The 64,240-nt window shown below is 45.0% G+C and overlaps 1 long non-coding RNA gene across 4 annotated transcripts; it reads left to right on the forward strand.

Annotated features, from left to right (window-relative positions):
* The first annotated feature begins 25,873 nt into the window (after window positions 1-25,873).
* On the forward strand, window positions 25,874-50,758 carry LOC128340384 (uncharacterized). Of its 4 annotated transcripts, none has more exons than XR_008313665.1 (5): window positions 25,874-26,198; window positions 27,577-27,757; window positions 33,975-34,134; window positions 47,192-47,321; window positions 50,432-50,758. It is a non-coding gene; the product is annotated as an uncharacterized LOC128340384 (long non-coding RNA). The 4 variants fall into 4 exon arrangements; XR_008313668.1 differs by having other exon boundaries at window positions 33,975-34,125; XR_008313667.1 differs by lacking the exon at window positions 27,577-27,757.
* The last annotated feature ends 13,482 nt before the right edge of the window (window positions 50,759-64,240 follow it).

Genomic DNA, 64,240 nt, shown 5'->3' on the forward strand with positions numbered 1-64,240 from the left:
ATCCCCGCTGATATGTTTCCCAGGGAAACACCTATATCGGGCAGCAGCGATATAGGAAGATACTGAAAGGCATCATCTCATACTGCACGGGAGGAGGCAATGGTAATCCTCTCCTGCATTCTACCAAAAACAACCACAGCACTCTGTGGTCGTCAGGAGTCGACACCGACACAACGGCACACTTTACCTTTAGAAAAACCAAGCAGTGATTTCTCTTTCACCTGCACAAACACCAGGAGTCCCCAGCTCCCCTCCCCAGCCAGCATTACGTTGGAGACCAATCCTGCCCAATCATTCCTCTTTTTCAAACAGACCATCTCTTTTCATTTTCTCCTACATTTGATCTCTGGATATTTTTTTCTGCTAATGGGACTGCTAAACTGCAGTCACAGATGGTCAGTATCAAGAGAGAAAAAGAAAGAGGCTAGATTTACTTAGACTGCAAGCCCCCTGGGCAGGGTCAGTGTGATAGCTGTGTTCCACACACAAGATGGTGCTACATAAATTATTCTAATAAGGATTAATAACCATAATTTCATATTCTAATAGTGTGCCAGGCACATTAATAATAGAAAACATGTTTTTCATACCCTCCTTTCAGCTGTGAAGTGTTTCAGCTTCACATATAAATGTATATCACTCGCTATGTCTGTGATATGGTCAGGGATGACTCCAAGGGGCAGCAGGTTCTCCCCTCCAAGTGTTTCCCGCTCCTCAGACTGGAATTTTAGAGCAAAGCGTTACACAACACAGTCACAGTATGTTATGGTCTTATAACTTGAGTTCATTATTTTAAAAGTAAATTATTTTAATTATTTCCATTGCTTAAGAAGCCTAATTCGCTCATTCCTCTACCCCAGAAGAAGCAGAAGAAGCCAGTGCAGCCAGGTAAGTCGAAGACTCATCCAGCCTCCAGAGGTGCACCTCGGTAATTTTGGAGCCTGGACCTAAAAGGTCTTTGGAGGCCCCCCTCCTCTGCAAATTAAGTATCATCGTGCTCCGCCGGGCGGCCACACCACCCAGGACAGACTAAAGAGATTTGGGGGCCCCCAGGGGCTGTGGAGGCCCTGGACTTTGGCCCCCAAATCTAGGGGTAAGAGCACCTCTGCCATGCTCCCAGGAGCCAGGCCAACCCCATAGCTTCCTTTCTGGCCAGCAGCAACTGTATGCTAGGGGGATGCAGGATAATCTCCCCTGCATATTTAGGAAGCATAGGAACATAGGAAGCTGCCATATACTGAGTCAGACCATATGTCCATCTAGCTCAGTATTGTCTACACAGACTGGCAGTGGCTTCTCCAAGGTTGCAGGCAGGAATCTCCCTCAGCCCTATCTTGGAGATGCCAGGGAGGGAACTTGGAATGTATGCTCTTCCCAGAGCGGCTCCATCCCCTAAGGGGAATATCTTACAGTGCAAACGCTTCTAGTCTCCCTTTCATATGCAACCAAGGTGGACCCTGCTTAGCTTAAGGGGACATGTCATGCTTGCTACCACAAGACCAGCTCTCCTCTCCTCTCCTTCACTAGGCCTAGTACAGACCTCTCAAGAAAAATCTCACTAGGGAGAGAGCTAGAGGAAAGCTTGACTAGAATTGCAAAACCATAAAATTGATTCGTCGAAAGCAGCCAGCTTTACCAGTTGTCTCGACAGATCACCCTTGAATCATCCAAATTGATTCAGGTGATTTGAGCACCATTTTGAGGCCCATTTTGCTAGAAAAACAGGCTGACTTAGTGTGCCAGCCCACCTCATAAGACTGGTCTATCCAAGTAGACCAGTCCTCTGAGGTGGACAGACACATTAAGTCCAGAGTGGAGGGCTGGTCTACCTTCCGACCTCAGTTAGTAGAGTAGCTCTTCCTGGAAAAATGGCACCATTTTGAGGCCTGTTTTTCCACGGAGAGCTGGTCTACCAGTTGGGGTCAGCAGATAGACCAGCCCTTTACTCTGTACTTAGCATGTCTGCCCACCTCAGAGGACTGGTCTACATGGTCTACCAGTCTTCTGAGGTGGACTGATGTGCCACGTCCGGAGTAGAGGGCTGGTCTACCCACTGACCCCAATTAGTAGACCAACTCTCCCCAGGGAAAAGCACAATTTTGTTCCATTTCCCCAGCAAAACGGGCCTCAACATGGCACTCAAATCACCCGAATTGATTTGTGTCAAATCGGGCTGATTCTCTTCAACCCCAAATCAGCCGCTCTATTTTGAGGGTGATTCAATTTGAGGTCAACTCACTGAATTGCTCCCAATTTGGCCCGAATCAATTTGAACCAAATTTCACATTGCTACTCAGACATTCCTGCCTCATGGTCTTGGGCAGGAAGAGAAAATTAGTCTGGAAATCAGACAGGAAGGTTTGTCCTAATCCCAAAAGATAGTAAGGTCGTTCTTGGAACTAGCCAAAGTAGGAGCAGTAAAACCCGGGTAGAGAGACCCGTCTGGAGCCATGGGTCTCACTCCTACACTGCTGCTCCAGGACTACCCTATTTTTACCTTGGGTTTAACCAAGGTAAATGGGGAGATGACCCATCTCACCTCACAGCCTCGCTTGTATGTGCTATTGGGGCTGTTTGCAGCAGCTCCCAGCAGCTTGGCTCATTTTCAATAATAGAGTGGCAGCTATAGAGCAGCCTGAAATCTGGGAGCTGCTGCATTGACATGGGCAGCCTCTCCGCTGTCCTCTCAGTGCATCATGGGATACTGGAGGACTTCCTCCGCTAGATCCCTATGAAGAGATCTCCACTGCATCAATCGTCTGGGCACATGGTGTGATGAAGCACAGGTGAGCCCTTGCTCATGTGTGGAAGGTTAGGTATAATCCTGCCTCTCACCCCCAGCTCTCCCTAGTCCCAGGGATTTTGGTCATATAAACAACCTTAGAATTTTCTAAGAGGAATCTGGTCTCTTTTCTGGATAAATTTGAAAATATCAAGGAAGCGTCATTAATAAGGCAAATAAACTAAAACATTAATTACCTTATATCTAAAAAAAAAGTATGGAAAAATCCTCACCTCCTAATAACATTCTTTGCCACTCCTTTGCTCCCCCAAACTAGTTGTTCTAATGTCACCCCTGTATGGTGTCATGTGTATAACATCACTGGGGGAGAGGACTGTGCCAGCCAACAACATGTACTTTATCCCAGCTGGGCCTTTAACCCAACCAAGGGAACCATATAGTCCGAGGCAGTTGCTAGGCCAAGCATAGGAACATAGGAAGCTGCCATATACTGAGTCAGACCATTGGTCTATCTAGCTCAGTATTGTCTACATAGACTGGCAGCGACTTCTCCAAGATTGCAGGCAGGAATCTCTCTCAGCCCTGTCTTAGAGATGCCAGGGAGGGAACTTGGACCCTTCTGCTCTTCCTGGAGCATCTCCATCCCCTGAAGGAAATATCTTACAATGCTCACATATGGTCTCCCATTCAGATGCAACCAGGGTGGACCCTGCTTAGCTAATGGGACAAGACCAACTCTCCTCTGTGCACTGTTCCGATGAGTAAAAAAATGAAGAAGATGAAGGAATTTTGTCTCCCCGATACGTCTTTTATTGCTAATAACAAAGAATAATAGAAACAGAACACAGTCATTGACATAAAGTCAAGCCACTCACTCGAGTTGAGTTCTTCAGCTGCAAGATACAGTATTAAGTACAAAGTAAAGCAAACATACAAAAGGCAGGCCTCTGAATAAAACGCTCTCTCTCCCTGAAGGCCTCCTAAACAGCTTTCCAAATTGACTTCGCCTTCCGAGGTTTTTCCAGTCCACATTAGTAACCACTAAGATCTTTTCCCTTCTGCCTTGGGAACACCATTTCAGGCCCCAGATAAACAATTTTTCTCACTCCTTTGCCCCCTCCCAATTCAAAACAAACCCAGAGGCCGATGATTTCATTCTCATTCTCCAAGATCAGCCTTATTTTAACTAGGAGGTGAAGGTGACGTGCAGAGTGCACAACAACAGGTGCTTCTGCTGTCTTGCTGTTCTCGGCAAAAATAGGGCTGGGAATAAACTGCACAACATGTTTTTTCCTGAGTCAAAATGGCTTTGCTGAGGCACTTTTGCCAACTTAAGAACAGATACCCACCAAAACTGAGTGCTGTCCATAGCAATCTGCTGCAGAAGTTTTCACTCAGGCTGCACTGCTTGTGACTTATCAGGAAAAAACACAACATACCAGCCATGTATGAGTTGTGGTGCTTGTGAAATTCTCTGTTTTTATGATCTCAGGCATGCAGCAATGAGAGGAGGTTTGTCGAGACCCTATCTTGACAGGTTGAGAGGCAGTATTTGCCTTGGTACATCATGAGTTGTGTAAGACAATCTGTTTTTAGTATGCATTCACACATGCAAATCATCCCTTCATGCGGAAGTTGTTTAGTAATGAACATGCATATGTGACCCATGCCTAAGTGAAATGAGTACAGAGAGGTATTTTTTACCTTGCTTCTCCACTAGCTGTTTGAATTCCTCACCATAAATACTCTTCTGTAACCATTTCATCTGGAGCTCAACAATCTTAGGCCTGGTGGAACCACATAGTTCCACTTCTTAGAGTTTGGGGGCAGTGTTCCCTCTAACAGGGATTCCCAGATGCTGTTGATGACCACTCCCAGAATTCCCAGCTGCAATGACTTTGGCTTGGGGATTATTGGAGTTGTAGTCAGTAACTTCTGGGAATCCTGGTTAGAGGGAACAGTGTTTGGGAGGAGAAAGTAATTCTGCTCTGCTAAAACTGAAGTGCAGCACTCTCTTGCTGGATCACAGATGCATCAGGATGCAATAGGGGATCAGGTACAGCTCCTCTGGACCAGGCTAGGCATCCCAAATATTTGTCACATCCCAAATGCACCTCTGAGACTGTCAGGGGTTGATAAAAACAACAACTCTTCAATGGAACACAGACCTTCAGGATGCAAGGGGGTGGAGTTCCAGTACTGTATAACCTGGGGTGCCGCTGCCAGATTTTCATCTTGTTTGTATGAAACAGTTTTGCCCTGCTAACTGGGCAAAGAGGCACTTTTTAAAGTGGCAAGTCTCTGGCCCTATCTACCCCCAGCAACAGTACACATCCTGTGACTGTTGCCGGTGTCTATTGTACATTTCTTTTTAGATTGTGAGCCCTTTGGGGGACAGGGAGCCATCTTTATTTATTATTTCTCTATGTAAACCACTTTGGGGACTTTTGTAGAAAAGCGGTATATAAATATTTGTTGTCATCATCATCCTATTGTGACTGTTCCTGTTATTAAAATATATAGGCATTTTATGCATTTTAATTTTCAACAAAAATGTTCTCAAAGTGGTTCGCATAGCAAAAGGTATCACAAACACCCACACCGGTTACTGGGAGGAATGTCATACTAGGTTGAATAGGAGCAATTGCTATCTCCTAGTGCAAACTATAAGAACCATCACTTTAAAAGGAGCCTCTTTGCCCAGTCCGCAGGGGTTATGTAAACATTAAGCATCTGCAGAGGTAAACATTCAATAACACAAACATTGAATTTACTTTGTAAAGTTCTGAGGACAGTCATGGTGCTATATAGACAATACATAATTTAAAAAATAATAAGGACCTCTATTCCTCAGAAGTTGGTCCCTAGAGGGTCCTGGTAGAAATGGAGATGGAGGGGGAAGGATGAGCTAGGGAGGCAAAAGCTGGAACGTAGAGAAGCACCTTGTTGGTGTTCAAGTTTTGCCTGCTGCATCCTTCCTGTCAGGAAGTGGAACAAGATACTGAATCATTGGGTGGAATATTGCCTGTGCATTTTTACTTATATCTTGGAATACACTTGCTTCCCCTCACTACAGTCTTCCCTCCCTCCTTACATCCATTCCCTGACTTGAAGCCGTAGAGTACACACCACAAACACACACATTTGAAAGGCTTTTTAGCAGTTTGGCATAGGCTCAGCACATAGCCAGCTTCAAAGGGAAGAGGAGAGTCTTCAAATAATAATTTAAAAGCTGTTCGAAATGTCTCCCAAATGATAACCTCCACTAGAACACATTGCTGAAGTGGTACATCTGGTCCCAGTCATTTGCCAAAAGGTTTTATGGCTGTGGACAGCACGCTGGGCTTCTTGCACAGCTGAGGCAGGTAAATATAAAAGTCCCTGGAAAAGCAATTTCTGTGTGGGTGACACAGAATATTTCCCCACTGAGCACACCAGATACAACAGACTGGATGAACAGAGTAGAGAAAGAGAGAGACTGCCTCTCACTGTAGAGGCTTTTTGTGGAAGGCTTTGTTATTATTATTGTTGTTGTTGTTTTGTTCTTTGTTGTTGCTGACATTGGTCCCATTACAAAGGTAGCTGAATCAAATGGATGCTTTGATCATATCTGCTATCTGTCTACATTTTGAATTGCATTCTGGAGAAAACAGAACATTGAAACCCTCCTGTTTGGACAGCTAAATTTGCAAGTATTCACTCATACTAGTCTAGGAAAACAAGGATGAAAGAAAAAGAAGTACAAGCTGGAAACTTATACAATTCCTTATAGTGGGGGATGTAATGGCAGAGGAAACCCTATGATTATTTCTTAATTAGGCAGCTCCTGGGATGGCTGTGGTCCACCATAGGGCAGGACACCTTATGTACCTTTAATAATCTTTCTTTCTTTCTTTCTTTCTTTCTTTCTTTCTTTCTTTCTTTCTTTCTTTCTTTCTTTCTTTCTTTGATTTCTATACCGCCCTTCCAAAAATGGCTCAGGGCGGTTCACACAGAGAAATAACAAATAAATAAGATAAACAAAATGGATCCCTGTCCCCAAAGGGTGTCACAATCTAAAAATAAACTTAAGACACCAGCAACAGTCAATGGAAGTACTGTGCTGGGGGTAGATAGGGCCAGTTACTCTCCCCCTGCTAAATAAAGAGAATCACCACATTAAAAGGTGCCTCTTTGCCCAGGTAGCAGGGGTGATATAAATTCGATACAAGATATAATATTAGCAGGCTCACCTCACATGAGGGGGTGGAAAAAAAAGGGATGCATCTATTGAAATTCCTAATCTACACACATATCTATTTATATCCCACCTTTTTTCAACAGAGCTAAGATTTACTCTCCCTCCAGTGCTTATTCATGGATCATTGTTCTGGATGTGCTTCCTGACTAAAAAATGACTTAGTCTTGACTCTTGTGTATCAAGGACAACCACCGTCTTCCCCATGCAACACCTTCAAGCACATCAGAGGCCTTACCCCTTGGATAATTGGTTTGGATAACTTCATGGAGGAGAGGTCTTTCAACGGCTACTAGTCTGAGGGCTATAGGCCATCTCCAGCCTCAAAGGCAAGATGCCTCTGAGTACCAGTTGCAGGGGAGTAACAGCAGGAGAGAGGGCACGCCCTTCAACTCCTGCCTGTGGACTTCCCAGAAGCATCTGGTGGGCTACTGTGTGAAACAGGATGCTGGACTAGATGGGCCTCGGGCCTGATCCAGCAGGGCTGTTCTTATGTTCTCCTGATGCCACTGCTAAATAAGATTTGGGGAATGTCCACTAGAGGAGCAGGACTTTTCCTGTAGTGGCAGCTGTTTGTGAATTTCCTCTTGGGAGAGGCCCACTAGGCTCCTTTCATGATTCTGGATCTGGACACACACATCAAGTCTATGGATGAGGCAAACAGTTCAGAAAAATGAAGAGAGGCCCACCCAGACCATGGGTGACTCTGCACAACCAGGATTCTCCACACCAGGAGAACCTGGGCAACCCAAGCCAGCACCTTCCCCATCACCCAAGGACACAGCCCTGCTCTTGACATCGAGGCGTACCCTTCTACTAGAGTCCCCACTCCCAACTTTCTGAGTGCTTTTTGTTGGAGCCAGCACTCAAAAATGTGGATGAGGCCCCTTTAAAAAACAGAGCTTTCCCTAGGAAAGGGCCATCCAGGCCAATTCACTGGGTAGCAGCCATTAAAACTGGCAGTCTGCTCCAAGAAGCTGCTAGAGCAATATCTCTCCTGCGCTGCTGAACTGAGCTCTAGTAGATTCCTGCTTGGAGCTAGCACTGCAAGATATTCCCCTCAGGGGATGAAGCCGCTCTGGGAAGAGCAGAAGGTTTCAAGTTCCCACCCTGGCTTCTCCAAGATAGGGCTGAGAGAGATTCCTGCCTGCAGCCTTGGAGAAGCCACTGCCAGTGTGTGAAGACAATACTGAGCTAGATAGACCAATGGGCTGACTCAGTATATGGCAGTTTCCTATGTTCCTAAGTTCCTAAGCACCTTTCTCTCAGAGCTGTTCAAGGTCCATGTACCTCCTGGATCCCTTGGTGGAAATCCTGGCTTGGCCTAGAACAGGATAGGCCCTACACTAAAATCTGGCTGGTTCAGAGAGGCTTTGTTTATATTTGGACTGGCCACTGCTTCTGTTGGATGTCTGTGTGTTTAGTTACTGTTTTTAAAATTCCTTCTGATTTTTATATATGACTTGGTTTTACTGTTTTATTGCTGTTTAGGGTTTGCTTTTCTAAAAAAATTAAAACAATATTTAGTGTTTGTTATTTGTTAGTCATGTTGAATTGTCTTTTGACAAGATAAAGTTGTGTGTGTATGTGTATGTAATATGAAAATAAATAAGGCCCTCTTCATATGCACTCATATGCATCCATAGCAGAATGGGAGATTGTTCCATGTGGTGTGATCCCACTCTCCTAGGAAGAGTACATGAACAAGCATCCATGTGAGCTGTGCCAATCATATGGGTCTTATTTACAGCTCAATAGGTACCACTTTCATGGAATGCAAGTAGTGGTCTATGGAAGTCATTGGTTTTTGGTTGATTTAGGCAATAGGCTACTTCCCATGACTGGCTAGTCAATCAATAATTTATGAAGAGAAACATTATGAAACAGTAACCATTAGAGTGGAACAACATCTTACATTTCATTCCATCATTCACCCCACACCAGAAGACATGAGATAATTAAAATGCTACGTTACTGATCTGGGTGAAAGGGCCACAACTTTTATTGGTGTGACCACATCAATTTCTGTGTGACTGGTGCAGGTGTAAATTCCCCCACCGCCACAGCAATGTGGACCTGCCCAAGGGTGCTCACCAATCATCAGTCAGCTTAACTCCTACTTACTGCCTGTACTGAACCTACCAGTTGTGACCTGAATATCTAACTAGAAAATGGGAACAGAAAAAACTTCTGTCAGGAATCAGAGGAGGAGGAGGAGGAGGAAGTCCTACACCAGTGAAGCCTCTCGGAACGAGAGCAAGAGAAACCACTAAAGTGAAGACTGAGGCACTAGAGAGTATTGAGATACTAGAGAGGAGTGAGAAACTAGAGAGAAGCAACACTTGAATGGCATGCCAGACTCCACCCCCTCCATGTGTCCCAGCCAATTGGATTAGTCTCATTCCTTTCTTGAATATCAGGTGAGACAACAGCACCACCCCCAGCATGAGGCAATATTTCACCACCCGCAGCATGGCAATATTTCACAAAGAGTACAGATGTTGGCTCTCATACTGCACAGCAAGCTGCTTAAGTGGCAGGCATGCTTGCTGCTTCTGCAGCACTTTAAACCCTGCCAATGCAGCTCATGAAGTCAGGGAAGCTCCATGCCTACTAAGGAGTGTGTCCTCACATTCCTGCTGCTGCACACATTTCTCCCAAATGAGAGGAGTAGAATGAGTGCTAAGTCTTAGAAGGCACAGATCCTCCACATCTTCACAGACTGTGTTAGCGGGGATTGATGTGCTGTGAAATCATCAAGTATGACGGTTGGTTAGACAGTTTGCTCTCTACTCGGTATATGAGCCAGTTGATATGGTGGAAGAGGGGCTTCTTTGCCTGATTATGCCATTTTCCTCATGAAAATTATTGTCTCTGGGGAAAAGATACAGGTGCCTCTGTCTTTTCTCCAGTGGATCTAAAAGCAGCTTTGAGGGGGCAGAGTTCAACATAAAAAGGGTGCTAGGGGGAAGAGTTAAGAGGTCCCTCCCCACAGCAAATGCACTGTGTATGAAACAAGGTCCCAAAGAAAGACTCACAAGACTACATATAATGTGTAGTTCTCCTCTCAGGGAATTTTAAAAAGAGACCTTGTCAGACAATAAGAGCAACCTATTGAGCATACTTCTACACAGTGCATTGGCCTTGAATCCAAAAAAGCTGAGCAAGCGAAATTTTAAGTTTTCTGTGGATAGTTCCTTTGTGCACAGCTTGGGGTAACTGACTTGCTGGTGGTCTTAGGGCAACTCAGTTCTTCTTAATGGTTTCTTCCCTTCCCTTAAAAACAAACAAACTACTTTTCAAAATATGGACTAAATATCTATGAGGCTGTGCGCACAAGCAGCCCAATCCAGGCTAGGGCAGCTGAACCTAGGTTGGGCTGCTCATGTGCAGTGCCAGGATCAAGGCCAATCCCAGCGCTGCCTCCGCCACAAGCCCGACTCGGCCCTGAACTGGGGTTAGAGGGCATGAGAGTACCCTCAACCCCAAGGCCACGGTCATGTGTGTGTTTGGGCTGCACATTGGGAAGTCCTCCTGCTCCCAGGTCTTCCCTTCGCTGCCCTGCCACTCGTGTGGGCAGACGGTGTGGCAAAGGCAAATACAGCCACCACTTGTCTGTTGGGAAGGCAGGCAAGCTCCAGAATGGTGGCCAGGAGGTCGTGTGTAGGACCTCACTGTCTTGTAGGAAAGACTCCAGCCATGTTTTTAAATCTGAACATACTATTTACAAACAAAGTGTATAAGGTGAAGTGGGTTGCAAGGGCAAACTCGGCCCCCTCTCACTTATAAATGTTGGTTTGTATTTCTGCAGTGTGTGTATGTGCTCTGATTTTTGCAGCAACCTAGAGCTCACTATGTGTGTGTATATAATGTGGTGTGCACATTATGGATGTACAAAAATGTGCATTTAGTGCAGGATTTTCTATGTTCATATTTATTTATTTATTTATTTATTTATTTATTTATTTATTTTTATATCACCCTTCCAAAATGGCTCAGGGCAGTTTACAATTAAACAAACCATTAAAACAGTTAAGAGCTAAAACAAAAATTAAAAAACAATATAACAGCAATTAACAATTTAAAAACATTTTAAAACAACAATTAAACAATTGCAGTAATTAAAAACCCTGAAACCGGGGTTAAAATATTAAAAACGATTTAAAAACCCTGGAAAGCCCAGCCAAACAGATACGCTTTAAGGCAGGATTCCTCAAACTGCGGCCCTCCAGATGTTGCTGAACTACAACTCCCAGCATCCCGAGCCACAATTTATTGTGGCTGGGTATGCTGGGGGTTGTAGTTCAGCAACATCTGGAGGGCCGCAGTTTGGGGAAGCCTGCTTTAAGGGCTCTCCTGAAGGCTAATAGAGAATTCAAATTGCAGATTTCCGCAGGGAGTGCATTCCACAGCCCTGGAGCAGCTACAGAGAAGGCCCACCTCTAAGTCACCACCAGACGAGCTGGTGGTAACTGAAGACGAACCTCCTCAAATGACCTTAATGTGCTATGGGGGTCACGCAGAAGAAGGCGCTCTCTGAGGTAACACCTTCCTTCTACATGAGTTGGCTGTCTCATAATTGAACATGTGATCAGTGCTCAGATTTTTTAATCATAGCATATAAACTCTTACAACATGTCTCAGATAGAATACTGATCTCTTCAATGGCACTGCTCACCCAATCTTGTCTCAGGTTCAAGATTTTTTCTTCACCCAGCCTTGATAAAGCATAAGGCTGGGGCAGGTGGAGGGAGGTCTGTTGATTTTCTGAGAGCTGTGTGGGCAGAACATTAGAGATCCTGTTGGAGATCCTGCCCGCTCTCCCCTCAAATGATTGAGCCTGTAGCCTTGGGTGGCTGGATCGGCTGCCCACACAACTGCCGGCTCCGTCATGGAGCCAGCAGGGGCTGCGGGGATCAGGGGCTGTGCAGCCCCCAGAATTTCCAGGATGCTCCGTGCAAGCGTGGAGGGCATCCTGGAGAGACTCCTCAGTCCTGGAGGCTTGTTGCAGCCTCATGAGGCGCCACTGCGCAAAGCCACACCATGGCATCTCATGATCAGGTAGATGGGTTCAAGTTTTGTTTGCTCATGTGCTCAGTTAAATTGTGTGCCCCGCTAACCTTGTTCAAGGGAAGGGGTGGTTAGGGAGGTTAGCTGCCATGAACAGGAGCTGCTCCCATTGCAGCACACAATCGCCCAAAAGTGAGCTGGGCTCCCTTAGCCTGCTTTTGGGTGGTTGTTGGAATAGCCTCACTGTTTGTTCCACACTTTGAAGTGGGATGGAGAACCCAGTCCCATTGCTATGTCAATTCATTTGGCTGTTCTAAATAAAATAGTAGCCCTTTGCTCTTGTGTCTTTATTGGTGTGAGGACTTTATCCTTTTCTTCCTTAATTTATTGATATCAGTTTCCTAGGTTTTTTAAGCTAATACACAAACAAGTTGATTTTCTGTCCTCTATATTTAGAGCTTGCAAATTTGTGATTTACTGAAACAACACTAAAAAGAGAAGCAGAACCCTTGCTATAACCCTGAGGCTTTACTCTCATTTTGATCCAAGAGGTGTCTCATGAAACTCCCAGTTTATTACATGGTTAGTTGGTTCTGGCAGGCATCATGTGACAGAGCAGAAGGTACATTGTTAGGCCAAACAGTTGAGCTTTCTATCCCTGCATTTACGAACAGGTGTGAATTTCATAGTATAGCCTTCATACACATTTTCAGTTTTATGAAGCACTGCCAGAAGTATAAATCTGGCCTCAGACAGCATGGTTAGTTACTGAGTTTACCTCCTAAAGTAAGCAGCTTTTTTAAAAAAAGTGTTATTCCATTTTCATTTTGTTCTTACCTTTAAACTTTCCTCTGCAGAGGAAATTTAGCAGTAAGAGCAAAATGAAAATGGAATTTTTTCTTTTTTTAAAAAAAGCTGCAAGCCGATGGAAAACCATTTTGAAAGCGAAATTCTAACTTCCACCTCATCAAGTTTCCCACCCCATCAGATTTTATTCTTGATGTCACCATGTAAAGATACACAGAAGACTAGGCCCTGGCCTAGATATGCAACAGAGGTGGTGACAGAATGCTGAAGTGGTTGAATGTACTGCACCTTTCAAACAACAAGTGTGGCTTATTCTGCAGCTTCCTAATGTTGGCATCTTGTTGATGTGCCCGAATGCTATTTGACAGGAATGGTTTATTTGGGGAAAATGGGATCCCTCATGTGTCTGAAGGGGTACTGTACAATCTGCCGCATTAACATCTCATTCTGCTGAATGAATAGACCTGCCTTATACATATACTTAAAGAAAGGACTGTAGTTTCAATCAAAAATGTGAACTATATTATTTTTATTATTAAAAGTATTTATACACCACTTTTCAATAACAACAAAAGTTCTTGAACAGAACATAGCAAAAGGAATGAGAAAATGTTCCTTGTCCTCAAAGAGCTCACAACCTGAGAAGAAATGCAAGTGAGACACCAGCGAGAGGGATATATTTTATAGCTTCTTCCCACATAGACCCAAAGAAATCTGATGTAGATTTAACTAAAAGTTTATTCAGAAACAATTCCATTTTCTCCTTCTCCTTCCCTTCCCTTTTTTCTTTCTGACTCCACCTGCCACACTCTCTACAGGATCCCCACTAAGAAAAACATCTCAACAACACAACATGAACAATTACTAGATAGAATACAATGGGATGCTATGCTGTGTTCAGTAGGGATAGTCAGAGGTGCTCTTACCCCTGGACTTCTGGTCTGAAGTCCAGGGCCTTCACACCCCTTTAGGGCCCTCAAGTACTCTTTAGTCTGTCCCGGGTGGTGTGTTTGCCATGCCACTGGCCTGTGCTGCTCCAGGCGGCTGAGTGTACTGTGACCTGTGTCTGGCAGCTGAGCATGACCTTTGCTTTAGAGACACAGTGGGGAGTGGGGAAAGAAGTTTGTGGGATGGGAATATGTTAAATTGTATGTTGAAATGTTTCTACTAATGCATATTTGCATAAAGATACCTGTTTTATATTCGTACATTCTTGTGAGCCCTCAAGAACCCACATGTTAAAAATACTGTGTGCATCATGGTGTGTGTGTGTGTGTGTGTGTGTGTGTGTGTGTGTGTGTGTGTGTGTAGGGGGATGATACTTAACCTGCAGTGAGGGGAGGGTCCAGAGGCCTTTAGGTCCAGGCTCCAAAATTACCTAGGTGCACCTCTGAAGATAGTTGCTCTACCCCTGATAAATATAAAAAGAGCCATCACTATAAAAGTGATTCTTTGCCCAGTTAGCAGGGGTTATGTGGTGAATATCAAATACCATACCTGTCGAGTGTCATGTAAGCCTTTGTTATTTCAAGGTTAGAATTCTCTAATGCACGAACACACTCTGTTCAAGGGCCTTTGAAGACTGACTAGAGATGACCGTATGGTGGTTCACAGCATGATGGTTCACAGATTATGCAAATTTCTAGGCTCTTCTGAGAATGTTCTCTCCATTATACTAACTTCATATCAGAAGTGAATAAGGAAGCCACATGAATTAAGATGGCTTCCTCATTGCCATGGAATATCTTTGCCTCAGAGATTTACCAAAGCCTTAAAAAAATGATGCAAGAGCCTTTGATCTGGTTCATTGGTTAGGGTTAAACTTTTCAGAAGAAATGAGGTGGTTGGTTTTTTAAAAATGTTCTATCTATCTATATAATTCTCTAAGGCATACCCATGGCTAATCCTGCGCATGGCAGCTCTCGCGAGAGTTCGCAAGCAGAAGCATCATGGTGAATAGGCAGTGGAGATTCCATATGCAGATAGTGGGATGCCCCTGTGAGAGAAGAAGCACTTTGGTGATTGGGCAGTGGGGATTCCATATGCAGATTGGGAGGAGGAGCTTGTGATGGTTAAGGTCAGTTGGAATGCAACTGTTACTGGTCGGAAGATGTTCTTGATGGTAGAGGAGAAGAATCTATATATAAAAAAGGATAGTGGGCAGGAGTCTGTGAAGAGAGGGGTCGTGAGGAAGGAAAGAGCCCCTTAAGGAGAAGGAGGCTGCCGTTGTGTGTATTACATGAGGAAAAAAGATGAACAAAGTCTGTTAACTCAGGAAGAGAGAGAGAGAGAGAGAGGAGGGGAAGAGAGAAAAAAGGAAGGCGAGGGATGTGCCTGAGCCTGTCAGCGGCCTGAGTGAAATGACTAGCCATGGCAGTGTCTATTGGCAGCAAGGAAGGGCCCAGTCAACCATTGCTGCTGTTTGGGGCTATCGAGGCCATTGGTGGAGGGAGGCAGGCAGACAAAGGACAGGCCTGGGCCTGTCAGTGGCCTGAGGGGAACGAGCGGCCATGGCTGAGGTGGCAGCGAGGAAGGGCCTGGTCAACCATTGCTGCTGCTCCTGTGGAGCAGAGCAGGAGCAGGGCTTGGGTGAGGGTGGGGAGGTCTCTGAGGATAGAGTGCTGCAGCTTGGCCAATAGGCACCAGCAACACTGCAGCCGCAACCAAGAGGTGTGTGGGGGAGATGAAGTAAAGGGATGGAGGAATGACCAAGAGGGGTGAGGGGGATGGAAGCAACCAGATGGAGGAAGCAGAGCAGGAGTGTGGCTCAGGTGAGTGTCGAGGAATCTCTGAGGTGAAGGGGGCGATGGCAGGGCGTGAGGGGAGCAATCAAGTACTAGCGCACAGATGCTCTGCACGGGTTAAGCTGTTTACATTGATTTCTCCTTGGGGATCACATTTAGATAGGTTGAAGGGAAGCAGTCACCCATTGTTTCAGACTAAATGTGATCCAGCCTACATACTTGCTCTAGGCAGGAGTGTCAGTGTTGCTCCCTTTGTCCTGCATTACAGAATGTTGAATATTTTATCGTGGCTTTTTATCATTTAACCTGCTCTCAAAGAAGGTAGATAAATGAATAAAATGCAGACATACAGCAAATTCTCAGGAGCAGACATGAAGCAGGATAAGAAGAAATACTACAGAGGATACACACATGCCACCAAGTGAAATAATAGAAGAATATGAAGCTAAGTTTATAGGGAGCACTTGAGTATTTATCTATCTTACTGCAGACATTACTGCATATTAAAATAACTGCCCTTCAGGAGGTATTCACCACTCTTGTTTTAACAGCATCATCATGGAAATGAGGTGCATTTTGTTCTGGAAATGTGATTGTGGGCTGGTTGTTTTCTTTGACTGAACACCTGAGTGTATCATGAGGGAGGCGGGCTGGGGGAGCGAAACAAAGCTACATCTACATCTCGTCGCTGTGAATGAATGCAGCTGAATTAGTATTTGAATGTGTCATGCTAGGAAAGAGTAACTAAATACTGAAATCTAATTGACTTTTGCAAGTGAGTTCAGACTGGATTTTGCCTTGACAGTCGTCAATGCGACATGGTTGAATAGCTTATTGAGTCTGGAGAAAGTAAGTCACTCACATTCTGGGCAGAGATTACATTTTTCAAGTACTAGGGAAACAGCTAAAAAAAAAAAAAAATCCATCAAATGATGCCTGGCAGGGAAAGGATTTATATACATGACACTAGAAATAGCCGCTACTGCCTTCATTTTTATTTCTATTGCTAAGAGAGGGTAGAGAGTTGGATTTTTGTTCTGTTTTTTAAGGAAACATACATCGTAGATGAGACTCTGTGCTATTATTGATATTATTATTAAACATACTTCAGGCCAGTTGGATCAGGGTTGTCAGCGTGAAGCAAACCAACACTGGGTACTGTCTCGTAAGTAGGCAAGGCACCCTTGGCACCTCTCACCCATTCCCTCTATGGTCCTCTTGTCTGCTCCCTCCATGCTATTATGAGGAGGTCTCCAACAGTTGCACAGGAGGGAAGCAATTAGACAACATCATACTCTTCAACCTCTCAATTTACTACGTACGGTCTCTGTTTTCTGATTCCTCTCTGGTATCAGCATGTACCAATTTTGTCCCGGTTTTGCTTTTCAGGAAGATCTCTTTTAAAGAATGCATAAGTATGCATGTACTGTATACAGATGCATCAGCGTTCTTCAAATTTCTGTCTGTCCCCAGGTCTCTATGAGTTAAATCTTGGAGCGGGGGGATGCATCTTGATGCTAGTGCACATCCATATATATGTGTACATGCACACAAAAGATTGGTGTACAGCTTTTTCTTTTCATCTACCCATTCTACAGAAGTTTTATTTATCACATCATCATCTGAAGATGTAAATATGCAAATCTAAATCTTTATATTTATTTCCATAAGACATACCCCTGGCTAACCCCGTGCATGGGCATTCTCACAAGAGACCTGACCCACAGCCACCCTTAGAGTTGTGTGCTCAGCTGTCCAGCGTGGGCCAGTGGCATGGCTACCCCAACCTCTAGCCAGACGTTTGGGGGGCTCCCCAGTGTGGAGGACTGAACTTCCTCCTGGAAGTCTGGTCCAAAGGGCACATCTGTCCCCTGTTGTTCTATATATAGTTCTAAAGAGCTGTGTTTCAGAGCTGGCTGCTAGCCCAGAACCTGTGCTTCATTACTATATAGTGGGAAAGGGAAGGTTTCTGTAGAGTGTGAAAAGAAATATGTGTTATTTTCCATCTCCTGCAACCTCCTGTATAGCATGGGGGAGGGAATTTTTTAATCTTGCACCATGCATCATTCCAGCATACTATATCTAATTGTGTGCCTCATGGTTTCGTTCTCCCCCACCCCACAGCTGTCACTCAACTGTCCTCAACATTCTGTATGTCCTAGAAATACATATGACCTTGCTGATTTTATTCTGTGTTTTTTAAAAAGACATTTTAAAAATATCTTTTTGTTCACTGCTTCTGCATTTCTAGAGAGTATTCTGACTTTGCAGAAACCATTATCTTATTTGGGGGACCTCATTTTTCTTCCACAGGCTATGGACCACCCAAGTTCAGTGGCCCACACCAAGTTTAGCGGCCCATTTTGCGACCATAATGGCCAGCACAGCTACGCACTGCAAACCAGCCCTGATTATATTGCACAGGAGCACAGTTGCATAACTACTTACTGCAAGAGTATCTTATTTTCCTCTGTGAAATGCTGGCTGGTATGCAACAGAAGTAACAGGACAAGAGGAGTTTCAGCAGTTTGAGTTTTGGCTTTAGTGGAGTATTAAAGGGGTATGTTTGGGTTGTGGGGTGACAACAATGTTACTTGTGCCTCAGACATTGACTCTGAGGTGGAGGACCTGTGGAGGAGGGACTTTAATCCTCATTTTATGTATGTTTGTTTCAGAGGTGTATCTAGGGAAAATAGTGCCTAGGGCAAGCACTGAAATTGCGCCCCCTGTCCAAACATCTGACACCCATCTTTCAGATAACTTTACCATAATATCAGCTGAAAAATACAATTCAAGCTCGTTAATCTTTTAATATTTCAAAAACTATTGAGCAGTGGATGTAGCCAGACCAAAAAATGCTGAAAAACTACAAATTTCAGTGTGCTGGGGCTCATGAAATACCCAAATACTATGTAAGGTGTACTTGGAAAACTAAACAGAAGTGCCTGTCTAATTCTCTACTATGCATTGTAGCATCACTATTACATAAGTTTTAAAAATAAATGGAGAATTTGACTTTTCCCAGATACTCTAAAAATAATTAAAGGATATGCAGAGAAAACTGTGCCACTGCTTGGAATATATTCTAGTATTTCAGAAAGACAGTTAAAATGAGAGAAAAAGAGCAAGAAACTCCCTGTGGGCCTTAATACTAAGGATTTCACACTGATTCAAAGACAAACTCATCATTAATAGTCATATTATTAAGACATCACATTTAACTCACTTATCACAAGAAGCAAATGAATACAATCCTAGCTCACAAGCTTCAGCTCAGTATTCACAAGCCCTGATTCTCTGTACATAGTGCCAAACTAAATATGTGTACAGTGACTTATATTATATTAATTTTTTTTTAAAAAAAAATTATCTGTCATTGGGGGGCTTCCTAAAGGCCATGGGAGGGTCTGAAAAGGTTCCCCCTCCCCCAGCTGGCCTCTAAGGCCTTGCAGGGACCATTTGAGCATGTGCAGTGTCCATTTTTTAATATATATATTAAAAACGCTTAGAGTGGTGCCTGGGGCACTTGCCCTGCCTGCCCCACCCTAGATACGCTCCTGGCTTGTTTGTTCCCCATTTTGTATTAGGTTGTAAAATGGTCGCCTATCAGATAGAGACCACCAGCAAAAAAGGAAAGAAATCTTCAGTTTGTTAGATCATGGGGCTGGTTGCTGTGACAGGAGCCCTGTAAAGTTGTAAGACAGCAAGCCCTTTGGTTTCGAGGTTTGCTTGGCTTTCCCAACATCTGGTCTAAAGCAGAACAGGCCATCTGGACAAAGATGACCTGACTTTGTATCTGAGGCCATCTGCTGAAGTACAGGAGAACCATGTTACTTGCAGAGCTGCTATTCTCGGTTCTGCGTATTCGCAGGTGTCTCATTGACACCCCTTTTCATTATCTGCAGATACTAAAAGGCTAAAACCCATGTATCTGTGGCTTCTAGAGGGCCGGAAGTGACCACGGAGGTCACTTTTGCCCACCGTTTTGTCTTCAGGAGCTATTTTGTGGCTGTTTTAAAAAAATGGATCCTGCCCATGATTTTCATAGTTGGGGGGGCATTTTGTGCATTGGGGGGCATTCCTGGGCACATGCAGGCCCCACAGAGCACACCACAGTAAGTAATGTCATGTTTTAAGGCATTTTCCTTCCACTCCAGGACTGAAATCCCCTTTCCAATGCCTCATTACTCATAGTTTCATTACTTGAGGCAATAAGTAAGGCATGGAACCCCCATGAGTAATGAGGTTTGCCTGTATGTGAAGAGCTTCAGTCAAGAGCTTCATGCATTTATCAGTCATTGAATTCCCTCTTGCTAGTTCTTGATTAAGATGATAGGAGACTCTCTCTCTCTCTCTCTCTCTCTCTCTCTCTCTCTCTCTCTCTCTCTCATTCTCTCTCTCTCTCTCTCCACCCCCCCCCAATAAACTAAGGTGACATGGAAACAATGTTGATAATTTAGTCAAGCAAAACCTTTGGCTAAAACTTAAAATATATCAGAGTCTAGTTGGTTTGGTAAACTTGGCAACAAAAAAATGGGACACAACAAAATTTCAGGGTATTCTTTTAAGTAATAAACTTTCCATAATATGAAGCCAATCAGATTCTAGGCACTCTTAATACAATTTGTTGTGCTCTCTGCAGATGTCTATATACCCGTGCAAAAGAGAGTTGAACAAAAGGGATGTTCATTCTGTTTTGAATTTTGAATAGAAGCAATGAACCTGTTTGGTTATGCCCATCATTTAAAAAAAAAAAAAGGGGGGGGGTGAAAGGCTAGTTTAAAGGCATGGCAATAGTAGTGAGAGGCATAGAGTTTTTCTCACACAGCCTTCTAGCTCAACCTATGAACATTTAAATAGAGCAATTGTTCCAAAAGTTACTGGTGTAAAACATTTTTATCACTCTGGAACCGGAAAAAAAAATCAAGATCGCCATGGTAAGAGATCATTCATAAGGGTTATTCAGCATAGATGCAAAAAAATGACGTGTCTTTATTTTGCTTTTGAGAACAAAATCAAAATGGAAAGTTTCACAGAAACAAACACATTCTTCAGGCTTTTTTAAAAGAAGTCCATCCTACTTCAGCCAGGCAAAAGCTCTGATCTTGTATTGCCACCGTTATGCTAAGTCCCATTAGATTCAGTGGAGCTGAACTACTACTGCAGCTATCTAAGGAGGAGGCTGCCACACTTCGGTAATTTTCCAGTGTTGACCCATGAGAGAAGCCTTAAACTAAGCTTGGTGATCATATTGCTCCCATGGTACAAAGATTCAGTGGTTACTTCCCGCCCACCTCAAGCTTGGGCATAGGGAAATGTTTTTTCACCTGAAATGGTGAGAGATGAGGAAGTGCTGAGGAACCACACAGAGTGAGGATCCAGTTCCCTTACTACTATGACGACTATGGCTACTATAAATATTTGTATACTCCTTTTCAGCAGAGGTCATTCATTCATTCATTCATTCATTCATTCATTCATTCATTCATTCATTCATTCAATTTCAATACCGCCCTTCCAAAAATGGCTCAGGCTGGTTTACACAGAGAAATAATAAATAAATAAGATGGGTCCCTGTCCACCGAAAGGGCTCACAATCTAAAAAGAAACATAAGACAGACACCAGCAACAGTCACTGGAGGTACTGTGCTGGGGGTGGATAGGGCCAGTTACTCTCCCCCTGCTAAATAAAGAGAATCACCACGTTAAAAAGGTGCCTCTTTGCCCAGTTAGCAGGGGTGAAACTATATAAAACTAGGGTTTAGCTAGTCTTCTTTTTTCCTTGTGGAGCAATATGCAGATGTGCAACATGTTTATGTAGAAGAAGAATAATAAAGTTGCTTCCCTGTCCCCAAGGGGCTCATTCATGGTCTAAAAAGAAACATAAGGTAGACACCAGCAACAGCTACTGGAAAGATGCTGCACTAGGGTTGGATAAGGATGATTGCTCCTCCCCTGCTAAATATAAGAGCATCACCACTTTAAAAGAAGCAGGGGTTAGGAACGGCCTCTTCTCAGTTTACAGGGTTTATTTCCTCAGAAATGAGTTGACCAGACTGGAGAAAGGCAGCAGAGCTGGAAGCTTTATGCATGCCAGTAGCACCAGAATGATATTGGCCCTCTGGTATCACCTGACTCCCGTAGCAAGGAGCCTTGTGGACTGTTTTTTGAGCTGTCTTAACTGGGAAAGTGTGTAATTCCTGCCTTTGGCCTGAAGCCCAGATAGCCTTTGGAACTGGAGCCTAATAAGTAGAGCTCTTGGTTAGAACCCTACTGTGGTGGCCTTTGACTCTGAGTGTTGTGCATCTCCAATGGCAAAAACACTCACTGATTTTAGCAGGGTCGAATTTAGAGCTGCAACAAAGTTGTTCCCCAGAATTCTCCTCTGCAAATGTTGATATCAAATATTAATTAGACATTCTTTGAGCAGCCTACTATTTGCTGAATGTTTGATGCCTGTGTTTGACATTGAACTATATTTGATTTCAGTCACTGATCTTGTCATTGGTATTTGATTTCAGTATGGATTAATGGACAGCCGATGTTTCATATAGTTTATTTTTGAAATGTAATTACAGTATATTTAGTACAGGACAGGTTTTTTTTTTACTCTCTGACATACAATGGTATTTGACAGTATTTGAGAATTACAGCTTTTGACATTGCCCATTTGATATAACTGTATGGCTCTCAGATTGTGAACTTTAAGAAAAAAATATCACATTTGGAATTTGAATAATGGGATCAGAAATTTCCATTTTGGAAATATTTGGCTGGCTGACATTCTGCACAGCAGAACATCATCATTCGGGATCCGCTGGGGGCTTCTGTGTGACTTGGAAGGCAGCTCCAATGATGCAGCATGATTAGGGCAGTTCGGGAGTGACTTAAACCCACTTTCAGGAAGCCCTACAGCACTACTTCTGTTGGAAATAATGAAAGCATGTGTGATGCCTGGAAGCACTTTTAAGTTGTTCCGCAGCTGCCCCATCGCACGACACCATCAGAGTTGCCTTTCAAGTTTCTTCTGTGCGGTATGTCGACCACCACTTTAGAATATCAAGATGAGCACTAACAAGAAAATAAGAGTGCCTTTCTCCATTTTGCTGGCAACTGCCCTTTTTTATTTGTTATTTTGTGAATTGCCTGTTGGAAGCATAGGGGAAAAACAGGAATTGATTTTTTTTTTTTTGTAGAGGGAAATGATTGTGAGCTTACCCCTAGTACTGAAAAACCAGCCTAACCATGTGCTCAGAGGCAACCTGCTTCGGAATGCTAAGTATATGCAATTATTCATTAATGAAGGAAAGGCACTCTGCATATGCTCGGATGTGAATTTGTTCCCATATTCCAGAATTCAACCCTACTACTGAAAACAGATTCTTGGGCTGAATCCCAGTGAGGCTTAGTTCCAATTCAGTAAAGGGGAGAGAGGAATGATAGGCAAGGAGAGCTAGTTTTATAACAAGAAAGCAGCAGAGAGAAAACTGGTTTGTTTTAATGAAGGGTTTCTTAAAGGAAGCGGGGATGGGGGGAGGAGTGCATTGTTCTGTGGTATGAAACAGAAGGCCTCTACTCATGATCACTGCACCCAAGTACAGCACCCAGTGTGTCTGTAAGCCCTGCTCCTAGGAACATAGGAAGCTCCCATATACTGAGTCAGACCCTTGGCCCATCTAGCTCAGTATTGTCTACACAGACTGACAGAGGCTTCTCCAAGGTTGCAGGTAGGAATCTCTCTCAGCCCTATCTTGGAGATGCCAGGGAAGGAACTTGGAACCTAGATGCTCTTCCCAGAGCGGCTCCATCCCCTAAGGGGAATATCTTATAGTCTTCACACTTCTAATCTCCCTTTCATGTGCAACCAGGGCAGACCCTGCTTAGCTAAGGGGACAAGTCATTTTTCCTATCACGAGACCAGCTCTCCTGCACTGACACACTCTATAACCTCACCCCTCCTCTCACCACAAGTACACCATTCAGAAGTACACCATTTATCTCTTCAAATGCTGTAATCATGGCCAGCGGACAGTGTTAGTGCAGGGGTAGGGCTTGCAGGCAGACTCTTGTCGAAGCTGTCCTCGGATCTGTGAGTCGAAGAATGCCTGGACAGTGCTGGAACAGAGCTGTTCTCTGGGTGTAGCTTCCTGGCAATGAAATGAGCCTAATTTCTAAAAGAAGTGCTGGGGCTTTAATCCATGTCAAGACATAAGCCATAGCACATCAAACCTTACTTTTAGGTGTATGAAGGGTATGGGGGAGACTGCTGTTGCCCAGTGGTGAGGGACTCGAGCATATGTTCAGCATATTCCATTTATCATTTAAGTGTTATTGCTGCTTTAAGCACTTTTGAGCTGGGGGGTTTGGTTGGGGGAGCCCATACTGCAGAGCACTGAGGATGTCTGGTTCTGTGCTTGAATTATTTACATTACTTATATTTTGTATGTCATGGCTGAGTTGGTTCTCTCCTCTTTAGACTGCTTGTTGACAGTATGATGATCAGTTAGGTTGCGGGGGGGGGGCGTTCCTTGAGGGTTTCAAGATTCTTTATTGATGGCTATTGATGCCTAGTCTTAGATCTTTTAGACACAATTAATATTATTGTACTCTTCTTATGGTTTTTTTTGTTTTTGATGGACAAGATCTTGTATGTAAACTTGTATGGTTTTGTTGGACAGAGATGTAACCTTTCTGTTTCTACTTATAATACTGATAAAAGCATTTTTAAAAAAGAATTCTGTGCCAAAGGGTTCTCTGACTGATCAGGGCTCATATTGCTTAGTGTTCTTCAGCTGTGCTCTAAATGATATAAAGGCCATATAGTGCCTTATATTCCAGACATTTGACTTCCTGTGTAGTGTGTCGCTTGCTGCAGTCTGGATTTCACAGATTGTCATCTGGATTGTAAGTGATTGCATGTCCTCCCAGTTCCCGTTTTCTCATGTTTTTGTGGCACATCTAAAACAAATGGTGTTGGTCTACCATTGTACAGCAAGGCATGCCATTAAACTGTGAGACTCTTCCCAGAGCCTCACTCTCTCATGAACAGGAATGTCCCTATTCCCTCTCATGATATATTGGAGGGTATGGTACTGTGGTCTGCTGGAGGTTTGATGACCCCGTTTTTGTACAATCTCAGGCTGGTGGCAAAACCAGGAGGTTCATAAAGTCCCTAGTAGACTGCAAAGCAGGCTGGTGGGCTGTGTTTAGCTGTGTGGGTCACACATTGTTCAGGCCTGGGTTAAAGGAACCTTACCAGGCTTTTATCTGGTTCCCTCTGTGAAACAGTGACTAAGGAGTTAAGGCCTTCAATGTGTTGTGCCACAAGTTATGCAGGCCTGCTTTTATTCATCTGGTGATATTCTACTGTGTTCATATTTGCCCCTGTTCAAACTGGATCTTTATTATTATTATTTAAGTTCACATGCACTTGTGCCTTTGATGAGGGGACTGTTTCCACATATTTCATTCAAAAAGAAGCAGCAGCACAAAGCCACACAAATCACAGCAGAGCTGGCACCATGTAGCCCGCTTCACATCAGATACCCCGTTCTGGTACTTTTTAAAAAAACCAAAATAAACCTTCCTAGGCTGTGTAGGAATTCTGCCTTGTTTGCAACAGCATAATTCCCCAGGCTTGGCAATCCTGCTGAAGAAGATGATACACATCAGAGAGCCCTTTATCTTTTCATGATATACATCTTTGATATGTATTATTAAGGCATATGACAAGCCTAACTGCAGTGTAGTCATGCATATAAAACACATGTCATCAGTCACTGAAAAGTGGGCCTGAGGGTATTTAAGGCTGAGTGGGTGGGTAACTTATTTGTAACAGTAATGTGACAACTCCTTTAATCTCAGAAGCGAAAGTCAGTAAATGTTTTCCCACAGCTAATGAAGTATTTCATCCATCTCCAAAAGGAAGACACATCACTTGTTTGTCAGAATTACACTGCATTTCTTCCTAAGTCATATGAAAGGGTTTCCAAGGCACGATGAAGTAAAGAAAAACACAACATTATTTTACTCCCTAGGACATCTTCCTTTGGTTTGGGATGCTGTTCTGATTATGTTTATTTTCACTGGGTATCACTCACTCAGAACAGTAAATCATGTGGCTGAGCAGAGTTCCATCAGCGCACCGCAAAGCTACAAGACAGAAAGAAACGTTCAATGTACTGAAAGTGTTAACCTCCTATCCCTCCTCCCACTCTGGATCCAGGTCCATTGGCTGCTATTTACACAGACACAGACACACACAGAGAGAGACACACACACCACAAAATACAAAACTGTGAAGCTATTCACATGAGAGTGCAAAACTGGGCTAAGGGAGCTCAGCCTGGGTTTGCAGGCACATGTGAACCACTGATATCACGGCTGATCCCAGTGGCTACACAGCGGCAAACCCGCCAAAGTAGCCTCCTCAGTAAATGAGGTGAAGGGAGCAAGTGTGTGTGATCATTTTGTTGATCGTGTGTCTGCGGGCACACTCGGGGGGGGGAGGACTACCAGTAATGCACCGCTCGGGGTGGGGGGCACCGCATGGTGGAGCTTCCCTGCGCCTTACCCCTAGTGCTGCCGGGTGAGCTGCGGACGGACTGCTGGTGAGCCATCACTCATCTGGGTGCGCGATCCACCCGCCCAGGAAAGGGTAAGTGATCGTCTGCAGGGAGGGTTGGGCAAACCTGCTCTCCCTGCAGACCAGCAGGTAGCTCTTCGTGATCGTGAGAAGAGCTCCAGTGTTTTTACAGTCAGTTCTCGTTTATCCCTGAAATGTTGCTATGGTAGCTTTATTTTGTTAAATTGCTTGCTTTAATTTCAGTTATTTTCTAATGTCTCTTTTTGTTGTGTATTGCATTTTAAAGGTAGAATGGTGAGTATATTAATCCTTTACGTGGTCATGCAAGGTAACCAAAGTGTCTGAAGCTCTGAACCTCTGCTGGAAGATATACATACTGAACATATCATTTCTGTTAACTGTTTGTAACTTCAATGGTTTGGTGTACTGGTGCAAGTTATTACAAGAACATTCACAGTGCATGCCAGGAGAACTAAGCTGATCCTGGTTCTTCTTTGAGAAATCCAGGAGGCTCAGTGTGTTTTTCCTGTTCTGTTTTATAGCCTTGCATTGTTGCAATCCATAACCAACCAGTTATTGCAGCACACACATTGACCTTGCTACCACATATTATTATTCTGGGATTAATGGGTTGTAGATCACAGCTTGGAGCCCTCCTCCTGCAATCAATGGCACTTCTGCCCAAGTAATATGGTTATTGTGATTGGTGTGTGAGCATCCCATTCACCTTTGTGAAACCATACTATGTTTATGGGTTCTTTTTCACGTAATTGCATAAACCACCTCCAACAGGCCTCTGCCTCGATTCTGTTCACGTCCCAGTTCTGCACTGGCTGCTATTCTGTCCCCCTTCCCCAAGGCAGGTGTGCAGAGGTTCACCTAGGTAATTTTGAAGCCTGGGCCTAAAGACCCTTTTCCCCACCACCCACAAGATAAGCATCATCCCCCCCCCCATACACACACAGACACACACAGAGAATATTTTTAACACATGGGTTCTTTAGGGCACAAACAGCAACTGAATGCACAAGAATGTAAGGATGTAAAACAAGTCTATTTATGTAATTATGCATTAGGAGAAACATTTCAACATGCAACTTAACATATTCCCATCCCACATATTTGTTTCCCCACTCCCCCCTCTGTCTCTCAAGAGTCTTTTTTTTAAAATTGGGAAAGTCCAATTTCTGCAATGACTGGTTTTGGTTTAACGTTTGTGCCTCCCCCAACACACACATTTTATATTGAAAGTTCTCTCATACTAATCTGGATGTGCTATTTGAGAAAAGGCTATTCACCCCTCTCCATTTTCTTGAAATTTCCACCCCTAAACAAAAGAAGAAGGTGAGGTGGAATGGAAGGAAGAAGGTGTTGCAGAATTGTGCCTCTTGGGAGGTAATGGGGAGGGGGGACACATTTCTAAAATACATTTTGCTCTTCAAATCACCAGCAAGAAATCATCTCGGTGAAGATGAGGTACCTAACCAACTGCTGCCAGCGGAGACATTGCTACTGGTGAGAACCTGTGAGAAACAGGAAGCCCTTGATGTTGCTGCTGCTGCTCCAGCAACCTGCAGAGAAAAGCCACTTCTCCTCCTACCACTGCTGCAGCAGCAGCCTCTGAGCACACGGTGAGCACACCCACTGCCTGTGCTGTCACATCACTTGGTAACAGCTGCCTGCCTGTGTGTTGCCACCCACTGAGGCGATGCGCCTCTTCCCTTTGCTGTGTCCAGCCCAGCCCACTTGTGGTCCGCACACTTTACCTGTCTTATGACTGGATCGGGCCGTAGGCAGGCCAGTGCTGGCAGGCAGCAGCACTGCCAGCCCTCACATCCCAGCCGTCACTCATGCGAGTCATGCTAGCGTGCTTGGCTGCCCAGCATTGTGAGGGCGGGCCATCAGGGCCAGCAGAACTTTCTCAGAATTTGGGGGTTCCCAGGCCTGCGGGGGACTGGACATCCAGCCGGATGTCCGTTCCATAGGGTGCCACTGCAGGTGTGGGGTTTTTTTGTCCTTGAGGGAGGGAGTGGATTAGCAGCCGCAGAGAGCTGGCAGCTACTGTATGCCCTTTGATTATTAGGTCAAACACTCAAAAAGTCCCCTCAAATGACTTTATTGCTTGAGAGGTGGAAGTACTTTTGTGGGGAGGGAGCCAAAAGCTGTTACGCATCTCTGTAATAAGCTGAAGCTTTGAGGAGGTGCAGTTGCCTTGTTGGCATGTCTGCCCTCTGTTGTCAGGGCTGCAAACACCTTCCCAAGTTGTTCCCATGCCGAAGGGGTGGATACAAAATCCCCAGATGGTATGCCGGGATGTGTAATTCTATGTTCAAAATATTTGAATGCACTTAGTACATTTGCCAGATAACATGAAATGGTAATTAGTATTTGACAGTTGCCAGCTGATGCTATTTCATATTTGAAGGCTGCCAAGCTTTGAACAATGACAAGATAAAACAACAGTAAAACATTTGAAAGTACCACATTCAAAAGGCATATGTGAATGTTGCTTCAAAAAAATGAAAATGCATACATTTTTGAACATTTATGAGTATTAATTTGGCTCTAGTGTCTTAGAAGAAAAATGTAAGTTTCTGGATTTTGAATTATGACCACGGTGTGGTTAGGGCATTTACTGTTTTGCTGCTGAGTCTGTATGTGGTATGTGAACTGGAATTTAAACACGAAGTTCTCGTAAGAACTAATCTGCTTACCTTTCTTTCACTATAATCTTAACTGGTAATTACCATTTAAACAAGTTAGCCCACTTCTGCCTCAAACATTCTAGCATCTGCCATCTTGAATTAGGATGGATGACACCATCACAATCTATGCTGTTGAGGTGACCCTATATGTTGTTACAACTGTACCAGATTTGATTCAAATTGGTTGGGTGGTTCACAAGTTAGCCTACTTGCACCCTAAAATGTTCATGTATGTGTCTGCCATCTTGGGGTTGATGACATCATCACAAACTATGCCATTGAGGGTTCCCTATGTGTAATGATAATTGTAAAAAATGTGTTTCAAATTGGTCCAAGCATTGCAAAGTTGATAGGCACACACATACACACACACACACACACACACACGAAGGGGGGAGAGAGAGATCGAGAGAGAGAGAGATCATAAGCTTACTTTATTTAAGGAAAGTAGGCTAAAAAAAAAAATGAAGAGCCCAATCCTGAGCGTGTTTACTCAGAAATATATTTTAATAAATTCACTAGGACAACTCTCCCAAGATGTAAGTGTGATCATTACTCTAGCCCTAATTTATCATAGTGGTTCAGGATTCAATGAGTTAATCAGAAAACAGGAAGAATAATTGCCTTGCAATTATTTTGTTTGTTTAGATTTATCTAGTTCTTAAGAGGTGGCAAGTGCAATTGCGGCAGTGCAATGAAATGATCCTACATATCTACAAGAGTATTGCTGGCATTAGAGCTGTCAGTTTTTCTGTGGTCTTCTGACAGTCTATTAACCTTCATTTCCAGCCCTAAATGCTTGCCATCCTTGTTTACTTGCTGACTACATGTTTAACTGCATAGCCAAATTACAAAGAAAAATGTGTAAATTGATAGAAAAGGTATTGCTTCAAAAAAGGTATTGAGGCTGTTCTCACAAGCAGCCTAGTCCAGGCTACGGCAGCCTATTCTGGGCTAGGCTGCATGTGTGGCGTGCCAGGATCCGCCCGTATCCCGGCACTCCCGCCAAGCCTAACCCCGCTCCCAAGCCCAGCTCTTAGCTGAAGTTAAGGGAGCAAGTGCTACCGGGATTGTGTGTCTCCTCGGGCTGCACACAGCCCAAGCAAACAAAAGCAGGCACTTAACCTGTCTGACGGGCGATCCCATCAATGCACTGTGCTTGTTGAATGGTGCATTGTGGGATATCTGGAGGCCAGGATGCATCTGCGATTGCAGTCTTTGCTTCCAGCAGCATATTTGTGCTCGTCTGGGGGGAAGGTGAGTTTTTGAGCAGGCTTCCCCCCAACCCCCACCCTGCTCACCCAGTCGTTTGAATGATCTCATGATATAATCGTTACAATTCTGAATGGAATATTCTCAGAAAAGATATATAGAAAGAAATCAACAGAGTCCTCCTTCATGTCCTCCTTCATTGTCCATTCTACAGAGACATTCGTATTGTCCTCATCCTTAACTAAAATTCAGGTCCCCAAGTTGCTCAAACCAATGCTACTCCTCTCTTCTGCTCTCTGACTCCAACCCTGTTATCACACATAATTCTGCCAAGTTTTGCGCAGCAGCATGTAAAATTTGTCAAGTCCTGACACATAGCAAGATATAAGCAGGCCCAGAAATCTCTCATGAGAGGAGAGACTCCAGAGATCTGGGGGGCATAAAAGGAAAAAGGCACATCAGAAGTGTAGCTGAAGCCAGCCGCCAAAGGGGGCTGGCCTTTGGTGCTGGGCTTTCAGGGTGGGACTGAGGTCAGCAGCAGGGGGGCAGTTATATTAGGGGCTTGAGGTCTGGGTTAGTGTTTATTGGTCCTCCATTTTATTGGGTTGTGCCAGGCCTTTGCTGATATGTGTTTAGGCTGTCTTAGGAAGAGTGATGCAAGGGGTGCATCTGGCAGCTCTGGGACAGCTATTACTATAGAGGTGGGGAATAGAAAAATTGGTGCTGGTAGAGCAGATGGCCATTACAGGAGAAGGGAAGCCAGTAATTTAGTAACTGTTTCTACTTCTGGCTGCCTTGTCAACTCCTAGGCCTCAGGGAACAGTTCCAACTACCCACAGAACCTAGCCATGCTCTTTTTGTAATGCCAGGTCAGTTCAGAATAAGACTGAAATCATCCACCTGATTGTGAATGAGTGAGCTGACCTGGCATGTATAACTGAGACCTGGTTGAGTCTCTCCCCCTGGTTGTGGGAGGCAAGTGGCCCAGTTTGGGCCCAGCTTCTCCCACCAGGCTACTCTGAAGTAGAGCAGGTCTGGGGAAGTTGGTTGGAGCGGTGGGGTTGGAGTGGCTGTGGTCCATAAGAATACCATCTCCCTTACTAGGGCCCCTGTGAGACAGTAGACTTATATTGAGTATGTATTTTTGAGGCTGGGAACTAGGGATAGATTAAGGATTCTGTTGGTTTACCGTCCACCCCAAGCTGGTCCTGGAGTTCATGTTGGAGTCTCTCAGACCTTTAGTGCTGGGGGGCTTCGATATCCATTTTGAGGTTGACTTGTCTGCTGCAGCTCAGGAGTTTGTAGCGGCCATGACAACTATGGACCTATTTAGTTTCAGGACCAACTCATGTTGCCAGCCACACACTCAATTTAGTCTTTTGTTCAGCTCCGGGGGGGTGTTCTGTGGGTGGGGATCCTGTGGTTTCCCCATTGTCATGGATAGATCACTACCTGGTTAAAGTTGTTTTCATGGCCACAATCATGGCCCAGCCTTGCAGTGATGGTAGAGCTATTAGGATGGTCCGCCCAAGAAGGCTGCAGGATCCAGTAGGATTACAAAAAGCCTTGGTGGGTTTTAAGGTTGATGCTGCCAGTGATTCTGTTGATGCCCTAGTAGGAAGATGGAATAGGTGACTCACCAGGGCAGTAGACATATCTGCTCCTAAGCCTCCCTTCCGACTACTTTAAAAGTGTCCCCTTAGTATACAGAGGAGTTGCGGGGGCTGAAGCAGCAAGATAGGTGACTGGAACACAAGTGGAGGAGAACTCAGCTCAAATTTGACAGGACACAGCATAGAGCCCATTTTAAGGTTTATGCGGTGCAGCTGCAGTGCATGCAACAACAACAAAAAACATATTCTGGTCTGCGTGTACTGCATTTGCAGGTTCACATTCACTAGAGTTATCCTGGGTTGCGAGGAGTTTAATTCAAGGTCCTTCTGTATAGAATCAGTCCCCAGAGACTATGTTCTGCTGTAAGGCTTTGAATGGGTTCTTTGCGGATAAAATATATTGTATTTGGGTTGACTTGGACTCCACTATTTCTGCAGAGTCTACTAAGGGGGTGTCGAGCAATCCCTCTTAGGGGTGTGCAAACAGGTTTGACGTTGAAAGTGTTCGATGTCAAACCAGTTCAGTTTGACTGTTCAGGGTCAAACCGAATCACCCCCTGTTTGATCCGACCCTGGACCAAATGCCCCCTGGTGTTCAGGGGGTTTGCGAGCTGACATAGTAAAAAAAAAAAAAAATTAACCTTTACTCCCCTCGGGGGAGTTCCTGCAGGTGGCAGGGGGAGGGGTCCCCCTGCCAGCCACTGTAATCACCCCCTCGGTCAGTTCGGCTGCTCTTCAGCCACTCTTTGGCCGCTCTTTGGCCTTTGCCCGGTGGCCATTATGCAGCCCGCATGCCTGCGCACTTGGTCTCTGCATGGGGCCATGCAGAGGCCATGTGCGCAGGTACGCGGGATGCATAATGGCTGCTGGGCCGCTGGATGAAGGCCGAAGACCGGCCGAAGAACAGCTTAACCGGCTGAGGGGGTAATTACAAAGGCCAGAAGGAGGAAGAGGAACCTCTGTGGACCCCTTCACCGCCTCCAGGAACTCCCCCAGGGGGAGTAAATGTATTTTTTAAAAAATTACTATGTCAAACTCATGAACTCCCCCCAGACTGAAACAAACTGGGGGTTTTGAGGGGTTGCTGGACCAAACTGGCCCAGTTGGGTTTGAGGCCGGTCTGGCCTTGAACCGAACTGGCCAGCCAGTTCCGAGCACATCCCTAATCCCTCTTGCAGGATTAGATTGGATCCGTTTGAATCTGTGACAGCTATGGACGTGGACAAGATACTTTAGGCAGTGCAGCCTACCATTTGTTCTCTGGATCATTACTCAACGTGGCTGCTTCTATCTAGCAGAAAAATAGTTGGTGGCTTAATTAATATTAACCACCTAATGGCGGAGCAGGGAAATGACTTGACTAGCAAGCCAAAGGTTGCTGGTTTGAATCCCCGCTGGTATGTTTCCCAGACTATGGGAAGCACTTATATTGGGCAGCAGCAATGTAGGAAGATGCTGAAAGGCATCATCTCAAACTGTGCAGAAGATGGCAATGGTAAACCCCTCCTGTATTCTACCAAAGACAACTTCAGGTCTCTGTGGGCACCAAGAACCAACACCAACTTGACAGCACACTTTAGTTAATATTAGGGATGTCTTTTATGGACCTTTGAACTGGTTCAAAAGTCCTCCGGTTCTGCCAGTTTGAAGGGGGGGGGGGTAGTTTCCCCTGTGTGTCCCCCCCCACACACACACACTGAATTTCCCCTGCTGGCGCTGAGTTCAAAATTGCTCCCACGGGGCAGCATTGTATCTCTTTGCTGCCCCGGTGCCATGGGAGATTGGAAACTGGCCTCCATTACTGAGGGATATAGAGATGGCTTCTTAAACAAGGAGGCATCCTGCCCTCCCTCAGCAATGCATTAATGATATCAACTATGGGTGTGCATGGAACCAGTGACTGCCAGTTTGAACGTGGGGGGAAAAATAGCTGCCAGGACTGGGAAGGGTACTCCCCCCACCCCAGATTTCCCCACCGGCACTGTATGCAAAATCCACCTCACAGAGTGGCAGAGTAAAATACAAAATGCTGGTTCTTCAATGTGGTCTTGTCTTCTACACATATGGGCTATGCGCCTGCACAGAGACCTCGTTGGAATCTAACAAGCCTGATTTCTCCTGCTTTGGGCGGAAACCCCATCCCCAGCCACTATATGCAGCTGCACCACTCCTCATCCCCTCAGTCTTTCTTCAGCGAACATCGAACATCGTGGAGTCTTCAGCTTGGCAATGAGTAGGATCAAAGCTATCCCTTGTTGTTTTCTCCCTGCTAATTCTTCCTAACCTCTTAATTCTTTCTTTCTTTGATTTTTGTGCAGTGGTGGACGGAGTTTCGGCACCTAAGTGTTGGTATTCCTTGCCAAACACCTCCAGCCAGCAGGATTGTTATGACGGGTGCAGTATCTTCTTCTGCATGATCCCCACAGCACATTGAGGTCATCTGAAGAGATCCGTCTCCAGTTACCACTGGTACATCTGGTAATGACTGCGAACTGGGCCTTCTCTGTAGCTGCTCCTGGGCTGTGAAATGTACTTCCAGTAGGAATTTGCATATTTATTTATTTATTTATTTATATTTTGGGCCCATTATTGGCCTTCAAGAGAGCCCTAAAAACATATTTGTTTGGTCCGACCTTCCAAAGTTTTTACATTATTCTTAATTGTTTTAAACTGGTTTCAAATGGTTTTAGACTCTTTAAATTTGTTTTTATATTGTTTTAAGCCAATTGTTTTAAATGGTTTGTTTGTTTGTTTGTTTGTTGTACACCACCCAGAGCCTTTGGTTAGGGTGGTAAAGAAATGTTATAAATAAATTTTGTCTGGTAAGTGGCCAAAATAAAGATTCCATTCCATTCCATTCCATTCCATTCCATTCCAATGAACGAATGAAGGAATGAATGGTCACCCATTTTACCCTTATTACACTAATTCTATCTGTTTTAACTGCAGTTTTATGAGAATTCACTATAGTCTAATAGTAGCTGTATAACACTGTATAGTCTATATGCTCACAGTTCCAGATATAGCCTGTCCCATTGCCATTTTAATGTAACCTTTATGTGGCACAAATACCATATGAAAGATTGATTTGATTTGATTTACCTGGCTGGTGTGGCTGCTGGTGCCGCCATCACTTGCCCTCCCAGTGGCCCAAAGCATCGCGCTCCCCCCTCCCTTTACCAAGCCACAAGTGAGCCAGCAGCTCAGTAAAAGAGGGTTGAGCGTGCTGGTTGGAGTTGCAGGGAGGGCAAGCGGCCATGTTGGCATCTGCACCAGCATCCACACCAGCCAGGTAAGCAGCTTGCTTACTCACTCGCCATCCCTGCCTGGCCCCCTTATCGTACTAAACCAGTTTGTTCGTTCCTTTGTTTATCAATCATATTTCTCGACTGCCTGATATGTACATCTCTAGGTTTGCTTGAACCAGACCTGGTTCATTTTGATCATGAACCAAAGCACCCGCAATTTGGTCTGTGATTGAACCAACAAACTGGCCCCAGTTTCAGGAGAACTGGTTTGGCACAAATCGTTCATGCACACCCCTAGTACGGCTGTGCAGAAAAATGGTTTTGCCGGTTTGGTTTGGGTTCTGGTTGAACCGGACCCAGGTCTGGTTTGACTGCTGGACCAGTTCAAAGTAGTTCATAGATCAGTTCAGTGGTCTACTAGTAAAGGGGAATCCGGTGAGGATTTATCTTTATTGGTGAAGGGGAAGGGGTGGGGGCTTCCCTAAGCATAGAGGAGGTGGGAGACAGTACTTACAAGTACTATCGGTGGTGGCAGCTGTAGGGTGGTGGTGGCTCCCTCCCCACCGCCAGCCTCCCCCAGAGTAGCCAGGGCTGGTGGTGGCCCAGACTGGGCCTTCTCCAGCCCAGTTCAGGCCTCTGCACATGTTTGGAGGCCATTTTAGTAACTTGTGCACATGCACAAAGGTAATTAAAATGGCCTCCATGTGTGCACGGAGGCCAAAATCATGCTGGAGAAGGCCCAATCTGGCCCAGCGCCAGCCCTGGTTACTCTGGGGAAGCTGTTGGGTGTGAGGGAGCCACTGCCACTGCCATCGATAGGACTTGGAAGTACTGACTCCCCTCCTGCCCTCTCTAGGCGTAGGGAAGTCCCTCTGCCCCTTTAGTGGTAAAGGGGAATCCTCACCAGATTCTCCCTTACCAGTAGACCACCATACCAGTCTGAAACCTGTTCAGTTTGAACTGGGCTCAGACTGGTACCCTCCTTTTGGGGGCCAGGCCAGTTCAAACATGGACCGTCCATACTGTTCCTGTTTAATGTCAAGTAGAGCCAGCTTGCACATCTCTAACCCCTACTATGTGATCTCATACCTATTGGTGTCTAGTCCTATAGAGGGCAAAGTATACATAAGCCCAGTAGTTTTAATGAGTTTAAGCAAGCCTCAGTCTGTGTTATATCATATTCATGTCCATCATATGCAGACATTTTAGCAGTCCATCATTTCTCAAAGATCTGCCATTTAAGGCATGACAGCTGTAATTTTGCTGGTATGATTTCACAAAATAGCATCCAAGCTGCAGCTCATATCCGTATAATAAGGCTAGTTTTTTTAACTTAAGAAAAGGAGGTATTTTAAAGTTAAATGACATTATTCATAGACCAGGATAATGATTTCCTCCAAATCAAAATGCAGTCTCTGAAAAGGGCTGCGTATCACAAATGCGATGAGTACTTTTGAAGTGATTTGAACTCTGGAGAATGCTCCTCAATTTCCATTTCCCCCTCTTTTCCCTTTGGTATTACTTCTGGCTCTTACATGTGAAAAAGGAACTGAATTATTGCTATCTGTAGGGAAATTATATTTTAACAATGCTGCAGAAAATACCTGTATCATGCATGCATGGTTGATCTGCTGATTTTTAGGGTTTCCTTAAGGATTAGACGTTCCAAGGGTCTGCAGGTAAGAAAACCCTATCCCCCATTCTACCTACAGTATTTTCTTAAGAGCTATGACTTGTTCCTGAAGAGCACCCTTCAGTATCCACAGCACCCGATAATCCTTAAGAACACTGAGCTCTGTGAGGAAAACATACCTGTGGGACTAATTGCTCTCCTATACACAGTAGTATAGGGAGAGTTGTATTTCAGCAATGTATGCTGGGAGTTGTATTTCAGCAATAACTGGAGGACCCTAGGTTGGGAACCACTGTTCTATACCATTAAGCACAAGATGTGAAAAACAGAGATTGTGTGCCATCCTTCGTTCCCTTAAAAATGTAGATATAGGTCATTGAAGAAGAGAATGACACAATAATTAAATCTATAAAAATAAATTAGTTTCAGCCCTACAAAAATGACTAAAAGAATCCATCAATGGAATTTCACAAATCATTGGGGCTATTCCCATGATCAGCAAAAATCAGGCTAGGTGAGCCTAGCCCGATTTTGGCTGATCGTGGGAGCCACTGAGCTCGCAAGCGAGCCTGGTAGCTCCCAGGCAGTTAACCTGCCTGAATACCCCTCCCCTAAAACTGGGTTTGTGGAGCAAGTGCTCCGCAAACCTGGGTTTTTTTTTATTGTGAGTAGCCATGGCCGGCTCCACACTGTGGCTACTCATGAGGAGACCCCCGGAAGGGAGGCGAAAAGCCACCTTCCAGCTCCAGGGGTCTCACCAGCATGCCCTGTGCACTTGCGCATGGCATGCTGGAGATTCCGGGGGCTGTGCAGCCCCTGCTCCCCCCAGCCCCTGCCGGCTCTGTCACGGAGCCGGCAATCATGTGGGTGGCCAATCCGGCTGCCCAGGGCTCCCTCCCTGACTGTGAGCGGGGAGAGTGGGTTTAGAGAGGGCTCGGTGTTAGAGAGGGCTCAGTGTTCAGGTCATAGAATTACACATTTGGGGTGGGGCACCTTATAGGCCATCTAGTCTACCCAGCTCCATCAACCTTTTCCATTATTACTTATTCTTGTTTCCTTAAAACATCTGTAATTTGTTTTATCCCCATCTTATCCCTCCTGTGGCAATCTGTAGCAGACTCAGATCACAATGTGGTTTTGATTCAATTTATTTTGGCCCAGATGCTCACTACTGGACTACCATGTTCAGTCTCTTGGATTTCTGGGCAGGTATGCACAACTGACATATAATACTGTTCCCCTGCTGTATGTAGTCTTTTTGAACAAGTTATATCCTTCAGTTGCTACATTCCAGTCCTAGGAGCAGGCGGGGGCCGTGAACGCGCCTCCGGGGGGGCGGGCGGCTTCTTTAAGTAAACGGAGTGCTCCATGCTGCCCAGCAGCCCCCGTGGCGGGGAATCTGCTCCGCCACTCACCTGGCTCCCATGGAGGCGAGCCCCTGCTGGCGGCCAGGTGAGTGGCAGAGGTGATTCCCCGCCATGGGGGCCATGGGGGCTGCTGGGCAGCATGGAGCACTGGTTCCGTTTACTTAAAGAAGCCGCCTGCCACCCCCCTGGAGGCGCGTTCACAGCCTGTGCCCGCCTAGGAGTCATCCCACTATGAGGCCATTCACACAATCAAAAACTGTGTGGTACCCAGGTTTGGGAGCTTTGTGTGCTCATTTCATTTCATTTTCATTTGTGTGAAATCAGGGTAGGAGGAAAATCTGGGTAGCTTTTCCTTGCTTCCACACAGTCACTTCTACCCAGGTTTTCCTCTTACCTTGCTTCCACACAACTGAAAATTGGGAGCATATACTGCTCCCAAACCTGGGTAGAACATAGCAGCAGCAGCAGCAGCAGCAGCAGCACTTACATTTCTATACCGCTTTATAGCCGGAGCTCTCTAAGCGGTTTACAATGATTTAGCATATTGCCCCCAACATTCTGGGTACTCATTTTACCGACCTCGGAAGGATGGAAGGCTGAGTCAACCTTGAGCCCCTGGTCAGGATCGAACTTGTAACCTCCTGGTTACAGGGCGGCAGTTTTACCACTGTGCCACCAGGGGCTCAAATCATAGTTTTTGATTGTGTGAAGGACCTCATAGTCTCAATCATACCTATCAAGTAATATTTATCTTTATGTTCTAGGACTTCCTAGAACATAAAAACTTAGAGACGTGAGTTTTGGGTGGTATTAAAATATGTTAAATAAATAAATCTTGTTTGTTTTCTGTACTCTGATGAGTCTCCCTTATCATCTCCATAACAAGAGTCATACTGCCTGGTCATTCACACAATCAAAAACTGGCCAAATTCAGATGCAACACGGAATCACAGTTAAATCAGGCAGGGTTGGAACTCCAGTGTGTGTGAATTTGTGAAACTGTGGTTTAGAGCCAAAAGCAACCTGCAGTTTTCCTCACCCAACTCCAGTTTGAACCTTTGGTTTGCACAAAGTTTCACCGCTGAGACCGGTGTTTGGCCGCTGAAGCCTTATGTCCAATCCCACGGTTTTGTGCCAGTTTTCAAACCACAATCCTAGAGACAGTGGCATGAAACCGCCCGGGATTGCAGCCACTCCATGGCTGCGGCGCTTCTCAGGGACGCTGCCATGTCCCATCCCAAGCTTGTCAGCCTGCCAAGCATCACAGTCACATGGGTCATTTCCTCTTCCCACTCTGTTCCTTGCTTCCCCCACCTGGCAAGCGGGAGGGAAAGAGGATTATAGGACAGGATAGGCACTAAGTGCTTTACTCCCCAAGAATGAAGTGGCAATTATGTATGTTCACAAGCACAAACACTCCAGGTGGCAACACAAGCATGGCAACCCATGACAGCATGGGGAGGGGGACAAATGGCTGGCGGGGGGATGTATCCAGGGTTAGGTTTAAAAGGCAGCCACAGATAAGGATTCTTGAGCAGCCAAGTGTTAGGTCACTGTGTTTTACCCGGGCTTTTGAACCCAGGCCACTGTGAATACCAGCCACTGTGTTCTACCCTAGGGCTGAACAAACAGGTTCAACATTAAACATGTTTGAACCATAACCCAGGCCATACAGAGGCCCATTTCACAGGCGTGGTGGCCTCCAAAATGGCCACTGTGCTAAGGGGAAAAAACCGAAGAGTGGCTGAAAAGTGGGAGGCGGGCGAGGGAGGGATGAACCTCCATGGACACCCCCCACCCCGCTGCCATCTCGGACAACACCCCCAGAGGGGGTAAGTGTAAAAAACAACAGCATTAAAACAACAACTCACAAACTCCCCCCCCCCACTGACCAGACTGAACCGGGGGGGGGGGTTCAAGGGGGTACAAGACCAAACTGGCCCAGTCCAGTTTGGGTCTTGTTCGGACTTGAACTGAACCGGAGCAGCCAGTTCCGTGCACACGCCTATTCTACCCAGGTTTTGGACTCAGGAGTTTTGGAAGCTGTGTGTGCTCCCATTTTCAGGTTGTGTGGAAGCAAGGTAAGAGGGAAATCTGGATAGAAGTGACTGTATGGAAGCAAGGTAGAAGGAAAACCTGGGTAGCCTTTCCTCCGACCTTGCTTCCACACAATCACTTCTACCCAGATTTTTCTCATACATTGCTTTCACACAACCGAGAGCACACACAGCTTCCAAATGCAGATAGAACACAGTTTTTGATTGTGTGAATGACCTCATTAAATAGTATGTGAAGGGAAATTTCACATTTTTCTCTCACTGGTTTTGGTAAGACTTTCAATGCTGACTGCTTTGGAAGCATATTATTTCATGCAAACATTAATGAAAGTTATATCACCATCGTGGACAATTATGAGGAGGGATAAAAACAGCAGAATCTCGTGGTACTGAAAAATGAACAGATTAATTGTTGCATAAGCTTTTGTAAATTATAATACGCCATAAGATAGATGAAGTGTTGTCAAATGCTAGATAAAGGTTACCTTACCTGCTGCTGCAGCAGTGTGGCTCCTTGGGGCAGTCATCCATCATCTCAGGCCAGTGGGGGTCCAGTTCAGGCCTCCGAGCAAGTGTGGAGGCCATTAGAGTGACCTCCGTGCACACGCAGGGGCCCAAACCAACCCCTGCCAGCCCAAGTTGATGGTGGGGGGAGTGCCAGCAAGGCTTAGGTGACCCACCGCTGGCCCATTGCTTCCCCCAAGGAGCCATGCACCAGTGGATAAGGTAACCTCCTGTCCACTCCCTGCCCATTCTTTTAAAACCCTGTACTGTTCCCCCAGTGCTCGTAAAGGGGATTCCTTACCAGATGCTCCTTTACAAGCACCAGAACTGGGGTCAAAACAATTCTACCCAGTTCGACCCTGGTTCTCAACATTAACTTAACCTCCAGCCGGTTAATCAGAACCAGTACATGGACTAGGCGGCTCAGTTCAAGTCTGGTTCAGACTCATACTGAACCACCTGGAGTGGTTCTCTGCACATCTCTAACATAAACACCCCAACACACACATGGACACAGGGGAAAAAAATCCATAAAAAGTGATGCCAAAAATGAAATGTTTCTGCTGCATCTGATGATCATAGCTAAACTCTAGATTCTGTCAGGTATGAGGAGTGAATTTTTGACTATAAGCTACCTTCCAAAGAATCAAAAACTCACCTAAAGGCATAGCTGTCACCAGATGACCATCTTTTAAAAACACTTCTAAAAGTAACTTTTAAGCACCAGCTAGTTTTCAACAAAATACTTAAATTCTTAAAATCCAGACACACCTTGCAGAAGTGCTGTGCTGTCCAGAAATTAAAGCTAAGATGAATTTGGAGTGAAAAGGAAATTCAAAATTGGAATAATATATAAAAGTTGATTTTTAAAAAATCTTTTAAAAGTTCACTGAATTTTCACTGAATATTTGTCAGGCTTAATGTTTCATAGATATGTTTATGAATATTTATATTTTGTTGAAGCTTCAACAACTTAGTTCATTTTCCAAACTCAAATATCAAAATCCAAAATCCAAAATGTTGACAATTCAACAAATTCTGAATGCATGCAAATTATGTTTACAGTAAGACCACAGTATATTTATAGCATGCCAAGAGTTTTATGATTAGGATAGCTCATGTGAACAGTAACACTGGTTTAACACACAACAAAACATAAAGGGTATTCACATGTGCAGCCTAACCTAGGCTAGGGCAGCCCATCCTGGGTTAGGCTGCACGTGTGAAGAACCAGGAGTAAAGTCACTCCTGGCGCTGCACCCATACTGAGCCCCACATTAAAACCCAGCCTTGCCTGGGGCACCCTGGGATACTTGTGTGGAGGCCAGGGGAGCCAGACAAGCTGCTGCCTTCCCTGCACCCACCCACACTCCCTGGTGTGCACAACCTCAGTGTTATACCAGTGCTGTATCACTATCACACTGGTTCATAAAAGTAGGAAGCATTTGTAAAGAAAAGTGCATTAATTCACTTCCCAGTTCTTCATATTTTCCTTTTGGTCACATTTGCTGGTGAATCATGGCCAAAGTACACATCACTCTTAATCATGTGTAGGCTTATCAGAAGAGATCTCCTGACCCCAACTGAGAGGAAAACTGCAGAGGCTTTTAAATGATAAGAAAGCTATCTCCAGCTCAGATTAAAAAAACAGACCAGAAGAATTCCTAGTTTCCCTCCCCTTGGGCCTGCCGACCCCCCAAACATCCTTTCTCCTTCCCTTCCCTTACTTGGCAAACGGAGATAGTGGGGGAGCAGCAGCAGCCACACATAAGGGGAGATCTTCCCCTCTCTCCTCTCCTTTCTCTCTCTCCCTGGCATGCTGAATAGCAGTGCAACAGGATCCAAAACCTAGGGGACCATTGAAGATTAAGGATGACAGCTCCTTTCCTCATATGCCACGATGCTCCCAGCACTGCTACCACTTGCCAGGTAAGGAAAGGAAAGGGGGTGTATGTTTGAGGAGGGCTGATAAGGAGATTTTTGAGGATGAAGAGGACTGGAAGTTATGGGACTGGGAAAAGCCGTTCTTTTCGGGCTTGGATTTTGAGCCAGAAAATAATATGGGGGCCTTAAAAGCTCACCTATCGGCAGGGTCTTGTTAGCCACTGGAAACTTCTCTCAGACATGTGTGTCAGATATTTTCTGAGTCTCAGATTGTCTCTGGGAAAGAATCTGATTTTGTGAGGGAAGAATTTGGATCAATTCTGAGTTAATCTGAGTGAGTTTGGGAGTGCTCACCTATCTCTAGTCACTTGTAAATTCCTATAGATATTTTGCTTGAGCAAGACCTCCCAAATTTGCTTCAGGCACTACTGTATTGTGTATAAATAAAGTAGTCAGAACTAAATCTCTGAGAATCTGAGTTGCCACCAGGTCTTTTAGCTGTTTATGCATCTTCACTGACACACAGAACTGACATGGTCTCTTATGCCATTATTCTCAGAGGCATTGCCTCTCAAAGAAAGTACTTTGGGGAATGACAGTTTAGACTCAGCACTAAAAATGCTGATGTGCCAGAGTTTTGAAAATCACTCCTTTTAATGTCATTTCCTGACACAGTGTTGTGGAAATGCAGTAACATTGTGTCAAGCATTATAAAAAACACAATGGTTGTGTGTGTTTTAACATCAAATAGTCATCACCCCCATGCCTTACACAGCCACTGGACTCACTGTGCTGCTAGCCAAAGGCCACTTCACTTCTTTTTAGATTATTAGGATTATCCGGCACACAAATACACCGTGAGGGAATTTTGTGTCTGATCTATAACAAGTGGCTTGAAGTTTCCAACTTAATTGCCTGCTGTTTTAGAATACCAGAAAAAAGCTACCAGATTTCAGGAAGAGGAAACATGTGGCACCTCTTGCCACAGTCAAGTAGTTACCTGAAGATACAGAAGCTCTGCTACATTCATCAGCAATGATAGACAGTTCAGGATGGGAAAAGAAAGTACTTTTTCACATAGAACATCATTAACTACTAGAATTCTCTACTACAAGATGAAGGACCGGGTCTCACAATCAGTGAGACCCGGTTTTAAGCTGTGAGCGGGAAGAGCGGGCTAAGCTCACTTTCCCCACTCACGAGCGGGCAGGGAGCCCTGGGCGGCCGGATCGGCCGGCCACACGATGTCCAGCTCCAAGACGGAGCCGGCGGGGCCTGGGGAGCTCGGGGGCCGCGCGACCCCCGGAAGCCCCAGTATGCCCTGCGTGAGTGTGCAGGGCATACTGGGGAGACCCCCGAGCCAGCAGGTGGCTTTTCGCCTCCCGGCCGGGAGTCTACTCGCGAGTAGCTGCAGTGCCGCGGCTACTTACGAGCAAATAGCCCGGGTTTGCAGAGCACTCGCTCCGCAAACCCAGGCTAAGGGGCGGGCTACAGGAGCGGGTTAGCTGCTCCTGAACCACCGGGCACGGCTGCGAGCCCGGTGGTTCTTATGCTCACAAAAATCGGGCTAGGATTGTAGATAGAAGAAGCTAAGCTCTCTTGGCTAGCAGCAGATCATATCTGTCCTGTATGTCTGAAAGAGTCTAGTCCACTATGTACCGTATTTTACGGACTATAGACGCTACGGACTATAAGACACACCTTAATTTTAATCCAGTTTTTCAGAGTTTTAACATATTAAACTGTTAAAACATATAAGACGCACCTGAATTTGGGCGGATATTTTTCGAGGAAAAAAGTGAGTCTTATAGTCCATAAAATATGGTATGTGTATCTGTATCTGTATCTGTATCTGTATCTGTATCTGTATCTGTATCTGTATGTGTGTGTGGGTATGTGAATGATGGTTACCAAATTATGGGGCTATTCTTACGATCTTTGATTATAATCAAAGGCAGTATATATGTGAGTACTGGGGACAAATAACAGGGGGATAGCCATCACTTTTATTCCATGCTTTTCAGCTGGATTAAATAAATTGTTTGGCTTGATGGACCCTTAAGAGTTGCTTTGCTGGATCTGAATCAGCAAGGCAATTCTTATGGGTTCTTCTGTCTACAAGGCCCTCATTTAATTTAGTGAAGAAGTTCTCCATACAGCCCAAATATAGTATTTGAAGAGTCAGTGTGGTGTAATGGGTTGGAGTGTTGGCCTAGGACTGGGGAGACCTGGATTCAAATTTCTGCACAGCCATGAAATCCATTGGGTGACCTTGGGTCAGCCACCCTTTCTTAGCCTCAGGCATGATGGACGTGGATGAGGCCTGCCTATGCAGTCATCTCCACCATTAACTAGTTCATAATATCTGACATGGAATAGGAAATGCATAGGGTAATTGTGCAGGCTGCCTAGTGGGACTCCAGCCTCTGCAACTTTCCTCTGCAAGATCCTGGAGAGACATTAAAAAAAAGTACTGCCAGCCTATGAGTCAGGTGTCCAACCAACTCTCCTCAACTCTCCAACTAGAGATGTACATATCAGGCGGTATAAGAATATAATAGACAAACAAACAATGAATTGGAGGCTGAAGGAACTGGGATCTGAACTCAGCTGTGGCCACAGAGATCTAGAAACTAAAGTCATGCACTGGTTTCTGATAATTGCTACTACCAGTGGTCACATGCTGCTGGGCATGTTGACTGGGCCAGGCAATGACAGTGGCCAAAAAGAATTTAAAGAGTCAGGAGTGAGAGTCTAGTATTCTGCCCCCAAAACAGAGATGCAGCAACCCATGGCAAGTCTCCTTAGTGGTTGCAGCTGCTGTGAGGAAGCTAGCAAAGCTTGACCTAAAGCCCCAGTGAGTGTGCTGTGAAGTGCAAGTAAATAAAGCCCCTGGGAAAGCAAGAGACAAGTAGCCAGGAGAAGTTCGCTTCAAGCCTAGTAAGTCAACTCCTTAGGCAAGCAAAGCTTAAGGGCACCTAAGGGTACTTAAGAGAGTGCCTTCTCTGTTGTGAACCTTGTCGTCTATTAAGATCATCTAGAGAGCTTCGGTTATGGTTGCCTCCAACTTGTTTGGTGGCAACTTGGGACCGGGCCTTCTCTGTGGCTACCCCAGGAGTTTGGAACGAGCTCCCTGCTGAAATAAGAGCATCTCCTCCTCTGTTTGTTTTTAGAAGGACCCTGAAGGCACACCTATTTTCCTAGGCTTTCAACTGAGATCAGATTTTTAAGTTTTAATATGTTTTTAATCTATGATGACTTTTATCTTTTTATGAATTATTATACTTTATATTATGTTTTAATTCTGCATATTATGTTTTAATTCTGTCCTAGAGATTTTGATATTAGGCAGTATATCAATCAATCAATCAATCAATCAATCAAATAAATAAATAAATGGTAAACAGTGAGCTGATGAACTTTTAGTGGTCAGTAACTAATTGCTTACCCACTAACCATCATGTTCTTGCATTCTCTCCAGAGGCAAGATGTAAACTCAAAAGGGAATCTAAATTCTTCAACATCCGCATGGCCAAATGTTGAAGTGATTACCCTTGCTAGCTGAACAAAGAGGCACCTTTTAAAGTGGTGATTCTAACATTTAGGTAGGAGGAGAGCAACTGTCCCTATCCAACCCCAGCGCACTAGCACCGCATCCCATCAATGGCTGTTGCTGATTTATATCTTGTGCTTCTTTTTAGTTTGCAAGATCCTTGTGGACAGATAATCTTCCTATTTCTCTCTTAATTATTTTCCTATGTAAACCACTCCATGAACTTTTGTTGATAGCTGGTATATTATATTATTCTTATTGGTAGTAGTAATTGTGCAGATAGTTCTCCATGCTTCAGTGAATGAAATCACTCGTGCCACCAAACTGCCATCTTGCTATGTGTTTATGAAGGATATACATCCTGCATTGAGTAACTGGGTGCAAATGCTTCACCACTCAATCAGGCCCCTCCCTTCCACCATGGGAGGGAGAGTTTGGCTTCTGTAGCACACACACACAGAGCTGGGCGGGAGGAATGCCCGGCTGAGGGAGGATCCCTCAATGTACTGTGCTCCTGGTGTGGTGCATTGAGAGATGCCGGAGAACATCCTCCTCTGCCCCCCTGCTCTGCCACGGCACTGCTGTCGGAGCACTTCCACTCATGTTCGAAGCCTGTCTCCCCGCCACATCCCCGCTATGCTCCCCAAAGCAGCAATGTCCCAAACACTGAGAAAACATGAAAATGGCATTAGGAAGAATGTATTACAATGCATTACAAACCTTGACAAATGCAATTTGTGTTTTTAACAATAATCCATTATTAAGGTTGTTCTCACAACCAATACTAGGGTGGGGAGGGTTGCTGGGGAGAAGGCACGGTTCAACCTATCTTCCCCCTAGATGACTGCTCCACTTGTCTTTGGCACTCAAGCCGTGTGACCCCACGATCTGCGCCTCTGTAAGCAGCACAGATGATGTCCCGCTATGCACTGTGTGGTGCGTAGAGGTATACCCCCTTGAGCCGGTGGCTCTAGGCACCCATCTCTATGTGTGCTCGGGCTGCAAGCAGCCTGAGCACACACATGATCCCAGCAGTGGGGTAAAGGGCGCACTTGCGCCCTTGACTACAGCTAAAGGCCAGGCTTCAAAGTGGAGTTGGGTGTGAAGGCAGTGCCAGGATCTGCGTAGATCCCGGCGCTGCACATGAGCAGCCTAACCCAGGCTGGGCTGCCCTAGCCTGGGTTAGGCTGCTCATAAGAACAGACTTAATGATTTTCATTTGTCAGGTCCAAAATATAATACAATTGTATTCTATGTTTTGGACCTCAATGCTTTATGTTTTATTTCAGTGCTTGAAACAACAACAACAACAACAACAAAGACTTCTGTTAAGAAATTATAAAATGGATCTAATACGCCAATCCATTGTGTGTTTATTTAGAAGCAAGCCTCACTGTGCTAAATGGCTTTTACTCTTAAGTAAGTGTGCATAGTATTGCAAGTGTACCCAACCTACAAGTCTAAGTACTGTAAATATGTTTTTCTTTATTCTATTCTTTGTGTAACTTGATCTTATGTGAAGATGTTTGCACAGGCATGTGTGTATCACTAGAAAATTACATTTGTGTTTAGAGAACTAGGAGCTTCTGTATCTAATGCTTGTGTTCTCTGCCACACCTGCTACCTCAAAGCTGAGCAGGATGCTGAGAAGTTCAGAATGTACATGAGTCCTGGGAAGTGAAACGCCTAGAGAGTCTAGCTAGTGGTTGAAGTTAGTACTGTCTAAAATGGCTGCCAAAGCTAGGAGCTATGAGAGAGATGAATCCTAGAACAGTCTGTTTTGAGGAGAGGAGAAAGATAGAAGAATAGATTGGCAGGGAGCAAACCAAAGGGGAGAATTTGCTTAGGCAAGAGGGAATAGGCAAAATATGGAGATATACTGCAGCTGTGGTCCAATTGGACCAGGTTATTTAATTTGCAGTGGTGGAGCAAGAGCTCAGAAGGGGTGAGGAGGGTTTGCGTGCAAGATCAGATGAACTCAGAAAAGAATCCATGATGGCTATATGCCTCCTTCCTCTCTGACCACATAAATACTAGTGATCACAGAACCTTGTTTTGATGCTTAGCAGTTGCTTTGAGTAGGGATGTGCACGAACCTCTTCAGAGGCCCTTTTATGAGCATACCTCCCTGCCTCCCAATTGCCTCATCAGACTGAAAGTGACAGGAAGTACTTGGCACACTTCTGCTCATCAGGCATGTGTGTGCCGATGTGTGCCGGGTACTTCCTGTCACTTCCAGTCCATCAAGGCAACGGGGAGGCAGGGAGGTATGCTGCCGCCCTGCCGGACATTTTAAAAGTGTGGTGCCAGTGGGGGAAACGCAGTGGGAGGGGTAAGAGCACCTTCTCCCGCTCTTAAAGTTATCCCCCACACCTTTGAGCTGCCCCCCGCTGGTTCCATGCACATCCCTAGCTTTGAACTCTGGCTTTGCTGGTTAAATGTGCAGAAGAGGAGGGTGAGGAGGGATTACTATCATCAGGGCAACCAGGCAAACCTTCATAAAAATGGAGCCAACTGACTGTTTCTGTGGAGAGCTCTTAAGGAATCAGAGGGGATAGAAAACTGAGGCAAGGAGAAACAGGTAGACCAGATGGTTGAAGTTTGGGGAAATATACCAGTCTTACTGCATAACTTTCCTGGGCTGGAAGCAAGATGATCAGAGACCCACTTGATGAGAGTGGAACTCCCAGACTAGGCTAAAATTTGTGGGGGTCAGGAGACCCAAGTAGGTGAAAGCAGCTCTTTAGGGTCAGTGGCAAGAGATTCAAGAGGCCCTCAATATCTGGGAGCACATCCACAGAGTCCTCTTTCTCTGGGTTTTGCAGTATGGTGGATGGCTTTTGGGAGAGAGATCCACACAGCCAAGGATCTCTGGGAGATTGTTCACAAGTGTTTTCTTTGGACCAACAAGCGAGTGACTGGTTTAAAATGCTGGCTCTGAGTTGAGCTCTTTATACCCAATGTTGATCGGAAATAACAAAAGATTTCAATAGTTGTAGACTCTCCTCCATTCATAGGGGTGAGGGCAAAATTCCTTCTAGGCTGCCCTGCTTGCTTCTGTCCTATTGGGAGGAAGATGTCGGGAGGAAACCAGCTTCTCTTTGGGTCTCAATACTTCTTCTAGTTCTTCTGTTTTGGTAATTCAGGAGCTCAACTCCTGGGAAATTTTGATATCTGATGAGACTTGTCCAGAGTTCTCTAGTTTGGTTTCTGACAATTATTTAATTAGGGGTTGCAGATTTCCTACTTCATCCACCCAGTGAGAGGGTGTAGTGTGCCTTTTGGTGAGCCTTCCGATACCAGGAGGCTTGTTGTAGCCTCCCATTTGGCTACTTGTGAGTTGTTGCAGCGCAGAGCCATCATGTGGTGACACACAATCATTTAACCCATTTTGAGGGCACTCTCATGCCCAAAACCAAGTTAAACAGTGGGCTCCAAAAGTGGGCTTGCCACCAATCCCCCACCAGGAGCCACACAGCTCCCATTACTGCACACGAGCGGCAGGAACTGGACTGGACTCCCTTAGCCCAGTTCCTGCTGTTCGTGAGAATAGCTTCTGAGTGTCCTTAGGACAGTCACCATATCTCAGCTTAGCCTGCCTCACAGAACCTTTGTGAGAATAAAATTTTAGGAGAGAACCTAGCACTTGAAGGAAGGAATGGTGGGATAATAATGCAATTTTAAAATTATTGGACCGGGTCTCATGATCAGTGAGACTTGGTTTCTTCGAGTGTGCGGGGAGAGCGGGCTAAGCCTGCTTTCCCTGCACACGAGCAGGGAGGGACCCCTGGGCAGCCGGATCAGCCGCCCACATGATTGCTGGCTCCATGATGGAGCCGGTGGGGGCTGGGGGGAGCGGGGGCCGATCAGCTACCCCAAGCACCAGCATGCCCTGTGCAAGCACTCAGGGCATGCTGGTGAGACTTCTGGAGCCGGGAGGTGGCTTTTTGCCTCCCCTCCAGGGGTCTCCTTGTGAATAGGCATGGTGCGAAGCTGCGCCACGGCTACTCACCATCTAGAAAACCAGGTTTGTGGAGCGCTCGCTCCGCAAACCTGGTTTTAGGGCAGGGATTCTTGAGCGGGTTACTCACTCGAGAACCACGGGGCTCGCAGCCGAGCCCGGTGGTCCTCACGATTGGGAAAAATTGGGCTAGGCTTTCCTAGCTCGATTTTCCCCGATCGTGAGAATAGCCCCATTGTATTTTTAGATATAAACTCTCCAAAGCTGAGTTGCTAAACTTACAATTAGGTCCCACTTTCAGCAATCAGTAAGGATGCTAATTTATTACAACGAAAATGGCAATTCAAATTGCACAACTATGTGTTGTTGTTTTTTAAAAGGTAAGTTGGAAGAACTTGAAGCTAACAGGAACTTGAAGCTAACAGGCTAACAGGACTACTGTTTCCAGTAGACAGGATCATGTTGTACTTTTCCTTGTACTGTTCCTCATGTGATATTTTAAGTTTCATTGCTATACAGTTTCTCTCAGTACATTAAAACATAAGTTTCTTTCTATAAATCTTTACAGAATGGCTCAAGGAAATCAGAGAAGACATCTGGAGACACCACCAGGCTGATTTCATTTCACATAACAACCTCTAAAGACTAATGGAGGAGAAAGCTGCCAAGCCAAGTGCTTCCAGAGAAAATGTTCGGAAATACCTGCAAGATATTTTGGTTGCTTGGACTAACACAGTGGCATTCTTTGATGCTTGCTTTCATTCTCCATTACCAAAGTCGTAATAATCTTTAAGCATTTTGGCTTTACATAATAATGCCTTACGAGGTTGTGCCATCTGCATGATTTTTTAAGAACACGGCAGTTCCTTTCAAAAATTGTAATTGCACTACTTGATATTGGTGTTAAGTGTCTCCTTCAATAAGATGTGTAGGTGTGTGTATGCATACAACATCTTTCTTTTTCTTTAAAAATGACCCACTTCACTCCAACCAGTCTGGTCTTCAAGGTCTTGTCAACTTGATTTGATTGGTGAAATTGTGGGTGTCAGTGCTTATTTTGTAGACATGTTATATCTCCTGCAAGATTTATTCACAAAAACGATTAGTCATAGAAGTGTGTTTTTGTTATATTCACATATTATGTTCTTCCAACTTGAGAAAGTTATAACTGTTTTTCAACCAAACTTGAGAAGTGTTGATGCTCTCATAGAAAGACCTAGAGGAACGGGGAGATTGAGTTTAATATAATACACAAAGAGCACAGTCCTATATTGGACAGACTGGCAACAATAATGGTGCTGCCTAGAGATGTTGGCAATGTTCTCAGCGTAGGCTCAGATATGAAACTTGTGCTTGAGGGGGGAAAAACCAACAAAGCAGGGGAGAACTTTGAAAGCCACAAAGCTCACTTCTGAGCTCCATCCTTTCAGTTTCTGACATCCCATCCAATAAAGCATTGATGCAATGGGAGAATCACCGGTGGAGCACCAGTTCTTCTGAAGAGCTGCAGAAAAATGTTGCACGGGGGGGGGGGGTGTGAGAGAGAGAAAGAGAGAGTGGGGGGAGAGGGATATGGAGAGAGAATTTCAATGTTGAGAGCACCAATGTTAAATACGATCACTCACATATAGCACAATGCCCCACTATCGCAAGAGTGGGGCTCCTATGTTGCTTCCATTTTCTTGAAAACTTGAAAACTAGCTGGGTGACTCTGGGCCAGTCACTTCTCTCTCAGCCTAACCTACTTCACAGGGTTGTTGTGAAAGAGAAACTCAAGTATGTATTACACCGCTCTGGGCTCCTTGGAGGAAGAGCGGGATATAAATGTAAAAATAATAATAATAATAATAATACTCCCCTTTTGAAGTCTATAGCACATGTGACATTGCTCTGCTTTGTACATTTGCCCACATGTTTCCTCAGCCATCCTGGAGAAGACATTTGTTTCCACATTTTCAGCCTGCCAGGGGTCAATGAAGGCCATGGTCTTTATTTGAGACCCTACATTTGGTTTCCTTCACTTTTCCAGAGAAGTAGTGAGAAGTAGGCTTCTCCTCAGACTTCCTCCATCAGCAGAGTACTAGTCTCAGTCCTCTGTTTTAAAATTGTTCCTATAAGCACCAAAAAGTATGTACATTGTAGCTGGACCTGGTGTCTGAAGCAGTGATCACAGCAGGACCCTCTGCATGCTATCTCTATGATATTGAGGATGCACACACACAATGATTTCAACACATCTAATGCTCTCCCATGTCTCCCGAAGCCATGCTATTGGATTGCATGTGCCTCACTAACCCACTTGTTGTCCAACAAAGTGCAAAACTAGATTGTATGTATATGTTATGCAGTTTACATGACCACTGATGCACATGGTGAGTACTGAGGAATACGTCCTAATGTTGTCATCTATTTGCACCCTCAGACACCCTTGAATTTCATTTCTCTGGGGCCACTTTCATGTTATGTGCAAGGACCCTGAAAATATCTCTATGTGGCAATAATTGTCAGTTCAGCTTATCAAATTTACCGAGTGGCTTATATTGAGACAGACAGTAATTCCCTCAACAGAGCCTTCATCGCACATGTAGAAAAGAAGATAAATAGCTTCTCATTAACCTAAACCGATCTGCTTTTGTCATCCCACTTCTCCCATCAGGGAGTGCCTATCATCTGCCATATTTGCATGTTCACCTTGGGATTGCTTTGCATACTTCTCCACCAAGCTAAATTCCAAAAGACATTCCAAAAGGAGCACAGAGCAGCAGAACCAATATAATAAATGGGATTACATGGAAATGACTCACATTAGAGTGAAATAAGCAATGCTGAGATGGGTGTGCATTTAGTTTAAGATGGAGAACTTTAGGAACTGGTGGTAACCATTCCTTTATTGCACCCCCAGGCCCCCAATGAAGACAGGACATGCTTGGTTGGAGTAAATAAGGGCCACTTTTATTATTGTACAGAGGTGACAACACTTGCAACGGGGTCCCAATTAACCAGAGTGCGGGTACTCATCTCATGTAGTGGCCCTTCCTAGTGAAGGGCACCCCACACCAGGGCGAAGGGCCGGGTCCTGATTTGGTCAGGCTCTAAGTCCTGACCTCCTCTCACCGCGGGGTCCCCCCTGCCAAGGGGTGGGTGGGTGGTCCGACACCCCCCCAACCCAAGCCATCAAAGCTCTGAGCCGGTGAGTCGTGCCCACCCCCCAAGTGGGGGCCATTCTCAACCTTACAGGCCGTGAAAGCCCTAAAAGGCTGTTCCTTGACCACCACTCACCCAACTGGCCCTCCAGCCAAACACCGATCCCTGAATCTACCTACCCAACACCCGCACTCTCCTGCAAAGTGACCAATCGCTTCCCTGTGCTTACTTGCCACCCGGTGTCCATCTATAATGATGGCTACCAATGGTTCAGCTCCTAAGCCTCAGTGAGAAGTAGGCAAAAAAAGGCCACCCCTCAGCCAATCTGGCACGGCCCAAAAAATTCCTACTTGGCCCCCGTAGGCGACCGGCTATCCCTCACTGAGTACTGGGAGGGTGGGTGGGTGCCCTGGGTGGGTGCCCGGCAGCAAAGAGACTGACCGTGAAGAGGCAGCCGGGCTGGTTCCTCCCCCCGCCCCCTCTCCTGACCAGCGAGGCCACTGGTCACATGGAGGGGGCCAAGATGGCGCTGGCGTGCCTGCTTCTCGGGCCGGGCGCACAACCCCGCCCCCTGCCCCACCGCTCAGGAGCGGAGGCGGGAAGCGGCATTTGTAGACATTTGCCCTGGATTTATGGTATAGGTACATACATCTACACAGGTACATGTATTAATTTCTTTATTGTACGGTGTTTATATGCCACTATTCAGAATGAGGGTACAAAGCAGATTATTATATTAAAACAATTATACAACTAAATCCATTAAACTGGCCTAGTAAAACAATTAGAATTAAAATTGGTCAGCAGCACTTTATCAAGGCATGGCTTCAAAAGCTAGGTGTGTTTTCTTCCTGTGTCAGAAAATGAAGCAGCTGAGTCCACCTCCCATGGGAGGACATTCCATATTGTTGAGTTGACGAATGAGAAGGCCCTGTTGCTAGTTGATCCAATTTTTGCATCACTTCAAGAGGGAACTTTGAACTCTTTGGCACCTTACTGAGTGTATGAGGGTTATATGCTACCTCCAGGTTCAGAGGCAGCAATATGCCTCAATAAGAGTTGCTGGAAAGCGCAATGGCAGGAGAATAATCTCTTGCTTTTGGACTTCTCAGAGGCATCTGATAGACCACTGTGGGAAAGAGGCTGCTGGACTAGATAGGCCTCTGGTCTGATCCAATAGGGTTCTTCTTTTCTTTTTATGAAAGACAGAGGAAAAAAGAGGAAGCTTCAATTTAAAAAAATACAGATTAGAAATCATTAGAAGCTATTTGATTGATTTGGGACAGCCACATCTTTCTGTATACTGTCTTTCAAGCTCTATTCAGACTTTACATTGTATGTGCATTCAAATATTTGAACACATGTACATGCTTTTGGGTTAATGACTGCACATGCATTCACGTTAAAAGTAAAAATAAAGACCATATCAAAATGCAGGATACAGCTGGTACTGTACTGATGTACATGTACTGATATAAGACGTGAATAACTGTACATGTTTTATCAAGTGGTCTGCTTTTGAAGGTGACTATTAAGCTGATATGGGTGGATTCACAGTGATGTATGTGGTCCAGGATTAATGATTAGTGGTTTTATTTTAGATTTCACAAGTAATTAATGTACATTAGGAGGCTGATGGAAAGCAATGAGAGAAGGTTGGCTGATGGCTTTAGCAAGATCTGGTGAGCTAGCAACCAAGCTCTCCTGTAGTAAGTCTCTGTGATAGTTTGAAGAAGCTGGATCTGGCATGTAGAAATAGAGAGCCGGGTGCGGAGGCACACAGGTTCACTGATGTCTGGGGGGCTGCATCCTGGCTTTGCAGCCCCTGCCAGCCAGCTACTTGCAGCTGCTGCCTTGCTTCCCTTTGCCAGGCCATGATGTGAAATAATGAGGTCACCACACTGGCACCTGTTCTTACGGGGAGGGGGCAGTGTGCTTGTTCCAGCACAGTGATGTCATCAGACTGCATTGTGGTCAGCAAAAGGAAGCAGGATGGGCGGGTGGTGCTTGAGCAGTGGGTGAGTGGTGGTGGTGCAAGTGGCCAGTGGGTGAGGACCACAAAGGTGAGCAGCAAAGCAAGCAGTAGCAGCGGAAGTGTGTTGGGGGCTGCCTCAATTCCCACCCTGGGGCTGCCCTCAGCATCACTACACCACTGAGCTGGATGGAAATCAAATCACAAAAGGGATATGGTGTTCTTTATTGTCATTGTCCCTAGGTGTTTTTTTTTTTGAAGAGAATCTCCTGAAAGAGCCAGGTCTCACGATCAGTGAGACCCGGTTTGGGGAGCTCAGTGGGGAGAGCGGGCTAAGCCCACTCTCCCCACAGACGATCAGGGTGGGAGCCCTGGGTGCTCAGATTGGCTGCCCACACAGTTGCTGGCTCCATGATGGAGCCGGCAGGGGCTGGGAAGTTCAGGGGCTGCGGGGCCCTCGGAAGCTTCCGAGAGAGACTGGGGAGACCCCCGAGTCGGGAGGCTGCTTTTCAGCCTCCCGCCAGGGGTCTACTCATGAGTAACCATGGTGCAGAGCCGTGCCTACTCATGATTAAAAAAACCCGGGTTCAAACCCGGTTTTAGGGGCGGGCTACTTGAGCGGGTTACCCGCTCAAGAACCACCGGGCTTGCAGCCGAGGCCGGTGGTTCTCATGGTTGCAGAAAATCGTGCTAGCAGAGGCTAGCCCAATGTTCTGCAATTGTGTGAATAGCCTCATAATGTTGTGAATATGGGAAAATGTGAAAGAATGGTGATAAACATGGGCTGTAGACTTTACTATTATTATTATTTTATTATTATTATTATTTACATTTTATATCCCGCTCTTCCTCCAAGGAGCCCGGAGCTAGTCACCCAGCTAGCATCATGGCTGAATGGGGATTTGAACTCAGGTCTCCCCAGTACTAGTCCAGCACTCTAACCACTACACCACGCTGGCTCTACTTTGAAGTAGATCTTGTGAGTTCTGATTTGTAGCTCATGAGACCCAGTTCCCACCACACAGACTGAGTTGCCATAGTGCCTTGAAATGCTTTTGAACATTGTAAGGGGTAAAATTGCCAGCACAAAGAGATTAGAGAAAGAAGATGGGGCTAAATGCCCTTGGTGGGTGGGGCCTAGAGGAGCCAGGGCACTGCATTCTTCTTGTAGTGGTGTGATCAAATGTCAAGTGTGGTGTGAACAATTAATTGGGCACACAGAAAGTGTTGAAACACACACACACCACATCCATGAATTCTTACAGAACTACATTTGTTTTGTATAATTAAATTCAAAATCAGTCATCATGTGCCAGTCATTTATGAGTTTCAGCTTAAGGTTCTACCATTGCTTTGGAGAAAGAATGAGAGAAAATCTAGGATCAAGAATGACAACAGACGACACCTTCTTCATTCAATTCACTTTTATTTATTTAAGCAGCGAAAACCCAAAGAGACCTTCAGATACATTCGGATATTATGATAATTCTGGGACATTAATAATGCAAATGGTATATGAAGGTTAATTACTTCTAAAATGAGCAGCTATTGTTCAGAACATTTTTTACTTAGAAAACCTTCCCACACGTTTGAAGGGAAAGCAATTCCTTCTTTTGTAACCACAGTTCCCCATCAAAATACTCCTGTGTATTTTTGATCTGCTGGATGTCAAAACATTATTAGAACACTGTCATGTGCTTGAGCTTTACACTCAAGTCTCTGGAACAAACTGTCAATGAAATAGTCTGACCTTTTCCAGAAACCAAACGTTGGCAGGATTCTCTTTGTAAGAAAGGGCCATGTGACTGATAATAGGCCCTAAGGATTTACATAGCCAAGGTCTTGTTCCTTCAGCTAACTGAACTCCTTTTTTGTTCAAGTCCAGCAGTTACACCACCTTAGTTAGTGAGGAAGTGAATCTCCTAACAAAGCAGACAGATAATAGTTTTTAAATGATAAATAATATGATGGACGCTTGCTTTCTTTCTTTCTTTCTTTCTTTCTTTCTTTCTTTCTTTCTTTCTTTCTTTCTTTCTTTCTTTCTTTCTTCTTCCCACTGAAAACAATGAAGATGCCAGACAAGTGCATATGGGAGTGGAGATCTGGTCTTGTGGTAGCAAGCAAGACTTGTCCCCTTAGCTAAGCAGGGTCCACCCTGGATGCATATGAATGGGAGACTAGAAGTGTGAGCACTGTAATATATTCCCCTCAGGGGATGGAGCTGCTCTGGGAAGAGAAGAAGGCTCCAAGTTCCTTCCCTGATTTCTCCAAGACAGGGCTGAGAGAGATTCCTGCCTGCAACTTTGGAGAAGCCGCTGCCAGTCTGTGTAGACCAGGGATTCTCAACGTTGGGTCCCCAGATGTTATTGGACTTCAACTCCCATAATCCCCAGCCCCAGTGGCCTTTGGCTGGGGATGATGGGAGTTGAAGTCCAATAACATCTGGAGACCCAACGTTGAGAATCCCTGGGGTAGACAATACTGAGCTAGACAGACCAATGGTCTGACTCAGTATATGGCAGCTTCCTATGTTCCTATGTAAATTGGCACAGGCAATCCGACTAGCTAAACTTTATTAAATAACAAAATTGAACGATAACGATAGCATAGGCATCAGAGAGGAGAAGTGGGCAGCTGGAAGGCAGATGAGCAATTCCCCAGTTTACATGTCAGCTAGACCACACCATTTACCTGCCCTGGCAATGCAGCTCAGTGCACTACCAAGGAGAACCAAAGCTAGGAGTGTGGCAAAGACACCTCACCACCTGCTGTGTGCCCCAGCTCCAGCCATTTGATGAAAGAGAGAGACAAAGGGCCCACAAGGCATTACAGACCCATAGCCAGGATCACACACACACACACACACACACACACACACACCGCCACCCAATGTTTCTCTACCCACCCACCATGTGTGGCCAGCGAGCTGTTTCTCTTTTTGCAGGCAGGAGGACAGCAGCTGCTGAGAAAGATAAGGGTTAAACCAGCCCAGCAGCAGCAACATCAGCCATCTTTGATTGGTCTGCCTTCAGTTGTGTTCTTCCCCACTCAAATTCAGTGCAGCAGCAGTTGCATTTGCAACAGGAGGGAGCAGAAAAATAGCATGGCCATGAGGGGAGCTGCTGGAAAGGAAAGTCAGTCAAACAAACAAACAAACAAACAAACTCTTATGTGTGTTTTTCTGTGTGATTTCTTCCCTCAGAAGCCAATGTGTGTACTGTGTTTTTCTCCGTCCCACATTCATGAACTGTGTGTGTGAGAGTGAGTGAGAGACAGAGAGCCTATCCCCAACTGAAAGCCTCCCATGGTGTGTCTGTGTTCCACCTCCCCATCCCCAAACCCTTGGTTGTGCTTGAGATTTTTAAAAATGATTTACAATGATTGGGTTCTTCCCAATAAGTCCTGACCCATGTGTTCTTCCCCTCAGAATGATGGGGGAAAGAACAATGAGTTATTTTCCACTCCGTGGAAAGGAAAGCAGAAAGTCAGAAAGTGAGCGAGAGGGGTGGACTTTATTAGCTGGTCTGTGGTATATTCAGTATATATTGAATATATATTCAATTGTTTTTCAACCAAACAAATTCTCAAAATTGTATACATAGCAGAGAGAGAGAGAGAGAGATTTTTAAACTTTTTTTAAAAATCATTTTCAAACCTCTCAGAAGTATGCATTTAGTTATTTTCAGTGCTTCTCATTTCCTATGTCTGGAAGCTTAGGGCTGCCTCTGACCATGGTTGATGTTGTCCTTGGTGTACATATTTTGCCAGCCCTCAAAGGTCAAGTCCTTTCTTACTTCACCTCATGTTGTATCCAGAGTCCTTGGAGCAACTTTGGTAAGTTTCAGAGTTCAGACCCCCCGCTTTCTGTGGTGTTGTAGCTCTAAACTATAGCTCCTGAGACTACATGCTTGGGAATAAAGGGTGTGCATGTGTGTAAGAGAGAGTGTGTGCACAAATAGGGATAGGAACATCCCTTGGAGTTGTATACATTTATATATCAGGTCACGGTAGTAGGCATATACGTTAAAAATGTTTCTGAGCTAGGGGAATATGTGTGCACAATGGGTGTGAAAGTATGTTCATACATGAAGAGGGTATAATATTACATGCATAGAAGGGAAAGAAAGGGCATGCTAAAATTCTTGTATTCATCATGTCCTTACAGTTTTTCTGCAAAAAAAATATGGTGCAGGGGGAAAACAAAGAAAATGGGGAGCAAGGGGGCCCATCTTCACTTTTTGTCCCTAGGCCCACTCCAACTTTGCTACGCCTCTGGGAGGGTGCATGCAACAGTTCCAAATAAAATAAGCGTGTGCATGCATAAAGCCCTATTTATACAGTTCCTATTTTCCTGCTTCTTGCAAAATCTCACTAGAACAAGTCACTCCCTCCTCATTAACTGAACTGGCTCTCCATTGACTCAGTGCAAACCATCCCTTCGCCACATTCGTGATCAGAGGATCCGATCCTTTTCCTCCCTCACTCCCTTTCTTTCCTTACATCAAAATGTTCCAAGCATCATACACAAGATTAGGAACATAGGAAGCTGCCATATACTGAGTCAGCCCATTGGTTCATCTAGCTCAGTATTATCTACACAGACCGGCAGTGGCTTCTCCAAAGCTGTAGACAGGAGTCTTTCTCAGACCTATCTTGGAGATTCCAGGGAGGGAACTTGGAACCTTCTACATGCAAGCATGCAGATGCTCTCTCCAGATTGGCCAAATCCCCTAAGGCAAATATCTTGCAGTGCTCACCTGTAGTTCACATTCAAATGTGAAGAAGAGAGGACAGCTGGACTTGTGGTAGCAAGCATGACTTGTCCCCTTAGCTAAGCAGGGTCTGCCCTGGCTGCATATGAATGGGAGACTAGAAGTATGAGCACTAAGTTATTCCCCACAGGGGATGGAGCCACTCTGGGAAGAGCATCTACGTTCTAAGTTCCCTCCCTGGCATCTCCAAGATAGGGCTGAGAGAGATTTCTGGCTGCAACCTTGGAGAAGCTGCTGCCAGTCTGTGAAGACAATTCTGAGCTAGATAGACCAATGGTCTGACTCAATGAGGCTATTCCCACGATCGCCCAAAAGCGGGCTAAGGGAGCCCAGCCCACTTTGGGGCAATCGTGTGCTGTAACAGGAGCTGTGCGGCTCCTGGCAGCTAACCTCGTTAAATCTCCCTCCCATTAATCAAAGTTAACAGAGTAATCACTCCGTTAACTTTGTTTTTTTGATTGTGTGTCGCTGCAGTGTGACACACAAGGAGACCATTGGCCAGGAGGCTGCAAGCAACCACCTGGGCTCGGGGGTCTCTCCTGGAACTTCCGGGGGCCACATGGCCCCCGATCCCCATAGTCCCCACCAGCTCTGTGACAGTTGTGTTGGCAGCCGATTCGCTCTCCCTGCAGACCCGCTGACCCGGAAGAAGCTCTTCTCACCAATCATGAGAAGAGCTTCAGTATATGGCAGCTTCCTGTGTAAATACAAACCAGTACAGACCCTGCTTAGCAAGGGGACAATTCATGTTTGCTGCCACAAGTCTCACTATAATCCTGAGCTGGTTTAGACTGAGAGGTAGTGATTGCCCCAAGGTCATCCAGTGAGCTTCTTAGCAAAGTGGAGATATGAACTCAGATTTTCCTAATCCAAACTAATCTACTGTACCACAGTGGTAAATCGTCTTCTCCATAATAATCTTTGTTTTTCCAGCACTATAAAATTCTGCAAAACATGCGAGCAGAGATGATATTGAGATTAGTATAAACACACACATTGGGCAATGATGCGTCTATTCATGCTACTTTCAGGGTTGGGTTTTTTTGGTGGGGGGCGGGGGGAGAAACATTGCAATCTGTCTCCAACAATTAAGAAGTACTTAAAAATCATGATGACACAAACCTTGTAGGGCATGTTTAGCAGTTAACCTCATTTACAAGAGTGGGATGGGCTTTGCACAGGAGGTGCCATAGGTGAATTATGTCTTTTGAAGTACTTCATAATCTATTGTGGTATAGACACCCAACAGACAAATATGGGGCATTTATTTATCTACTTATTGAGCACATGTATACTGCCTTTTAGGGATGTCCATGAAACAAATTTTGTGATTCAATTCAAGTTTGAATTGGATCAGCCCGATTTGATTCAAGCCCAAATCTGCTGCCATCAAATCTAGGTCAATTCAATTATTATTATTATTTATTTACACAGTCAGACAGGTGTTATTGACTGGTTTGTTTTATCCAGACACCGAGTCCTTCTCAAGGACCTGGGATGGCTGAATTTTATTATCAATGTTGTTGTTGTTGTTATAGATATTGTCACAGAATATAGGCTGTTCCCAGTAAAGTTGCTTTTTGTAATTGGCTGATGGTGATTTCTGTGGCCCCTATAGTGTTGAGGTGCTCTTCAAGTTGTTTTGGAATTGCACCTAGGGCGCCAATTACCACTGGGATTATTTTGGTCTTTTTCTGCCACAGCCTTTCAATTTCCATTTGTAGAGCTTTGTATTTTATGATTTTTTCTATTTCTTTTTCTTCTATTCTGCTATCCCCTGGTATTGCTATGTCGATTATTTTGACTTGTTTTTCTTTCTTCTCGACTACAGTTATATCTGGTGTATTGTGTGGCAGATGTTTGTCTGTTTGTAGTCGGAAGTCCCATCATATTTTTGCATCTTCATTTTCTACCACTTTTTCAATTTTATGGTCCCACCAATTCTTGGCTACAGGTAGCTTGTATTTTTTGCAGATGTTCCAGTGTATCATCCCTGCTACCTTGTCATGCCTTTGTTTGTAGTCAGTTTGTGCGATCTTTTTACAACAGCTGATTAGGTGGTCCACTGTTTCATCTGCTTCTTTACAAAGGCGGCACTTGCTGTTTATTGTTGAGTTTTCGACTTTTGCTCTTATTGCATTTGTTCTTAGTGCCTGTTCTTGTGCAGCCAGTATTAAACCTTTGTTTCTTTCTTCAAGTTGCCATTCTTAAGCCATTGCCAGGTCTTGGTGATGTCTGATTTTCCACTTATATTGTGCAAATATTGACCATGCAGGGGCTTATTTTTCCATTTTTCTGCTCGGTTCTTGACTTGTTATTTCTTGTAGGCCTGCTTTGTTTCAATGGTGTTGAATAGTTTCTTGTTCTTGACTATTTTAAGTGCATCTTCTTCACTGTCCTTGATATATTCTTCAAGGCCTCTTTTCTCCTCCTCTACTGTTTGATGGACTTGCAGCATACCTCTTCCACCTGAGCTGCGAGGGAGGTATAGCCTATCGACATCACTGCGGGGGTGCAGAGCATGATTGATGGTCATGATTTTCCTGGTCTTACGATCTAGCGTCTCTAGTTCTGCCTGCGTCCAGTCTATTATTCCTGCAGTGTATCTGATAACAGGTATAGCTCAGGTGTTTATGGCTTGTATGGTGTTCCCTCCATTGAGTTTAGACTTGAGGATTTTTCCAACTCTCCTGATGTATTCACTTCCAATTTTTCTTTTAACTTCAGTGTGTGCAATGTTTTCAGCCTGGAGTATGCCCAAGTATTTGTAATGTTCTTCTCTTCCAGGTTCTTGATGTTGCTTCCATTGGGCAGTTCCATTCCTTCTGTTTTTGTTATTTTTCCACTGTTCATTATTAATGCAGCACACTTGTCTAGTCCAAACTCCATTATTATTATTATTATTTTATTTTATTTTGCATTTCTATCCCGCTCTTCCTCCAAGGAGCCCAGAGCAGTGTACTACATACTTGAGTTTTTCCTCACAACAACCCTGTGAAGTAGGTGAGGCTGAGAGAGAAGTGACTGGCCCAGAGTTACCCAGCTAGTATCATGGCTGAATGGGGATTTGAACTCGGGTTTCCCCGTTCCTAGTCCAGCACTCTAACCACTACACCACGCTGGCTCCAATTAGATTTGATTCAAATTCAAATCAATTAAGGCTAGGAACACTAAAGTGGGTTGTGTGGTGGGGCACCATAGGTGCTAACCACCATCCAAATCATGTAGGAATTGAGCTCTTGATTGATTTTTGGTATTTTCTTTAAAAAAATATGAGGCAGGCCTACTAATTTGACAAGGTAGACTTCATCTACAGTTCTATGGGTAGACCTGCTCTCCAGCAAACATTTTTTTTGCTGAACAGCTGGTCTACCAATAGTACCCAATGGGTAGACCAGGTCTCCCCAGACTGGGTCAGTGCAGGTCACTGAACTGGAATCACCTAGTCTAGAGACCTGATATACCCATTGGATTTCTATGGGTAAAACCTAATGGGTTTGCTGGAGAGCTGGTCTATCCATTGAACCCAAAGGGTACATCAGGTCTCCCTAGACTGGGTCATTCCAGGTCAGTGTCCTGGAATGACCCAGATAAAATTTGAAAAATTCACCAAAAATCAACGAAGTGTCCAGTTTCTACATGGGTTGGACGGTGGGTATCACCCATGGTGCTCCGCCACTCAACCCACTGTGGTGCCTGTAGGAACATAGGAAACTGCCATATACTGAGTCAGACCATTGGTCTATCTAGCTCAGTATTGTCTTCACAGACTGGCAGCAGCTTCTCCAAGGTTACAGGCAGAAATCTCTCTCAGCCCTATCTTGGAGAAGCCACGGAGGGAACTTGAAACCTTCTGCTCTTCCCAGAGCAGCTTCATCCCCTGAGGGGAATATCTTGCAGTGCTCACATATCAAGTCTCCCATTCATATGCAACCAGGGCAGACCCTGCTTAGCTATGGGGACAAGTCATGCTTGCTACCACAAGACCAGTTCTCCTCTCTGAAATATCCTGCTCTTCCTCCAAGGAGCCCAGAGCGGTGTACTACATACTTAAGTTTCTCCTCACAACAACCCTGTGAAGTAGGTTAGGCTGAGAGAGAAGTGACTGGCCCAGAGTCACCCAGCAAGTATTACGGTTGAATGGGGATTTGAACTCGGGTCTCCCCAGTCCTAGTCTGGCACTCTAGCAACTACACCACGCTGGATCTAGCAGCCACCCATGAGGTATTGGTACTGGATGTTATCAATATGCTGATGACACCCAGATCTACTTCTCCATGCCTACCTTATCAGGAAATGGCATATCTTCCCTAAATGCCTGCCTGGAGGCAGTAATGGACTGGATGAGGGATAACAAACTGAAGTTGAATCCAAGGAAGATGCAGGTACTGACTGTGGTGCGGGGGGGGGGGGGAGAGGACCCAAGAGATGGTTTAGATCTCCCTGTTCTGGATGGACAGGGGAAAAGATCAGGTACATTGCTTGGGAA

The sequence above is a fragment of the Hemicordylus capensis genome, chromosome 1, assembly GCF_027244095.1.
Source record: "Hemicordylus capensis ecotype Gifberg chromosome 1, rHemCap1.1.pri, whole genome shotgun sequence".
In the NCBI taxonomy this organism is placed as follows: Eukaryota; Metazoa; Chordata; class Lepidosauria; order Squamata; family Cordylidae; genus Hemicordylus; species Hemicordylus capensis.